Below are 72,089 nucleotides of genomic sequence, written 5' to 3' on the forward strand. Positions count from 1 at the left end.
TAGTCCGTTGAACAGAAAGACTGTACATTTTAAAAGTGTTTAATTGCTAAACTGAATTTTGCCAGTGTTTTGGAGTACACTACACTAGCATACTGATCATGCTATAGTCAAATGAAGTAATCTGTGGTACTCTTTTTAAATCTTTTCATTCTTTTCTCCCTCCTCCCATACAGACTGAGACACACTAACACTTTTCTTTCGGAGCAAACATACCGTCATGGTTACTTGTGTAACCTCCGTTCCTTGATGGAGGGAACGAGACGTTGTGTCGATGTAGTGACACTAGGGGTCACCCTTGGGAGCCCGAGACACCTCTGGTATTTGAAAAAAGGCCAATGAAAATAGGCAAGTGGTATTTGCATGTCACTCCCCCGGACATACAGGTATAAAAGGAGCTGGTATGCAACCACTCATTCGGGTTTTATGCTGAGGAGCCAATATAAGGTCCGGCCATTTCAGCGGGTAGTTCAGCGTTGTGGCAGGAGGGACACAACGTCTCGTTCCCTCCATCAGGGAACGGAGGTTACACAAGTAACCATGACGTTCCCTATCTGTCACTCACTCGACGTTGTGTCGATGTAGTGACACTAGGGGTCCCTATATGAAACGCCACAATTGGCTGAACTGTGTTACGTGAACTGGCGGTGTGTGGTGGGCAGACTACTGTGTGCCTCATAGCCAGCACACCAGGTCGACACATAACCTCCCCCAACATAGTTATGAGTGTTGAACGGCCCTTTTTGGGGACAAGTCAACTACCCAAAAGATAGAGACAGGCTTAACCCAGTCGTGGCCTCTTTTCCCCTTCTTTTTTTCCACTCCTTAAAAAAGAAGGGGGATTATCCGACTGGGCCGCCAGGTCTAGTCGGGGGGTGTCCCTCCCAAGGGGAAGACACCGCGGAGACCACACCTCGCCCAAAGAGGGGGGGGGTATTTAAATGGAAAAATACGTCACATGGTCTTTCCAACCATGTGGAGAGTCTTCAAGGTAGATCCTGCCCAATGGGGGAGGAGTTACTACAAACATGGAGACTGGGGCAGAGGGGCTCTGCCCAAGGAAGACGCAGTTTGCCAACAGGGAAACAAATTGGCGGAAGATATATATCGCATGGGGTTAGCCTTACAGGGAACCGCCACATGCGGAGCACCTACCCCAGAACAGGACTCTTAGTTCGCACGTGTACTGGGCCGGCAGCGAGTCTCTCTGAAAACTCGACTGTCACAGGGCTCAGAAGAAGTCAACCAGGGAACAAAGTTTGTGAACACTACTGGGAATTAATGGCACACGTCTTCAGCTCCAAGGGAGGTGGAAGGCGCTATGTGTAAGCAATACACCCGGCCAGCTATCCCGGGCTTAACCGCTTGTGTTGCGTGCCACTACCTGGGACGAAACCGGTTCCACCCGGAGGTTGTAGAACCTTGCACAGGTATTGGGTGTTGCCCAGCCCACTGCTCTGCAAATGTCTGTTAGAGAGGCACCCCTGGCCAGGGCCCAGGGAGCCGCTACACCCCTGGTAGAGTGGGCTTGTAGCCCTACCGGGGCGGCATGTCCTGGGCGACATATGCATAGTTATGGCGTCAATGTGCCAGTGGGCGATCCTCTGCTTGGAGACAGCGCTTCCTTTCCGCTGTGCACCAAAGCAGACAAAGTGCTGCTCAGAGATTCTAAAGCTCTGTGTGCGATCCATATAGATGCGTAAAGTGTGCACCGGACACAGCAACGACAGGGCTGGGTCTGCCTCCTCCTGAGGCAGCGCTTGCAGGTTCACCACCTGGTTCCTAAAAGGGGTGGTGGGAACCTTGGGCACATAGCCCTGTCGGGGTCTCAGGATCACGTGAGAGTATCCCGGACCGAACTCCAGGCACGTTTTGCTGACAGAGAACGCTTGCAGGTCACCTAGCCTCTTGATGGAAGTGAGCGCAGTTAGGAGGGCAGTCTTCAAGGAGAGTGCCTTAAGCTTGGCTGACTGCAAAGGCTCAAAGGGGGCTCTCTGTAGACCCTGAAGAACTACAGAGAGGTCTCATGAGGGAACGAGGCGCGGTCTGGAGGGATTCAGCCCCCTGGTGCCTCTTAGGAACCTGATGATCAGGTCGTGCTTCCCTAAGGACTTACCGTTGACTGCGTCGTGGTGTGCTGCTACATGGCGGTCTTCCGCGTCCCGTCCAGGGGCCAGACATGGAGATTCCATTGATGCCAGACGCTTTTAGAGAAATATACTCTTTTAGAGAAATATACTCTTTTATTTCTGCCGAAGCGCCCAGGGGCATTCTCTGCAGTGCACCAGTGCAGAGGGGGGAGAAGCCACTGAAATGCACCGTCAGATCCAGCAGAGGTGAATGAACAGTCGTGGGAATTCAGCTCAGTGAGCATGACCGTTCATCTCCGAAGAGAAAATCTGAATGAGTGGTTGCATTCCAGCTCCTTTTATACCCGTATGTCCGGGGGTGTGGCATGCAAATACCACTTGCCAATTTTCATTGGCCTTTTATCAAAGACCAGAGGTGTCTCGGGCTCCCAAGAGTGACCCCTAGTGTCACTACATCGACACAACGTCGAGTGAGTGACAGATAGGGAAATAGTGTTGTTTCTGTGTTGCAGAATGGCATTGTGGCTCATCTGGGATTTTTTCCCCCCTTAGTAATCTGCAGGTCTGATGAAAAGTATTACATAAAAAAGTATTTTTGGCACGTATTCATCATCTGAGCTATATAGCTCTGAGCAGAGAGCCAACAGTATAATTTTGGTGAAAAGCAGAATTTGATGAAAAGTTTTAACTAGCTTTACTGAATTCACAACCCTCTTTGCACAGTGCTAAATCTCATCTATTCATCTCTGACACATATCTTTCATTATAGTCTGAGATGGGCATGAGACAAATTTGTGTTTGCTTTGCAGCTTTTTAGGAATAATGCAATGTTTACCATAGGATTGGGGGATTTAATTTGCTTTTTCAACCTTCAAACCAGATGTAACATACACATTACTAATGTTCAGACACTTGTTAAGCTACATGAAATTGCGGTTTCTCAGACCCACATTATTAACAATGAGGAATTAGCCTCCACTGTACCTGTAAGTCTGCATTTCTTTATTTGGATGAATGTGTGTTTACATGCTTGGCTTTGTGCTCAGGTCAACATGTGTCTGTGTGTGTGTATAATCTGCCCCTTCCCTGCCCCCATGTTTGCATTAATCATAACTGGTAAAGGTTACATGCAGATAGAATAATGACTAGCATGCCATTCTGCAGGCCAGACATTATTTTACTTCAAATAAGCTTGATGGGGTCTTTATTCTTTATTATATTTATTATCAGGACAGCATGGAATAACACCAGTTATTTATGCTGATAATTAACTACGCACCTAAATAGGCCCAAGGAGTCTTTCTCTGACATTTCTCTGACAAATTATCTGTAACTTTGCTACATTTTGGCCAAGATGTTTGTCAACTACATTTACAAACTTATTTGCGCACGATCAATTTTTCCAGGTAGCTCAAGTTATAGAACGTTGCACATGCAACACGAAGCAACGGAGTGCAAATCCAGAAGATCGTGCAAGTCGATATCTGCACCAAAAATGTCATAGAAGCATCACATAAACAAAATAATGTGATTGCTTCAGCAATTGCGTTTTTTATCTCACATTCGCTTTTATCACCTTATAACTAAGGTTAAGGTTTAGAGTAGGAAGTTAGGTTTTGTTAAATCTGAACTCTGAACTACCATGATATGTCTAAGGTAACACGTAATGTCATTTTGCAAAAATGTCGCCATAGTCAAGTAATTTTCAGGAGATCAGGTTGCTGACACAGCAACACTGGCTCAACCAGTGGCACAAGTTTGGGCCAAGACTATCCATTTGTGGAACCAATGCCAGACAGAGGGAGTGTTCAGAAAACCTGTTTGAAACCAATGTTTGCTTTTGCAGTTCCGTTTTATGATGCAAGTGGTGCAGAAATGACACACTTCAACTTGAATATGACCATGAATATCTGTGCAAAGCATCCTCCACAATGCGACAGCTGGGTAGCATGGAAGTTTACTGACGTTTGACTGAGAGCTCAGTTTCACCGTCAGCATATGCGGTCTGACATTTATTATCCTTAATCTCAACCACAACTGCTGCTGTCACTCTTGAGGAATTCAAACCGTGAGAGTGAAATGAGAAGAGAGGGAAGATATGTGTTGATGCGTGCAAGATTGTGTGTGTGTGCAAGGAAATTTCTTTGTTTGATGAAACAATGAGTCATATAATGCATGTTAAGTTTGGTGTGGTGGACATTTGGTGTCATCTTGGAGTGTCAAAGATCAAATCTGTCTGTTATGCTTGTGATTTTTCTCCCCCATCATGTCATGTGAAAGTTCTGCAGTTGTTCAGCTGTGGGATATAGAGATAGACAGCAAATGCATTTACATCAGCAACAGACTGTGCATTTAAAGACATTAATCTTTCTCAAGTCTTAAGTTCCTGTTGATGCCTCAGGGTGACTCTTGTCATCGCCAGTGAGTTGTCAAAAGTGTGCCTCTCTATCGCTCTCTCTGTCAAAGTGGGTGCGGTTTGTCTCAAATGCACCATGGAGGTTGAAAAAGTGAAAACACTGTCAGTTAAAATGCAAATAGAGTTGTGACAGTTTGAAAGCAGAACTTGATGAATTAAAAAGGAGCATCAAATAACTGATGTTAAGGACAACTAAATTCAAAAAATGTTTTGGGAGTGAGATTAAATTCCTATAGTTACCCATTAGTTACACAGTCACAGTTCAAACTAATATAGCTTACATTAAAATATTCATACTGTAAATTACAAGCCCGAAAATACTTTTTCTATGCTGAAAGGCGATGTGTCATTTCTGCACCACCAAACGGGATTACAAAAATATATACTGTATGTATATACACTCACCGGGCACTTTATTAGGTACACCTGTACATCTACATATTCATGCGATTATCTAATCAGCCAATCATGTGGCAGCAGTGTAATATATAAAATCAAGCAGATATGGGTCAGGAGCTTCAGTTAATGTTCACATCAACCATCAGAATGGGGAAAAATGTGATCTCAGTGATTTAGACCGTGGCATGATTGTTGGTGCCAGACAGGCTGGTTTAAGTATTTCTGTAACTGCTGATCTCCTGGGATTTTCACAGTCTCTAGAGTGTATAGAAAATGGTGCGAATACCAAAAAAACATCCAGCTTGTTAATGACAAAGGTCAGAGGAGAATGGCCAGACTGGTCCAAGCTGACAGGAAGGTGACAGTAACCCAAATAAACATGCGTTACAACAGTGCTATGCAGAAAAGCATTTCTGAACGTACAATACGTCGAACATTGAGGCGGATGGGCTACAGCAGCAGAAGTACCACTACTGTCAGCTAAGAACAGGAAACTGAGGCTGCAGTTGGCACAGGATCACCAGAACTGGACAGTAGATGATTGGAAAAACATTGCCTGGTCTGACAAATCTTGATTTCTGCTGAGGTACACAAATGGTAGGCCCACTGCAGCCTCAGTTTTTTGTTCTTGACTGACAGAAGTGGAACCCAACATGGTCTTCAGCTGTTGTAGCCCATCTGCCTCAAGGTTCGACGTGTTGCGCATTCTGAAATGCTATTCTGCTCACAACAATTGTACAGAGAGGTTATCTGAGTTACCATAACCTTTCTGTCAGCTCGAACCAGTCTGGCCATTCTCCGTTGACCTCTGTCATCATCAAGGCATTTCCATTCACAGAACTGCCACTCATTGTTTTTTTTGTTTTTCGCACCATTCTCTATACACTCCAGAGACTGTTGTGCATGAAAATCCCAGGAGATCGACAGTTAAAGAAATCCTCAAACCAGCCCGTCTGACACCAACAATCATGCCACGGTCTAAATCACTGTGATAAAAATGTTTCCCCCATTTTGATGGTTGATGTGAACATTAACTGAAACTCCTAACTCATATCTGAATGATTTTATACATTACACTGCTGTCACACGATTGGCTGATTAGAAAATTGCATGAATAAGTAGATGTACAGGTGTACCTAATAAAGAGGAAGATGAGTGTGTATATATATCTATATCTATATCTATATCTATATATATATATATATATATATATATATATATATATATATATATATATATATATATATATACAGTACTGTGCAAAAGTCTTAGGCACATAAGATGCTTCACAAAAACATTTGTCTTAAGATGGTTATTTATATTTTCACCTTTAGTGTGTCAATAGGAAATATACATTTTAGACTCCTAAACATTTCATTTGCAAATAGAATAGAATAGAATAGAACAGAAGAACAGTGAGCTCTGCAACAGATGACATGGTCCCCACAGAGCCCCCCACTGAATATAGTGAGTCAGTCTGAGATTACAAGAAGAGACAGAAGCAATTGAGACAGCCGAAATAGATAGAAGAACTGTGGCAAATTCTTCAAGAAGCTTGGAACATCCTGTCTGCCAACAACCAAGAAAAACTCTATCCAGGTGTACCTAGGAGAGTTGGTGCTGTTTTGAAGCTAAAGGTGGTCACACCAAGTATTGATTTAGCTTTTTTTATGTCTACTGGACTTTGTATGACGTTAATTGATAAATTAAAACTATTTATGGCATTATTTTTGAAGACATCCTCACTATGCAAAATTTTCCCAAGTGCCTAAAACTTTTGCACAGTACTGTATATGTATATGTGTATATATATATATATATATATATATATATATATATATATATACACACACACACACACACACACACACACACACACACACACACACACACACACACACCGATCAGCCACAACATTAAAACCACCTGCCTAATATTGTGTAGGTCCCCCTCGTGCAGCCAATACAGCGCCAACTCGCATCTCAGAATAACATTCTGAGATGATATTCTTTTCATCACAATTGTACAGAGCGGTTATCAGAGTTACCGTAGACTTTGTCCATTCAAACCAGTCTGGCCATTCTCTGTTGACCTCTCTCATCAACAAGGCATTTCCGTCCACAGAACTGCCACTCACTGGGATGTTTTTTTTGTTTTTGGCACCATTCTGAGTAAATTCTAGAGACTGTTGTATGTGAAAGTCCCAACAGATGAGCAGTTACAGAAATACTCAAACCAGCCCATCTGGCACCAATAATCATGCCACGGTCCAAATCACTGAGATCTCGTTTTTTTTTTTCCCCATTTTGATCACATTAACTGAAGCTCCTGATCCATATCTGCATGATTTTATGCACTGCACTGCTGCCACTTGATTTGCTGATTTAGATAATCGCATGGATGATTGTTGGTGCCCAGTGTTGGGGAGTAGCTAACTACATGTAGCCACGCTACTAACTTGACTACATTTTTCAGTAGCTTGACAGTAGCTCAGCTGCTTTTAAAACAGAGTAGCTTTTCCAGTAGCGAACTACTTTTTCCAGCAAGTAGTAGTGTAACGTGACCAAACACTACATCATGTTGGTCAGATTATAACTATTAGCCTTCCTTATTGCATAGAAGCCAAACTTTTACCGGCAAAACGTCAGACGATCTGGCAGCATATTTCTGTCTGCTGATCAGAATCAGGCAGCATCGTCTTCTTCTTTTGTAATGGCAGATCACAAACAGAAATAGTGAATTACCGCCATCTACTGAGAGCTTATTACAGCTCACCTGGATAAGAAGAGATTGTCTGATGGACAATGTAAAGCGAGCAACCACAGTTTGTTTACCTTTACAAGATGTACAGGGGCAGGTAAATCTGAAAATGATAAATTAATTTTATTCTTCTATGTAACAAAGAATGTTTCAGACACTTTGTTCTTAATAGATCACACAACAGCATATTTACCTTTACTATTTTAAATAAAATAATTCAAAAATTATTATTGCCTTTTCAGGGATTTTGTTTCTGTTCTAAATATGTTTATTTAGCTTCTAATCATCTGTGCATTACTGGGAGCAGCGAGTGAATTATTATTATAATATTTATAACTATACAGTATATATTATTATAATAATTACTATCATGTAGAACTATTTGATTTCTCCATTTCTTAGCATTTAATTAACTATTATTTTCATGTAAAGTAAATAAAATGATTGGTTAAATAAATCCTTTATGGCATGTATTATTATGCAACAATCTAGGATGACCATCTGTCCACTTTTTGGACCTGAACAAAGCGAACAAATATTTGTAGAGCAACATCTGTATGTGACCTGTAAAGCTGGCACTCGCATGTCAGTGGCAAAAAATACAATGAGCATGAACCCAGGTGAGGGGAGAAACAAGCCCTGAGTCTTTATTCACGTATTATCCACACTAAATATTATGTAACAAGAACAAAATATGCCAGCCCAAGAAGAGTTTGTCATAAAAATTAATCTTTAGGGAAGTAGGCTACACCTGGCCAGAGCTGGACTGAAAAGTGTGAAGTATAGTATAAAAATGATTTTTTAATGGCATCTGATCTTTTTTGTTTTTATTTTATACTGTTGTATTTTATTTTATGGCCATTATTAACTGTATTAATGTTACTATTCATTAAATGTATTAAATACATTTAATATATTTAAACACATTAAATGTATTTAATGAATACATTAATAAATTTCATTAGTATAAATGTTGTTATTAATATTATTGGTTTGATAGTATCAGTCTCTAGAATTTACTCCGTATGGTGCCAAAGAAAAAAAAAAAAGAAAAAAAAACATCCAGTGAGCGGCATTTCTGTGGATGGAAATGCCTTGTTGATGAGAGATGTCAACAGAGAATGGCCAGACTGGTTTGAACTGACAAAGTCTACAGTAACTCAGATAACCACTGTGTACAACTGTGGTGAGAAGAATAGCATCTCAGAATGCTATTCTGTTTTGGCGGCATGAGGGGGACCTATAAAATATTAGGCAGTTGGTTTTAATGTTGTGGCTGATCTGTGTGTGTGTGTGTGTGTGTGTGTGTGTGTGTGTGTATATATACACATATATATATATATATATATATATATATATATATATATATATATATATATATATATATATATATATATATATATTTGTTTTTTTTTTTTACATTTTATTGGATGCACAAAATTACTGTCAATGTCCTTGTCCTCAACAAGGGCATCCTAGTTTATCCCTTATCCACTTTTCTGTCCAGCAAAGTGCCAGTTTTACTCAATGAACTGTGCTAATGCTAATCAGAGAGTACATTTCACAAGGTAATCTTCCATACTAAATATTCATAACTTCACCAAGAGGCTTATTCGTACTTAGAACATTGATTTCAGTTTGCACAGTTCCACACAATTTACGCGTATACCTGATTGGAATTTCAAAATATTCATTCTCCATTGCTTCAAAAGTCTTGTCTTATCCAAGCAGAACTGATTTTACTCCTGCATTGCTTGTGATAAACATGCTATGCTCCACCGTGTGCTTCAAATTTCCTGTTGGTCGATGAATACATTTTTTGGGGGTTCATTAATTCATAATTTGGAAAGGATAGTTGTGGTCAATATTACATATTACAATACTGTATGCACAATATTTCTACAATACAATACATATGTTGTTTAGATATGTATTGCACAAATACCGCAATTTTACCATATTACTTTTCATACAGAACACTGCTCCAAAATGGTTGCTTGTTTAAATGCTAATCACTTGAAGTAAATGATTATTATTATTTCTCATTTACTGTACACACACACACACACACACACACACACATTGAACTGACAGGCTGTAGTGCTATGCAGCTGTCAGTTGTTGGCTGTGGGCCCTCAGGTAAAAACAACAAGTTCAAAAATAATGACAATGGTGAGATCTTTACTGTAATTTTGAACAAGTAGTCCTGCTGCTGTTTTGCTGTGTTGTTACACATTTGACAAAAATAAAACTTTGACTTTTGATTATTGCAAGCTATTTTACTAAAAGAAAACACAATTAAAGTAATCTACACAAATTGTCACTTTCTTCACTGTTGTACTTTTTTAATGTGCCATGCTATAAAGTGTTTTACTGTCTGCCAGGATCATTTTTTTTATCAGATTGTTTATTATGTTTCCACTAGTGTTGGTTATTCATGTTTTTGAGACGTTACAGACATTACAGCTGATTTTCTGTAAAGCTGCTTTGGAAAAATGTGTATTGAAAAAGTATAAATAAAAAACTATACAAATAAAAATTATTTTACTTGATTTGAATTTTATGTTACTATGTTTTTTTTCTACTTTGGCAAGAAAATATGAATGTTCTCACTTTGCAATGTCAAACAAACTAGTGATAGCCTGTGCTGAAGCATTTAACCAATCTGAAATTAGCATAAATTATTCTGATACAAGTAATGGCCAGCATCGTCCAATCATTGCCAACCATATTAAAATAAAATTATACATTATCAATTCTGAATCTAAGTACTGATTACCAATTTCCCACATCTGCCAATCATGCTGAGTGGTCAAAACATCATCTGCAGCCTGAAACTGAACTTTTATTCAGATGTTAGGAGTGAATGCACTTGGCTGCATAGAAAGTTTAACCCCTTTACTGACAGCCCAGAGTGTGCTGAACTGAGATACAGTCAGTTTGAAATGAAATTATGCATATTGTATAGCGGAGACAAAACACAGTCCATGCAGAAGGACGTGGGGTCGCACAAGGGTATTGTTAATTACACAGTGATAGCACAAAATAAACAATTAAGATACAGTATTTAAGCCAACACCAAGATTTACTTCTTGTTCTAAAAGATCTCCCTTTGGACTCTCTTAATGAAAATGATTGCCATCAACAGGAAAAAAAAAACGATTGCAGTACAATTATCTGGGAAGCCATCCATATTATTTACATGGGCAATCCCACACTTGTCTGGTCACACTTAAAGTAACACTGGACAAACTCTTTTCTCATGGACACATTAAATTTGTAACTTTCATGGCACATAAACAGCTTCTAGGTGGAAACATACAGTATCTATCACATGAGACAAATTCAGTCTTATTTTGCTTGCTGGCACAGTCAATTTAACATTTCGGTAACACTCTACAATAACGTTCCATTTGTTAACATTAGTTAACAACATTAGTTAACATGAACTAACAATGAACATTACTTTTACAGCATTTATTCAGCAATAAGTTAATGTTAATTTGAACATATACTAACACATTTTTTAAATCAAAAGCTGTACTTATTAACATTAGTTAATGCACTATGAACTAACATGAACTAACAATGAACAATTGTATTTTTATTAACTAACATTAACAAATATTGATTAATGCTGTAAAAATAGATTGCTAATTGTTTGTTCATGATACCTAATGCATTTACTAATGCTAACAAATGGAACCATATTGTAAAGTGTTATCAACATTTTTTAAACATGCATGCATGCATGCATGCAAAAAATAAAATAAAAAAATACAGTAATATAAAATTCATATTTTTCAAATAATCAATTGAGGCCTCTGTAATATTGCAAGTTCAAATTTTAAGGTTTTCTTTCAATAGTGGTGCCTGCTGAATAGCATTAAGTACTATTATTGAGATGAGAACTAAGACTATTTGGAAGTCAATTGCAGGAATTTCAACAAAAATCAAATCATGATGCAACTTTAACTAAATAAATGCAATACAGTATGTTACTAAAAGAAGGGAGACCACATGCTACAGAAGCTAGCCACAATCTTGTACTAAATTTAAAACAGCACTCCATGAAAAGAGAGGCTAGAAGGGCAGATCTGAGTAACACATTTAGCATTAGGGCATGTGTGTCATGACAGCAGGAACAGAAGATCTGTCAGTAAACAGGTGATGTTTAGTGTCTTCATAAATGGCCTCATAAATCAGTCAAACTAGTGTTCAATTCTGCAGATCCTACCCAGAACGGCAAATGGAAGTTGACAGAGTGAAGTTTCTAAAAAAGGATAGTGCACCCAAACATGATAATTCTCTCATGATTTACTCATCATTACTGTATGTCGTCTTAAATTTATATGACTTCCTTCCGCGGAACACAAACAAACATATTTTGCTGGAGATATGATATAAGTATTTAATGCAAGTCAATGGGGTCCAAACTTTCAAGCTCCAAAAAGGACATAAAGGCATAAAGGTAATCCATAAGACTCAAGTTGTTTAATCCATGTCTTTTGAATTGATACGATCAGTTCCCTATCTGTCACTCACTCAACGTTGTGTCGATGTAGTGACACTAGGGGTCACTCTTGGGAGCCCGAGACACCTCTGGTCTTTGATAAAAGGCCAATGAAAATTGGCGAGTGGTATTTGCATGCCACTCCCCCAGACATACGGGTATAAAAGGAGCTGGTATGCAACCACTCATTCAGATTTTCTCTTCGGACATGCTCATTGAGCTGAATACTACTGTTCATTCACCTCTGCTGGATCTGACGGCGCATTTCAGCGGCTTCTACCTCCCCTGCAACGGTGCACTGCAGAGAATGCCCCTGGGCGCTTCGGCAGAAAAACAAGAGAGTATATTTTCTGAAAGAGCTTTTCCTCCTCTAAAAGAGTATATATTTCTCTAAAAGAGCGGCACACATGGAACGTCTTTTTAAAGACGCGTCTTTTTAAAGATGCCTTTCCGGTTGTGTGTTATTCCTGTTTGCGGTCGTTATCTCTCAAATTCGTATGGTCATGATCGCTGTCTTTCGTGTCTGGGCGCGACCCACACGGAGGCAGCATTTGTGGATGGTTCATGTTCTCACTGCGAGAACATGACCACGGCAACGTTGCGGTCGCGGCTTGCTTTCGGCCCCGATTCCGCAGTTCCCCTGCTCTCAATACCCTCGATGGCGGGGCGGCCAGGGGATATAAGGCGCTCGCGGTGCACCTATGCCCGCAGAGCGCCACCACCTGGCGCGGATGCTCTAAGCACCTGTCCAAGACCTGTAGGCTCACGTCGTTCCTGATGGCTAAAGCCTACAGCGCTGCTGGACAAGCCACCTCAGCCCTGCACACCATGGCTCTCCTAAAGGTCCACCAAGCCAAGGCATTGAAAGAACTGCACGAGGGAGGTTCCGCCCCAGATTTGAGGCAGGAACTGCGCTCGGCGACCGACCTCGCTCTCCGAGCGACGAAGGTCACGGCGCGGTCTCTCGGGCAGACGATGGCCACACTAGTGGTCCAGGAGCGCCAACTTTGACTCAACCTGGTCGAGATGGGCGAGGCCGACAAGACACGGTTCCTTGCTGCCCCCATTTCCCAGACGGGCCTATTCGGCGACACCGTCGAGCACTTTGCCCAGCAGTTCTCGGCAAAGAAGCAGCAGACGGAGGCAATCCGGCACATCCTGCCCGGGTGCGGCTCAAGATCCCACACCCCGTCTGCTCGTCGCCAAGGGCGTCCCCTTGCAGTGACTGCACCTGCTCCGCTGCAGCACACCTCTTCGGCCCGGCCCCGGCGTGGAGCCCACCGCAGTAAGCAGACGCCACCCGTCTCACAGCCGGTGCCTAAGAACCCACGGAGGTCCTCAAAGCACCCCTTAGACGGGCGACTCTGGGACGAGGGAACCCACTCACATGGAGCTGGTAAAAAGACCACTCCATCCTCTGGTGGAGGGCTGGGCGGAAAATCTTTTGTTGCCTTTTTGTTTGATTTCGCCACATGCCCATGTGGCTGTGGTACCCAACAGTTCAGCAAAAGAGCAGCTTCCTTCCTCCCTGGGTCACATACCCAGTGTGTACGGTCGTCACCACGACTACCGTCCACAGGTTTTCTCTTGCAGGATTAGCGCTCCAGCGGTGGCCTTTCCGCCCCTGAGTGCCCAGCTGTGGCACACAGCCACCCCCGTTGTGGCAGTCTCCATGGGTTACGAGGACAGGCCTCTTCCTCCCCCGTCCCAGGCTGTTCCAGGGGTGGTCACAAGGAGCCAGGTAAGTGCTTCGTGCTAGACTCAGCACGGCCACAACGTGGTGCGGTGTTGCACCTCGAGCTCCGCCCCGCCGTGAGGCCCCACCTGCTGGTTCGTCCGATGACGCTGTCCCCTTGGTCCCCCTTGTGCGGAACTTGGATGCGTGGCTCGCGCTTTCCAATTCGTCGCGATGGCTGATCCGGACAGTCCAACTCGGCTACACGATTCAGTACTCCAGGCGCCCACCCAGGTTCAGTGGTATTCACTTCACCTTGGTCAAGAACGAAAACGCTGCCACCTTGCGTGCGGAGATCACTACCCTCCTACGGTAGAGCGCGATAGAACCTGTCCCTCCAGCCGAGATGAAGAAAGGGTATTATAGCCCCTACTTCATCGTACCGAAAAAAGGCGGTGGGTTGCGGCCAATCTTGGACCTGCGAGTACTGAACCGGGCTTTACACAAGATGCTGACGCAAAAACGCATTCTGGCGAGTGTCCGGCATCAAGATTGGTTCGCGGCGGTAGACCTGAAGGATGCGTACTTCCACGTCTCGATCCTTCCTCGACACAGACCCTTCCTGCGGTTTGCATTCAAGGGTCAGGCATATCAGTACAAAGTCCTCCCTTTCGGCCTGTCCCTGTCTCCTCACGTCTTTATGAAGGTCGCAGAGGCTGCCCTTGCCCCGTTAAGGAAGGTGGGCATTTGCATTCTCAACTATCTTGACGACTGGCTAATCCTAGCTCACTCTCGAGACGTGTAATGCGCACACAGGGACCTGGTGCTCTCACACCTCAGCCGACTAGGGCTTCGGGTCAACTGGGAAAAGAGCAAGCTCCTCCCGGTTCAGAGCATCTCTTTTCTCGGTTTGGAGTTGGACTCAGTCTCCTTGACGGCGCGCCTTACGAACGAGCGCGCCCAGTCGGTGCTGGCTTGTATGAAGGCGTTCAAACAGAAAACATCGGTTCCACTGAAACTTTTTCAGAGGCTCCTGGGGCATATGGCATCCTCAGAGGTGGCCACCCCGCTCGGGTTGATGCATATGAGGCCCCTTCAACACTGGCTCCAGACTCGAGTCCAGAGATGGGCATGGCGCCATGGGACACGTCATGTGGCCATCACGCCGGTCTGTCACCATCTTTTCAGCCCTTGGACCAACCTCTCGTTTCTACGGGCAGGTGTTCCTCTAGAACTGGTCTCCAGGCAGATGCCTCCAAAACAGGCTGGGGCGCTGTTTACAATGGGCATGCAGCCGCCGGCCTCTGGACGGGTCCGCGACTGCATTGGCACATTAACTGTCTCGAGTTGTTGGCAATTCTGCTTGCCCTGTGGAGGTTCCGGCCATTGATCCAGGGCAAGCACGTGTTAGTTCAAACAGACAACATGGCAACAGTAGCATATGTCGACCACCAAGGCGGTCTGCCCTCTCGTTGTATGTCACCAATCGCCCGCCGTCTCTTCCTCTGGAGTAAGCAGCACTTCAAGTCGCTGCGAGCCACTCACATCCTGGGCAACCTCAACACTACAGCGGATGCGCTGTCACGGCAGGTTACCCTCAGGGGAGTGTGGAGACTCCACCCTCAGGTGGTCCAGCTGATTTGGAGTCGATTCAGACAGGCACAGGTGGACCTGGTCGCCTCCCAAGAATCCTCCCACTGCCCGCACTGGTACGCCCTCACCGAGGCTCCCCTCGGCATAGACGTTCTGGCACACATCTGGCCCCCTGGCCTACACAAATATGCGTTTCCCCCAGTGAGCTTGCTTGCACAGACCCTGTGCAAGGTCAGGGAGGACGAGGAGCAGGTCGTCCTGGTAGCACCCTACTGGCCCACCCAGACATGGTTCTCGGACCTCACGCTCCTCGCGACAGCTCCCGCCTGGTGAATTCCCCTGAGGAAGGACCTTCTTTCTCAGGGACGGGGCACCCTCTGGCACCCGCACTCAGACCTCTGGAATCTCCATGTCTGACCCCTGGATGGGACGCGGAAGACCTAAGCGGTCTACCACCTGCAGTGGTAGACACGATCACTCAGGCTAGGGCCCCCTCTACGAGGCGCCTGTATGCCTTGAAGTGGCGTCTGTTCGCTAAGTGGTGTTCTTCCCGATGCGAAGACCCCCAGAGATGCGCAGTCGGATCAGTGCTTTCCTTCTTGCAGGAGAGGTTGGAAGGGAGGCTGTCCCCTTCCACCTTGAAGGTGTACGTTGCCGCCATAGCAGTACACTGTGATGCAGTCGACGGTAAGTCCTTAGGGAAGCATGACCTGATCATCAGGTTCCTAAGAGGCGCCAGGAGGCTGAATCCCTCCAGACCGCACCTTGTTCCCTCATGGGACCTCTCTGTAGTTCTTCAGGGTCTACAGAGAGCCCACTTTGAGCCTTTGCAGTCAGCTGAGCTTAAGGCACTCTCCTTGAAGACTGCCCTCCTGACTGCGCTCACTTCCATCAAGAGGGTAGGTGACCTGCAAGCGTTCTCTGTCAGCGAAACGTGCCTGGAGTTCGGTCCAGGTTACTCTCACGTGATCCTGAGACCCCGACCGGGCTATGTGCCCAAGGTTCCCACCACCCCTTTTAGGGAGCAGGTGGTGAACCTGCAAGCGCTGCCCCAGGAGAAGGCAGACCCAACCCTGTCGTCGCTGTGTCCGGTGCGTGCTTTACGTATCTATTTGGATCGCACGCAGAGCTTTAGAATCTCTGAGCAGCTCTTTGTCTGCTTTGGTGCACAGCAGAAAGGAAGCGCTATCTCCAAGCAGAGGATCGCCCACTGGCTCATTGATGCCATAACTATGGCATATGTCGCCCAGGACATGCTGCCCCCGGTAGGGCTACGAGCCCATTCTACCAGGGGTGTAGCGGCTTCCTGGGCCCTGGCCAGGGGTGCCTCTCTAACAGACATTTGCAGAGCAGCAGACTGGACAACACCCAACACCTTTGCAAGGTTCTACAACCTACGGGTGGAACCGGTTTCATCCCAGGTAGTGGCACGCAATACAAGCGGATAAGCCTGGGATAGCCGGCCGGGTGTATCGCTTGTGCATAGCGCCTTCCACCTCCTTTTGAGCTGAAGACGTTCGCCATTAATTCCCAGTAGTGTTCACAAGTTTGTTACCTGGTTGACTTCCTCCGAGCCCTGTGGTAGTCCAGTTTTTTTAGGGAGTGGAAAAAAGAGAAGGGGAAAAGAGGCCATGACTGGGTTAAGCCTGTCTCTATCTTTTGGGTAGTCGACTTGTCCCCAAAAAGGGTCGTTCGACACTCATAACTATGTTGGGGGAGGTTACGTGTCGACCTGGTGTGCTGGCTATGAGGCACACAGTAGTCTGCCCACCACACACCGCTAGTTCACGTAACACAGTTCAGCCAATTGTGGCATTTTGTATTGGGACCCCTAGTGTCACTACATCGACACAACATTGAGTGAGTGACAGATAGGGAACGTCATGGTTACTTCTGTAACCTCCGTTCCCTGATGGAGGGAACGATACATTGTGTCCCTCCTGGCACAACGCTGAACTACCTGCTGAAATGGCTGGACCTTATATCGGCTCCTCTGCATAAAACCTGAATGAGTGGTTGCATACCAGCTCCTTTTATACCCATATTTAATACCATTCGCCAAGTGTGTCGGGCTCCCAAAAGTGACCCCTAGTGTCACTACATCGACACATCATCTCGTTCCCTCCATCAGGGAATGGAGGTTACACACATAACCATGACGTTTTGGGTGAGAACTCAAAATGACAAAAAGGAGTGAACAGACCAAAATGTCACTCCTTTTTGTCACTCCTTAAAATTTTCAAGATGGCGCCACAGATGGCTGCTTTGGTGTAGAGCTCCCTAGTGTTTTTGTTACTTTTTTGTTTGTCATGTTTTTTGTCAGTCTTTCCCAATCAGTTTCACCAGGGATGAACTGCTGAAAATTCACAGAGCGTAACTGATAATTTTTTTCCAGTGTTTGATTATTCAGACATTTTATTAGACATCTTACTTGGAGGCGCAGCAGTGCTCTGCAAGCAATCCAAATGATCCATGCGAGGGAAGCGAGCCGGCGTGCTTGTGAAGCTTCGTCAACGCGGCTTTAGGACATGCTGCCGAGTATTCATCTGGTGAATGTCCGCTCCCTCGCCAACAAATAGGACAAACTGCTTCTGCTCACTCAAACAAATAAGGACTGTTTCTAACTCCTCTGCTCTGTGTTTTACAGAAACCTGGCTGAATGAAGCCATCCCGGACAGCACGTTACATCTGCTGGGCTTCCAGCTGTTCAGAGCGGACCGCGTTGTGAAATCATTGGGGAAAATGAGAGGCGGTGGAACATGCTTTTACATCAGTGAAAGTTACATATGTAACAGCTTTGAAGATGATGTGCTGTCCTAATTTAGAAGTGCTCTTCCTCAACTATAAGCCTTTCCACTCACCACAGGAGTTTTCCTTGTTCATTCAGGTGAGTGTTTATATCCCACCACAAGCATGTGTGAATGCAGCTTTGCAACAGCTGGCTGATCACATCACAGACAAGGAGCAACAATACCCGGAGTCACTTATTATTATTCTGGGAGATTTTAATAAAGCTAACTTCACCCGTGAACTGCCAAAATACAAACAACACATCACATGCCCCACCAGAGAAAGAAATATATTTGACCACTGCTACACCACTGTAAAGGGTGCATATCGCTCTGTCCCTTGTGCAGCTTTAGGACTCTCTGATCACTGTCCATCTTCAGTTCATCTTCTCCCGACCTACAAGCAGAAACTAAAATCAGCTAAGCCTGTAGTAAGGACTGTAAAGAGACGGACCAATGAAGCAGAGCGGGAACTACAAGCCTGCTTTTACTGCACTGATTGGAGTGTTTTTGAGGCTGCAGCCACAGTCCTGGACGAGCTCACAGATACTGTGACATCATATATCAGTTTCTGTGAGGATATGTGCATCCCTACTAGGACATTTTTATAATTCAATAACGATAAACCATGGTTTACAGGAAAACTCAGACAGCTTCGTAATGCCAAAGAGGATGCTTAAAGAAGTGGTGATAAAATATTGAACAACCAGACCAGGAACACACTTACTTAGTAAATCAGAGTGGCTAAAAGAAGCTACTCTGAAAAGCTGAAAAAACAGTTTTCAGCCAACGATCCTGCATCTGTAGAGAGTCAACTAATATCTGATGAACTGAATGTGTTTTATTACAGGTTTGAAAAGCCCAGTCTCACACCCCTCCCCACTCTGATCTTCACTACACACACACACACACCAACACCTCCTTGAACCCCCCTCCTCCCCCCTCCTGCTGCTCAATCTGCACTTATGATCTGTGAGGAGGATGTGTGCCGGGACTTTCGGAAACAAAAGACTAGGAAAGCTTCAGGCCCAGATCAACTGGCTCCCATCTTTACACAGATCTTCAATAGATCACTGGAGCAGTGTGAAGTTCCCTGCTGCTTCAAACTCTCCACCATAATTCTGGTCCCCAAAAAAACAAAATCACAGGACTTAATGACTACAGACCTGTCGCTCTCATGTCTGTGGTCATGAAGTCATTTGAGAGACTGGTTTTGGCCAACCTGAAGGACATCACTGGACCCCTGCTGGACCCCCTTCAGTTTGCTTAATGAGCAAACAGGTCTGTGGATGATGCTGTCAATATGGGACTGCATTATATCCTGCAACACCTCGACAGACCTGGGACTTATACAAGGATCCAATTAGTGGACTTCAGTTCAGTCTTCAATACCATCATGCCTGATCTTCTCTCAACCAAACTGACCCAGCTCTCCGTGCCCACCCCAATCTGTCGATGGATCACCAGCTTTCTGACAGATAGGTTGCAGCTAGTGAGACTGGGGAAACTCACATCCAGGACCCTCACTATTAGCACTGGTGCTCCTCAGGGATGCGTTCTCTCTCCACTGCTCTTCTCCCTGTACACAAATGACTGCACTGCAAAAGACCCCACTGTCAAGCTCCTGAAGTTTGCAGACGACACCACCATCATCAGCCTCATCCGAGACGGTGATGAGTCTGCATACAGTTGGAAGATTAAACAGCTGGCTGTTTGGTGTGGTCACAACAACCTTGAGCTGAACACACTCAAAATAGTGGAGATGATAGTGGACTTCAGGAAAAATCCCCCTGCACTCCAAAAAAATTCCTTGTGTACGTGAAAACACTTGACAATAAAGCTCATTCTGATTCTAATTTTGATTATTTTTTCACCATAATTTTTGACATTGCAGTCAATAGTCACAGTCATGATTTCAAGCCTGATTACACTTCTCGTGTATGAAGCATGCGCAGAGAGCTAGGACGTGTACTCAAGCTTGAAATCATGATTGCAAAGGAGACTGCTGATGTCAACATTAAAAGAAGCATGACTTCTCTAAAAACATTATAAACTGCATGCTGCATATCACACCAAAACATTTGAATTTATTTGGATTGGTTACAACTTTGACTTGGTCATGCCATGAATGTAATAATTAAAATGAATAATATCAGAATGTTGTTAATTGTAAAATACGTTGGCAATGGCATGGCAGCTTTTAGTCTATAATAAGGTCAAATAAATATTTAATCTTTTGTTATGCAGATTTGTCAATATACTGATGAAAAACAACAGCGCTAACATTGCAGGATATTTTCAATGATGGAAAAGATCAGAAAGGTCAGCTAACGCCCCACCTACCATCCTATAATCTGCACTGCTGTGCAATGATACTAAAGGAATAAAAAGAAAATTCTGTCAATTACTCACCTTCATGTCATTCCAAACCCGTATGTCTTTCTTCTGTGAAACACAAAAGAATAGATTTCAGAGAATGTCTCGTTGATTTTTCCCCATGCAATGGCAATGCATGGTGACTGGAAATGTCAGATTTGTTAATCAGCAAATCAGACATCACTTATAGCAAGTAGTTACAGTTTAAAAAAAAAAAAAAAATTACTTTGGTACACAATAATGAGCATTGTGCAATTTTTTTTTTTACGTGTTGGAGATTCACTTTACATGATGATGTACTTATTTACCCATCAAGGTGTTGCTAACCAGTACTAAAAATCTAGTCTTCCAGTTTAGTTTTTCCTTTCCTTCTAAAACAAATCCAACTGATTTCATTACATAGTACTACATACGATTATTGATATAAATTGATTCTTTTCATACTAAAAATCTTTTTCTGCAATTAAAGTTGCAGTCAATCAATCAACATTAAAGGACCAAATTACAAGAACAGCGTTCAGTGCAAAACTTGATCTTGTTTAATTTAGGGTATTGATCAAGCAATTCGTTTTCTTGTTGTAGATAATGAGGAAATAATGTATATATAATTGTGGCTACTATGGCTTTTTCAAATCAATAGATGTCACTGGCATAGATTGGTCACTTGATTACCCAACTACATTTTTAATATACAGTGCATTCAGAAAGTATTCAGACCCCTTCATTTTTTTCACATTTTGTTATGTTGCAGCCTTATACTAAAATGCTTTAACTTATTATTTTTTTTTTTTCATCAATCTACACTCCATACCCCATAATGACAAAACAAAAACCAGATTTTTGATAACTTTTTAAATGTATTAAAAAGAAAAAACTGATTACATTGACATAAGTATTCAGACCCTTAACTCAGTACTTAGTTTAATCACTTTTGGCAGCGATTACAGCCTCAAGTCTCTTTGGGTACGATGTGACAAGCTTTGCACACCTGGATTAGGTTGATTTTCTGCCATTCTTCTCTGCAGATCCTCTCAAGCTCTGTCAGGTTGGATGGGGACCATCGGTGGACAGCCATTTTCAGGCCTCTAAAGAGATGTTCGATTGGGTTCAAGTCCGGGCTCTGGCTGGACCTCTCAAGGACATTCACAGTGTTGTCACTAAGCCACTCTTGCATTGTCTTGGCTGTGTGCTAAAGGTCATTATACTGTTGGAAGGTGAATCTTAAGCCAAGTCTGTAGTCCTGAGCGCTCTGGACCAGGTTTTCATTAAGGATATCGCTGTATTTTGCTGCCTTCAGCTTTCCTTAAACCATGACCAGTCCCCCAGTCCCTTCCGCTAAAAACCACCCCCAAAGTATGATGCTACCACCACCATGCTTCACCATTGGGATTGTATTGCGCAGGTGATGAGCGGCGCCTGGTTTCCTCCAGATATGACGCTTGGAATTGAGGCCGAACAGTTCAATCTTCATTTCATCAGACTAGATAATCTAGGTGCTTTTTTGCAAATTCCAAATGGGCCTTCATGTGTTTTGCACTGAGGAGAGGCTTCCATCTGCCCACTCTACTATAAAGCCCAGATCGTTGGAGTGTTGCAGTGATTGTTGTCCTACTGCAAGTTTCTCCCAACTCCACACATGATCTCTGAAGCTCAACCAGAGTGACCATAAGGTTCTTGGTCACCTCTCTTACCAAGGCCCTTCTCCCCCGATTTCTCAGTTTGGCTGGGTGGCCAGCTCTAGGAAGAGTCCTGGTTGTTCCAAACTTCTTCCATTTAAGATTTATGGAGGCCTGTGCTCTTGGAAACCTTCAATGCAGCCAATTTTTTTTTTTGTAGTCTTCCCCAGATCTGCACCATCCTGTCTCTGAGCTCTGCAGGCAGTTCCTTTGACCTCATGGCTTGGTATTTGGTCTGATAAGCATTTTCAGCCGAGACCTTATATAGAAAGGTGTGTGCCTTTCCAAATCATGTCAAATCAATTGAATTTGCCACAGGTGGACTCCAATCAAAATGTAGAAACATCTCAAAAATTATCCAGAGAAATGGGATGCTCCTGAGCTAAATTTCAAGTGTCAGAGCATATGGTCTGAATACTTATGCCAATGTGATATTTACTTTTTTTTTTTTTTTTAATAAATTTGTAAAGTTATCAAACATCTGTTTTTTTGCTTTGTCATTACAGGGTAAGGAGTGTAGATTGATGTGAATTTTTTTAAAGCATTTTAGCATAAGGCTGCAACATAACAAAATGTGAACAAAAAATTAAGGGGTCTGAAAACTTTCTGAATGCACTGTATAATACTAATGATTTGAATGTTGAAGCATGAAGATAGTTCAAACTTTGTCAGTACTATTGCCCAAGAATTTTTCAAAATTGTTAAAGCATTTTGAAAACTCAATAACAAGAAGCTCTGTTTAACAGCAAGCATTTTCACAGATCCGTAAACAGATAACACTGGGGTTAATTTTATGGAAATTTGAAAACTTGTGCATTTATTGTACTGTTATACATCACTCTCATTGGTTTATTTATATTTTTCACATGCTAACAAACAAAATGCATTTGTAAAAGAATCTCCTGTGTTTCAGATTTAGCCCTGAAATGCTTGTACAGTTGAGGTTTTAATTTGATCTTCAGCAGATGTTTCAACTAATATCTGAGCAATGTTTTGAGACTTAAAACAGATGATACAACAGGCCCTCCACTGCATGATGAAAAACAAATGCATTGTCTCACCACACTGTCCAGGCCAGCTTTAAAATTGATTTTGAATGGAGAGAAATAGATGGATTGGCAGGCATGCAGTGACCCTAGAAGAACTCCTTGCTGCACTAACACTGGTTCAGTGAGAGGAGTCATCTGTGAGTTATATTGATGTAGCTGTCCAAACAATGCTACATGTCCAATGTTGTTCCATTCAACAGATGCTCTACTTTTCAACCTGTTTGTTTAATGACAATATTAATGAAGATTATAAAACAGTATACAGCAACAGTGCAAAATATTGAAGGTGGGTGTTGGTAAATTTTTGGGGAGTACTACCTGGATGGTGTGTCCATTAATACACAATAAATCCAGTTCATGGTCTCATTGCTCTTTTATTTGATCCAGCAGCATAACAGACAATCCATGAAGTTTATAGAAGTCATGAGTCCTTAAAGGTTGTGGAAGGTATTGGAGGTTATTGGAAGGAAGGCTTGTAAGTAACTTAAGTACTGTTGTAGGAAGTGGCTTGGAAGTAAGAGGATTTTAGAATTATAGTGAGTTTCGCAAATATCAAGACAGGAGAGGAAACTTCCCTGCACATAGCTGTAGCTTGTATGATTCATTATACTTATTTATAGCTACGTTCTTTCTAACAGTGATATTTATAATTGAAGAACGATGTTTTGCGATCTACAGTGGTGCGTGAGACGTGTGCTCTTTCTATACTTTCTACGCTTTATTTTTAGAAAAGTCATAACATTGATAGGGTAAAGGAACAAATTTTTACACATACTTTTATTAAATAATTCCAAGCAACACACTGACAATAAAGCATTAGACATTTTAATCATAACCCTATGAAAAATAAAGCGCACATATAACAGCAACAAAACCCCATCATTTTAAATATTTAGAGAACAAATAAACACTATTCGGACACAAGGATGGTTACATGCAGGTTCTTACAACATAGTCAAATGTATAGAAAGAACATACATCTCACACACCACTGTAGATCGCAAAACATCGTTATTAAACCCACACTTCTTCAATTATAAATATCACTGTTAGACAGAACGTAGCTATAAATAAATATAATGAATCATACGAGCTACAGCTATGTGCAGGGAAGTTTTCTCTCCTGTCTTGATATTTGTGAGACTCACTATAATTCTAAAATCCTCTTTGAAACAACAATAACAAATGTTTAATGTTAGAATACTTACTTTTATGAATGTTAAACTTCCCCAAGAAAAACGATTCAATAAAAACTAAATAGGAGTAATTCCACATCGCTGGAAAACTGAATAAAACAAAGTTTTGAACCAGTTATATACATCAGACTAAAATGTGACACTATATACACAAGAAAAGCAAGTGATCCATTGCTGACAATTAGTAAAAAACAATTATTAAAGTCAATATTTAATCCGCAATTTTTTTCTACAGCTTGTAAATTCCAGTCCGCTGGTCGAGATGATCAGCAGTGGGGACTGTTTGTAACGCGACAGGCGAGGATGGAGGATCTAAAAAAGATAAACAAGGTAACTCAGAACATAAAGAAACAAAACATAGGGAACAAACGTACAGAGCACAGCATAATACATGTGAAGACTGACAAAGAAACCAGGGGAAAACAAGGGCTTAAATACACAAGGGAAAACAAGGGAATGGGAACACTTGGGGAAACAATCAGGGGAAACCAATCATGAAAAGAAACTACAAAGGACTACAAAACTAACAGGAACAGGGGAACTAAACAAGAATTTCAACATAAAAGTCAATGCAAACACAGGGAATTCGTGACAAAGCCCCCCCTTTAAGGAGCAGATTCCAGACGCTCCACAATGATAAATTGTCCATGGGGTGTGGGGAGAAGGGGGAAACAGGCAGTTCAAGGGGGCACAAGAGGAAAGGGGAGCAGAGGAACAAGGCAAAGTCAGGGAGTCTTGAGACCAAGGCGGAGCTGGAGACCAAAGAGGCCAGAGCAGATCAGGTGGATGGCCAAGAGACCCAGGAGACCAGAGCAGATCAGGCGGACAGCCAGGAGACCCAGAAGACCAGAGCAGATTAGGCGGATGGCCAGGGGACCTGGGAGACCAGAGCAGTTCAGGCGGATGGCCAGGAGACCAAAGAGACCAGAGCAGATCAGGCGGATGGCCAGGAGACCCAGAAGACCAGAGCAGATCAGGCGAAGCCATGGCAGACAGAGCTGTGGGAGGCTCGAGGGGCAGAGCCGTGGGAGGCTCGAAGGGCAAAGCCATGGAAGGCGAAGCCGTAGAAGGCTGAGCAGTGGGAGGCTCGAGACAAAGAGTCCTGGATGACTGGGAAACAACCTCCATGGTCGCGAACATGGGAAGAGACTCGGGAATTACCTGTGTGGTCATGGGCACGGGCAGAGACTTGGGAACGACCTTTGTGGTCGTGAACACTGGCAGAGACTCGGGAACAACCTCTGTGGTCATAAACATTGGCTGAGACTCAGAAACGACCTCTGTGGTCATGGGCATGGGCAGAGACTCGGGAACGACCTCTGTGGTCGTAAACATTGGCTGAGACTCAGGAACGGCCTCTGTGGTCGTGAACATGGGCAGAGACTCGGGAACGACCTCTGTGGTCGTGAACACTGGCAGAGACTCGGGAACGTCCTCTGTGGTCGTGAACATGGGCAGAGACTTGGAAATGACCTCCATGGTCGTGTACACAGGAAGAGACTTGGGAACGACCTCTGTGGTCGTGGGCATGGGCAGAGACTTGGGAATGACCTCTGTGGTTGTGAACACTGGCAGAGACTCGGGAACGTCCTCTGTGGTCGTGAACATGGGCAGAGACTTGGAAATGACCTCCATGGTCGTGTACACAGGAAGAGACTTGGGAACGACCTCTGTGGTCGTGGGCATGGGCAGAGACTTGGGAATGACCTCTGTGGTTGTGAACACTGGCAGAGACTCGGGAACGTCCTCTGTGGTCGTGAACATGGGCAGAGACTTGGAAATGACCTCCATGGTCGTGTACACAGGAAGAGACTTGGGAACGACCTCTGTGGTCGTGGGCATGGGCAGAGACTCGGAAACAACCTCTGTGGTCGTGAACACTGGCAGAGACTCAGAAATGACTTCTGTGGTCTTAAACACTGGATGAGACTCAGGAACGACCTCTGTGGTCATGTGCATGGGCAGAGACTCGGAAACGACCTCTGTGGTCATGAACACTGGCAGAGAATCGGGAACGACCTCTGTGGTCGTGAACACTGGCAGAGACTCGGAAATTACCTCTGTGGTCGTGAACACGGGAAGAGACTTGGGAACAGAAGCCTTTCTTCTCCTCCTCCTCCTCCGAACGGCCACAGTTGGCAACACTATCTATGGGTCAGAAAAGACAGGCAACGCTGGCACTGGGATGGACGAGGCTGGCAACGCCGGTTCTGGGACGGACGAGGTTGGCAATGCAGGCTCCGGGATGGACGAGGCTGGCAACACAGGCTCTGGGACGGACGAGGCTTCCAGCTCATTGGCCGTGGCAGGCGTGGGCATTGGCTCGTTAACTGTGGCAGGCCTGGGCGTTGGCTCATTGGCCGTGGCAGGTGTGGGCGTTGGCTCATTGGCCGTGGCAGGCGTGGGCACTGGCTCGTTGGCCGTGGCAGGCATGGGTGCTGGCTCGTTGGCCATGGCAGGCGTGGGCGCTGGCTCGTTGGCCGTGGCAGGTGTAAGTGCTGGCATATTTTTTATGTAGTACTGCCCTTCAAAAGCTACATCACACAAAAATTTACTCTAATATACACAAATCATCATGTTCAAAAGTTTGCATCCCCTTGGTTCTTCTTGTGCTGCCTTCTTGAGCATCAATTAATGTTTGCACCTTTTGTAATAGTTGTGTATGAGTCCCTCAGTTGTCCTAAGTGTCAAAAGCTGGATGTCAGTATCATATAGCCACTGTTGGGAAGAACTCATATGTGCAGAAGATGCTGGGAAACCAAATAATGTACAGTCAGGAGTTAAATTGGGCTGGTACGCCCCGGAACGGTGTTACGGCACCTTTGATTCCTAAAAGGAAAAAATGCTTGTTTGTCAAACCATTCAATTTATTGTATTCTCCGATGCTGTTTTTGTTACATTCCGTCTCTGTTTAGTGCATGTGGGTTTGTTCAAAAATATTGTAAGTTCATTATGATTCGCTCTAGTCATTTGCCGACACTGGTAGAGGCAGCATATACAAGAGCAGCACCAGACAATGCGCACCCGCATATAGACGTGTGTTCCACTTCTGTATTGCGCCGTGGTCCGATCTCTGTTTCAAAGAAATCGCGTAATATGGAATCAACTGCTCACCCGTTTCTTAGATCCGCTGATATGCAGTAGCAATTTTGCATAGTTTTGTTAAAAAGCTGTATATACAAAGGGGTTTTGAAACTGGAATCGATCTCATCCAAATCGACATCAGCATACTGCAGATCAATATATACAACTTGAGATCAAAAGACCACTCGACCAACACACTGTATGTTTCACTGTTATTTGTATATTTGTGTGTACTCCATTTTTGTTGTTTCAGCATTAATTTTTATTTTATGTGTTTTTTTCCTATGGGAATTTTTTTATTTTATTTTTTTCTAGCAATACAGAGGGATTCACTAGTGAATGTTTCATGAGTCACCACACAGTGAAGAATTTTAAACTCTTTTATGATTTAATGCAAATGTTTTCATAAAAAAATTATGTTATTAGAATAACAATTTAAGTAAAAGGTGTGTATATGGTGTTTGTTTCCCCATTAAGAACAATGTGCATTTACTTTTAAATTGTAACATAATTAGATTTAGGTTTAAGTTTAGCATGTTCAATAAGATGACCCCCAATCTATGGCAAGAAGCTGTCCCAGCTGTCATCTAATAATTTTTTTTTTGTTATTTTTATAAAATGCATTTGATATCATTCTTAATCAAGCGACATCACCCAATTTTAGGGTACCCCCACCTTCAAAATCCCAATTTAACACCAGCGTACAGTAGTTTTTGTTTTTGTTTTTTAAGAAAAGTGGGGAGCTTCACTGCACAGGACAAAGCAGGGACTCATAAACAATAATTACACAGTCATTGATCTTGGAGAAAGCAACACACCATATTAAGAACCAGTGGAATGTAAACTTTTTAACAGGATTATTTGTGCAATTTCACTTACTATTTTGTCTTGTGGAATATACAGTATGTGAGTATTTGTTATGCCAAAATAGCTTCTTCAGGGCAGTACTAAATAAAAAAACAAACTGCAATTTTTTTATGATCCCTTTTATTTCAAACAAATTATAATAATAACACACACACGTTGGTGCAGCTATCCTTATGAGGACTCTCTATAGACATAACGATTTTATACTGTACAAACTATAGATTCTATCCCCTAACCCTAAACCAAACTGAGGCAGCGGGGGCGTGGTCAAGCGTCTGTCCGGAGAGAGTGAAAGCGGTAAGGGAGCTTGCACCTGAGCTAGATTATGTGTAACACCTGTCTCTAATTCCAGTGAGCATGGGGAGAGCGGCATATAAGCAGCCACGCCACCAGCAGAGAGAGAGAGAGAGTCTGACACAAGGAAGGCCACGGTGCTCCTGAAGCTGCTACATTTAATCTGTTATGTTTGTGAAGCTGATGTGTTTAAGTTACTAGTGCCTGTGAAGCTACTGAGTTTAAGTCTACGTGCCTGTGAAGCTGACGAGTTTGTGAAGTTGTAAAGCATTGAAGTGGCCGATTAAAAGTCCTACCTGAGCCTGGAAAAACCTGCTTCCCTGTGTTCTCCTTCCCTTCTGTTTGTGAGCTGTTACACAAACAAACTATCTGCATTTTTACATTTAAAAAAAAATAGAAAGAAAAAAAAAAACATTGTTTAGTATGTTGTTTTTTTTTTAAGCGATTTGAATTATGGGGACACTAGAAATGTCCCCATAAACCACATTTATAGCATAATGCCTAGAAATTTTTCCTCGTAAACCCCCCAAACCCACCCACTCACACACACACACACACACACACGTGTCCCGGTACTAGACTTGAAAAATATGGTCACCCTACTTGCCATACATAGAAGGGGCGGAGTTACATGGCTGTGCTGCTGGACTGACAAAACATTTGTAAATAATTAAAAATGAAGCAGCTAGCAAAACTTCAGTGGATACAGCACCTATCACCCTAAGCTGTGTGACTATGTATGTTGTTTAAGATACAAGTGTTGAACTGAGTTTGGCTAACGCGCTAAGGCTAGCTGCAACATAACATGTGCTTGAAACGTCACTTCCGTCAGCTGTTAAACGGCGAATGCTTCTGTGTAGTAAAAAAAAAACGGAAAAACATTAAATGTTCCATTAGGGATGATACTACACTTTGAAAATACATACACTACATGGCTGATTGCATAGTATATTTTGTAAGTGCATAGTGTATAGTGTGTCATTTGGGAGTTGTCACATGAGACACATGTCAGCTACAGTCTTGTATTGAAAGACACTTGAAGTGCTCTATTACTCTCAACTATTACATTATAAGGATTAAATAACAAAGGCAAAAACATTGGCTGCTGGTGAATATGGTGAGTTAACATACTGGTGCGTCCTTTTTGTGAGGATAGTACTCTACACTTAAAAGTTTTGGCTGTTGTTTGAACAAAGAGATATCACTATTCAATATTTGTGCATAATTAGAATATTAGTGTTTTAAACTTGTAATAATTTGTATTTTGATAATGGATTTCCATATTTTATTATTGAAAGCATTCATATTATGTCACTTAATTACTTAATTCTGACTATATTGTTAAGCTATATTATTAAGTTTGATCGAGCCAAACCGAGTGATCAGGCTCATCATCCTCCCCCTTCCACTAAATAATGATGTTTAAAAATGAGCAGAGCTCATTGTGTTGGCTGTCTGTCACTACATGAAATAATTCTACAATACTGCATTAGATTACACCAGCATCATGTAAATACGATTTCATGACGATCACGTTTGTAACACTTAACAATAGCTCACTCCTGATAACCATTTTATAACTTTATTTTCTGTGTAGAGCGCATGAGTTTCTGCAGCAGAAATGCTACTGGTATAAAAGCACACGTTGTTTGCTGCGAAACTGTCATGACGCACTGCTTCGGTTTGGCTCAAGTACTGCTTCAGCATGCTGTCAGTAAAACAGGTTTTACCCACAGCAAACAGCACAAAGGAGTCTCGTTCTTGCATTCGAACACAGCTTGATGCAGTGCAAATCCGAACACAGGGATCTCAAGATATTTTTTTTTTTCTTAGTTTCAAACTATGTTAAACTTGACACAGCAACTTAAAAACGGTATGTTAATGACGTGATTGCTGTGGACTGTAGGCAAATGTTTGTCTTATGTTCAATAATATGGGAATAAACAATATATTGGATTCTAAACCAATTTTTGTATTGCCAAGCAATGCTTACTCGTCTGCCACAATAATGAAATTATCTGAATTATCTGAATATATATATATATATATATATATATATATATATATATATATATATATATATATATATATATATACATATACATATATACATACATACAGTGCATCCGGAAAGTATTCACAGTGCTTCACTTTTTCCACATTTTGTTATGTTACAGCCTTATTCCAAAATGGATTATTGATACCCATAATGACAACATGAAAGAAGTTTGTTTGAAATTTTTGCAAATTTATTAAAAATAAAAAACGGGAAAAAAAATCACATGTACGTAAGTATTCACAGTTTTTGCCATGACACTCAAAATTGAGCTCAGGTGCATCCTGTTTCCACTGATCATCCTTGAGATGTTTCTACAACTTGATTGGAGTCCACCTGTGGTAAATTCAGTTGATTGGACATGATTTGGAAAGGCACACACCTGTCTATATAAGGTCCCACAGTTAACAGTGCATGTCAGAGCACAAACCAAGCCATGAAGTCCAAGGAATTGTCTGTAGACCTCCGAGACAGGATAGTATCGAGGCACAGATCTGGGGAAGGGTACAGAAAAATTTCTGCAGCATTGAAGGTCCCAATGAGCACAGTGGCCTCCATCATCTGTAAATGGAAGAAGTTTGGAACCACCAGGACTCTTCCTAGAGCTGGCCGCCCGGCCAAACTGAGAGATCGGGGGAGAAGGGCCTTAGTCAGGGAGGTGACCAAGAACCCGATGGTCACTCTGACAGAGCTCCAGCATTTCTCTGTGGAGAGAGGAGAACATTCCAGAAGAACAACCATCTCTGCAGCACTCCACCAATCAGGCCTGTATGGTAGAGTCGCCAGACGGAAGCCACTCCTCAGTAAAAGGCACACGACAGCCCGCCTGGAGTTTGCCAAAAGGCACCTGAAGGACTCTCAGACCATGAGAAACAAAGATTGAACTCTTTGGCCTGAATGGCAAGCGTCATGTCTGGAGGAAACCAGGCACTGCTCATCACCTGGCCAATACCATCCCTACAGTGAAGCATGGTGGTGGCAGCATCATGCTGTGGGGATGTTTTTCAGCGGCAGGAACTGGGAGACTAGTCAGGATCGAGGGAAAGATGAATGCAGCAATGTACAGAGACATCCTTGATGAAAACCTGCTCCAGAGTGCTCTGGACCTCAGACTGGGGCGAAGGTTCATCTTCCAACAGGACAACAACCATAAGCACACAGCCAAGATAACAAAGGAGTGAATGTCCTTGAGTGGTCCAGCCAGAGCCCAGACTTTAACCCGATTGAACATCTCTGGAGAGATCTGAAAATGGCTGTGCACTGATGCTCCTCATCAAACCTGATGGAGCTTGAGAGGTCCTGCAAAGAAGAATGGGAGAAACTGTCAAAAAATAGTTGTGCCAAGCTTGTAGCATCATACACAAAAAGACTTGAGGCTGTAATTGGTGCCAAAGGTGCTTCAACAAAGTATTGAGCAAAGGCTGTGAATACTTATGTACATGTGATTTTTCTTTATTTTTTTTTTTATAAATTTGCAAAGATTTCAAACAAACTTCTTTCACGTTGTCATTATGGGGTATTGTTTGTAGAATTTTGAGGAAAATAATGAATTTAATCCATTTTGGAATAAGGCTGTAACATAACAAAATGTGGAAAAAGTGAAGCGCTGTGAATACTTGCCGGATGCACTTTATATATATATATATATATATATATTGAGGGGCTTTCCCAGCATATATTTATAGGCGATTAATTGCACTTAATTTGATCAGTTAATCGGCATATCATGTAATTAATTGGATTCAAATTTTTAATTGATTGACAACCATGGTTTTAAAAGAAAAAAGTAATTTTATGAAACTGTAAGCTTCACATTTCTTTAATTAAACCCCTCCAAATGTGGCCCCATTCACTTCCATTTTATATTACTTCCATTTCTATCATTATAAAGATCTCATTATTTTACATTACAAGCTATGTACCCAGAGAAAAAAAAGTTTTACAATTTCCCTTTTTTAAATGTCAATATATAGTGTTTGGTGCATAAAATACATATGATAAAAATGGTTTATTAAAATATATATATATATATATATATATTATTCATATTGTATTTGATGTGCTGAATTGACCCGTGAGACATTTCAATCCATATTAATAGACAAAGGAGAGGAAGCTGTCATGGCCAAACTCTCAAACATTTGTTATCTCTGAAAAGCCCAGGGAGTCCTCTGATAATACCCCAATATTTACAATTGTAGCATGTATGGGCTAAGAAAAACGTAAATAACAAATGTCCTATAAAAATGAATTGCTGGGCCTAAGGAGGATTATTACCTTTAAAGCCTAATATATCAAATATGATACATAAGTAAAAAAAATAAAAACGTGCATTTTTTTTATTTATTTTGTTTTTATGATTTATTTTTGTATTTTGTCTAATGGTACTAAAAACTGTTTAATGTCAAAAAATTCGAATTTTCTGACAATTCTTTCATATGTCAGGCTTTACAGGGTTGATAATGTTTACAACACACCTTATTTAAACCACAAAATCTAACTTTTTGGGGGGAAATTCCACAGGGAACCCATGGCTGGTTTTTGGACTACAAATTTAAAAGCTCTATTAAAGAATGAAATGCATTGTTTGTGTTTGTTTCTGTACTTCATTGGGTGAATGAAATACAGATACATTTCTATAAGAAGGAAGCTAAGAGTGTCATTTGACATTTATATGACCCACCCTTGTAATGTGGAGCTCAGGAGTACCACATAATCCCTACTTTTTCATCATATTTTTCAGCCGTGATGAATAGATCAATTTGTGCTCTCTCATAGAACTGAGATAATGACAAATGCAGAGGAGGGCTAAAAGCTGACAGTTCTGGGCCACTAATGAAGCATTATATCATTTGATTAGGCGGGTATGCGAAAAGAAAAAAATACCCATAAAACAGTTCATTTTGAGAAGGTTGTGCTCAAATCAGAAATATTGTTCAAGCAACGTCACTCTGTTGCTCTTGTTTTGTGTTGTTCTTGGTCTATTTTTTTTTCTAAGTTTTCTATCTTTCTCTACAGCTCTTCTGTTTCTTCACTGTCACCTCAGCAGTGTCTCATATTCTGGTTAGTATTATGAGAGAGCAAAATAACAAAACTAATGGCAGAATCTCCTAACATCCCTAATGAAAATAAATAAATGGTAAAATATATCGGACTGGAGATGTGACAGTCCATTGTCTCTTCCCATCACTGAGCAACGGCACGTTCCATAGCTCACCTCTCAGGAAATGAAGCCGTCACAGCTAACCTGAGGCGTAATGACAGCAGACAGAGGGGAGCTCTCTCACTTTAGTTCTGCTTTTGATTTCCACCGAATAATGAGGAGATGGAAGGAACTGAAATAAAGAGAGAGAGAGAGAGAGAGAGAGAGAGAGAGGGAGGGTTGAGAGGAACGATCATCAACGTGCTCAGATTTAACCCATGTCTAGAAATATTCTGTATGTATTAGGCACTTTGGGGTATGGTTTCAGTGTAGATTTCACCTTTATTAAAGTTTGGTTGACAGTTAAAACTTTACAACCCATTTTCCAAAATAAACACTAACCATTTTTTAAAAGGGATATTTCTCCCAAAATTAAAATTCTGTCATCATTTATTCATTCTGTCACTCATTTTGTTCAATTCTGAACACTGTCAGAAAAAAGGGTATAGTCGGGGACCATTTGTGATCATATAGGGTACATCTTATGTGGTTGTACCCTCACTGGGTCAAAGTTACACCTTAAGGTACTAATATGTACCCTTTAGGAATAGATAAGGTACAAATACATTTCTGTCCATCATAGGGTCCATGTATGTACCAATTCCCCCAAAACAGGTACAAAATACTGTGATCAAATGATTTGCCTGGTGGGGGATGTGGTGGTTCAAGGCTGCCAAAGCCAAACCCTTCAAGTGCATGAAATTCACTTCATTGTCCCATACGTGATCTCAACAATTCAATAAACACACAACTGAAAATCACCCAACACCAATATAAAATTAAATACAATTCTAAAAATAAAATGTTATACAGTAAAATAGTTCATGTTCGCTGGTCACATACAACAGGTGAAAAAAAAAATCCATATCTGAACTCTGGATTTTAGCGTTTATGTTTAAAGCATCAAGATTATTATATAATAACAAGATTATTAACCATATTTGCTCTCCACTTAAAACACAGCGTTGATTAAACAGTTCATATAAGCAGCTTTTCAGCATGATTCAGAGTGTGCGTGTGTGGCATCAACTCTCACTGGCGTTCTCGGCGGCCTTTTCAAGCCCATCTCCGTTATTACTATAACGAGACACAGGTGTTACGAATCATTAATCACCAGGTGATGGCCCCTACCGCTTCCTTTCTCCCCAGTGACAGCCACATGACCACATCCCGCTCCACATACTTATTTAATTATGCAGGCACTTGAAAAAGCCAACATATTGTTTTCCTACTTCAGTTCAGTACGGAATAATTGACGAGGGACCGTCGAATTATTGACAGTTATTGCATACCCCGTATTGGTAATCGCGTTGCGGCCGTTACGCCTCAAGTTTGCATTAATTTTCAATAGTTCGACATTCGAGACAATCATTCCGCTTATACCAAAGCTACTACACCTTAAGACTTTTTTGTCATGTTTTCTTAATTTAACCCTTACCAGCCGGAAAGTTCAAATTTGGGAACAATTATTCCCATGGTTCCTGTCTCAATATCTTCGCCGTCCAATCACCGATTTTATTTCTGAAAACTGCCAGATACTCATGACAATATAAGCTAAAAGCATATATGATTGGTTAAGGGGTTACTGGGCGTGAATAATAAATGTATCGTCATCAGCGTCATCCTCCATTTGCCTGAGTGGAGCCAGAGAGGATACACTGGGAGATTACCTCCAGTGTGGGATTTACTGCTTCAAATTGAAAACTGAGGCGATCTTTCAAGGTAAGACAAGTTATTTAACATGTGTTGTAAATATTGTATATTGAAAGTCAAAACGTTTTAGTTACGAAGCATTTATTTGTAGGAGTAACGCTAGTTATTTCTGGAAAAAAATGACATGACCGTCGGCGTTCGTCGGACAGGCAGCTAGCCTCTTTTTAAGCAGATTTCTGTGAAACTTGATAAATAAACATTTGCTAGCAATACTGTGTGCATTTTTAGCTAAATATCAATAACTTTTTTTGGCCAGTTTTGTCACTTGTGGAAGGTAGTCAAACCTTTTTAGTTACGAAGCATTTTTGTCGGTGTAGCGCTAGCTAGTTTTTTTTTCTGTGAAACTTGCTAAATAAACATTAGCTAGCAATACTATGTACATTTAACTAAATATCAATAACTTTTTTTTTTTTTTCCGCCAATATTGTCGCTTGTGAAAAATCCACCTGAAGTAATGAGGCAGAGAGCAGACGCTGTTCAGACTTTTTTCTTTCTTTTTTTTTTTTTCTTTTTGGTTTGTTTTTTTACGCTGTTCAGACCTGCCTGGAAACTGGCCTGCTAGTTAGATAAGTTATCTAGCTTGTTGATTTTCCCTTGTAATAAAAATAAAATAAAAAAAAAAAAAACTTTCTATAATTTAGCAGATAGCCTTACCCATCCATCACACATACATGATTTTAGATTGTGTGTAGCTTCCTGTTCACAAGGAAAGTGTGAGAGGGCTGTCTGCAGTTGGACATTCTGCTTAGTCTGCAAGCCTTTGGTGACTATTCAGTGTATGGATTTGTGAAGAACACACTGCTGGCTACCAATTGTTGTACTACTTTTTTTCTGTTGTAGAGCTGGTTAGAGACTATGGCTCCCTGCTCAGCACCCTCAAGAGTAGGAGGCAGCTGACTGCTGATGAGCTTCGGTTCATAGCAGAGGAGGACATAGCTCATGAGGGCATGAGCACACACGAGGAAGATCTGCTGGACCAGGAGCTACTGCAGGAAGACCTAGACCACGAGGAGATGGAGGATGAGATGGAACCTGATCCCCAGTCAAGACCATCAAATGGGTATGTATGAATGTGTATGTATTGTTTGTTTCTATTTCTCATGATGGCGTGTCACTGACTTGGCCACTAAAGTAGTTGAATCGTTACTGCAGCCATTCAAAGACCAGGGCCACAATGTTTGGTTTGACAACTTTTACACGTCCCCAGCTCTTATGGTTAAGTTGTTAGAAATGGGAACTAATGCCTGTGGGACATGCAGGGTGAATCGTAAACTGTTTCCTGCAGAATTTAAAGACATCAAAAGATGGGAATGCAAGACAGCTCATGGGGATATGAGGTGGTGTAGGATTGATGGGAATATACTTGTAATTCAGTGGAAGGACACGCATGCATTTACATGCCTCTCCAATTTCTACAATGCGAATGGCTCAACCGAAATTACTAGGTTTGTGAAAAATGATGGCGACTGGACAAAAGTAGCAGCCCTCCAGCCCACTGTCATCAGCGATTTATAACAAAAAACATGGGCGGTGTTGATAGGTCAGACCAAATGATAAAATCTTACGACGTCCTACAAAAAAAGTGGTGGAAGACTTTTTTTTTTTTTTTTTTCCTCTCACTTCTTAGACATTGCCGTCATCAATAGTTTCATATTGTTTAAAGAATGGTAACACATTCATGCGGCACCAGGGGATGAGTGTAGACCGGTGAACTTAACCCAGATAGATTTTAGAGAGAACCTGGCTTGTCAGCTGGGAGGTATCAATATTCACGCAAGTTTCCCTTTGCATACACTAAAGCCTGTAGTCCCTCCTTCGTCATTCTGTTTTCAGTCTTGGCATTCAGCTGAGTGTGACCAGTTTCGCAAAGAGGCCTAGGTTGGGCTGTGTTTACTGGTGTTGTCGTCCTCCCCCTCCCCTCTTTTCTCCCTCTCTTCTCTCCACAGGTATTGCAGTTGTTTTTTTGTTTTTTTTTGTTTTGTTTTCTTTTTGTGGACTCTTTCCCCTTTTTCACCCAATTTGGAATGCCCAATTCCCAGTGCGCTTTTAAGTCCTCATGGTCATGTAGTGATTCACCTCAATCCGGGTGGCGGAGGATGAATCCCAGTTGCGTCTGAGACCATCAACCCGCGCATCTTATCACGTGGCTTGTTGAGCGCCACGGAGACGTAGTGCGCGTGGAGGCTTCACGCCATCCACTGCGGCATCTGCGCTCAACTCACCACGCACCCCACTGAGAACAGACCACATTATAGTGACCACAAGGAGGTTACCCCATGTGACTCTACCCTCCCTAGCAACTGGGCCAATTTGGTTGCTTAGGAGACCTGGCTGGAGTCACTCAGCACGCCCTGGGATTCGAACTAGCGATGGGTGGTAGCCAGCGTCTTTTACCATTGAGCTACCCAGGCCCCCAGGTATTGCAGGTGTTGAGTATTTATGATTTTATGTATATTCTGTTCCTGCACTCTTTATTAAACATTTATTTACTGTAGATAGTACGAAAGTTTGATTTTGTATGTTTTGCTGTGTAATTCTAATGTTCAAATTAAATAAAGTGTGTGTTTTATTGAACACATAAAATGTATATTTCAGAGTTTGTGTCCTTCAATTTCAGATGCAATCTCAATTTATTATTACAGGTGCTCAAAAGGATTATTTGAGGAGTGGTCATGTGAAATGTATCTTAACATTCTAAATGTTTGTTTTATTCTGTTTTCCCACTAACCACTAGAATGGTCATAACTTTTAAACAATAGATTATATTTCTAATCTGTCTGCTATTCTACATTGCCCACAAAATTATGTATATGTCATACACAAGTTTCCCTCTAGCTTGTAACTAAAATGGTTGAAAATGCAGATGTCTGAAGTATGGTGGCCAGAGAAGATTTTTGTAAAAATTGCTGTGCGAAATCTTATTGATAAAGAATGATTAGCCTTAAATAATCATACATATATAATTTGAAAGCCCTAGTTCTTCTCTTCAATATGGTTTATACAGTTCAGGTGTGTGATGTTATATAAATATGAATGTAATATGGATATGAATATCATATTCTGGCACAGAATGGAATTTTTAGAATTTTGGGCTCAGGCTTTAAACACAGTCTGTCGAACTGCTTTCCTGCACCACATATTGAGCATGTAATGGTACGTGTCCACTGGCGTGGAAGAAATCCGCTCAACACCGCTCGCCACGCCAGAGAACTGGAGCTTTGGGCCGGTGTACAGCAAGTGTGTATCCGCTATGATTGTTCTGCTTCCACGAGCAATAATATCATTTTTAATAAGCGTGATTACAGTTGGAAAGATGCCAGCATTCATTTCGAATGCCCAAAGTATTAAAAAACATTGATTTATTATACTTTTGCTTCCCCAGCCACAGTATTGTCACAACAGATCCAAGTATACGTTATGACATTTATTGCCTGTAATCCTTGATCATTCTTATGTTTCTCTGTTCTTGTTGGCATACTTGGCACCAATCTCTTGGGGCGTGTACCTCTGATTCTCGAGGAGGAGAGGAGTAAGGAGAAATTTGGGCACAGTCATACAGTCTGAAGAAACTGCAAAGAGCCTGTCACAGATCTGTGTCAGAGGTGAGTGGATTGCGGTAGTATAACACATTAGCTAGCCAAGTGCACAATAATATTTTACAGGACATACAGGTATACTGTATTTTAAGTCTTCATTTCTATTTGTATAGTGCTTTTCACAATACATATAGCTTCTAATCATTGATTGCATTAAGCCTCTTTATAACTGAAGAGTAACAGAGTATCTTTGAGTGGTAGCAAAATTTAAGTTCAGATGGAAAAAAATTTTTTTGTACGTTTGAGATTGAACAAATATTTTCCTCCTTTACTTTTTATTTGGCTCCAACAGGAGTTTGCTGTCACTGAGGATGCACCTTTGAGGAACATGTTAATATTTTGCATGTACTGTATGGCAAGATGCTAACAGATACTTGATTGTTAAAGGCTGGATGCAGCAAACTTTTTCATGGAGAAGTGTAGGTAATATCACAAATAATTTTGTCAATTATCAGCTTAAAATACATGTTTGATTTCAGTGTTTCACGTGGAACAGCAGGTTAGAACTACATTGTAGAGACCAGGGGGACATGAAAATGAGAGGGGCACAGAATCTTTCTGTCACTTGAGCATTATAATATTTTTATATTGCTGAAAAGTTGTTGGATAGTTTACCCAAAAAGGAAAATTTTGTCTCTTACTCACCCTGATTTAATTTCAAACCAACATGACTCTTTTCTTCTTTGTAACACAAAAGGTGAATTTCTGGTGGCAGGACATAAACCAGAGTAAAAGTATTTGAAATAATAGGTGCAGTGTATTCCAAGTTTTCTGTAGTGATATGATCACTTTGATGAACAGAACATAATTGAAGTTATTTACTATCAAATTAAAGCAATAAAGCACTGAAAACCTTACTGGTTCTCATTGCATCCTGTGAACAAACATGGAATATAGTTTAAGTAGCATTGATTACTTTTACTGTGGTTTTATGGTATTTTTCCCTCTTTTTGAGCTTTTATTTAAGTCACCATCCACTTATATTATGGCCAATAATCGCTATGAAGATTTCAAACATTCACCTTTTGTATTCCACAGAAGAAAAAGATAAACGGGCTTGGAGTGACATAAGGGTGAGTTAGGACATAATTAACATTTTTGGGTGAACTATTTCTATAAGACTGGTGGGACCACTTTAATATTAAATTAATGTGAATGATTAACTTTCCATTACTCTAAATTTTTTGTCAGTTATGTGATGAAATTGACCGAATCCATTCATCAGCTGTCCAGTGCTTCAGGGAGGGCTTCACTAGTATTGTGAATGAGCTTGCACCAAGAAAAATCCTTTTTGCCAAAATATACATTGAAGCAGGAGAGGAGATGCTTGCAGAAGAACTTCCAGGTATTTACTGTGGCATTACTGCAGATTATATGATTAGTAAATGTCAAACAAATGTTTCTGTTTCGTCAGAATGATGTAATACTGTAAGTTTTGTCATAGCATATTAAGTAAAGCTTGGAAAGTTGTTTTTGCAGATGATGCATGGTTTTAATACTGTTCTAACATTGTTTTCCTCTTACAGTGCGATGATGATACACCATATGAAAATGGCTTTCACCAGGATGGTTCAAGTCTTGATCAAATGGATGATGTGAAGAGGAATAAGAATCAAAGAGGGGGTAATTAGGGCCTTCAAAGCATACTTTCTTTAACATGACTTTTTTCGCCCTATATGAAAAATATGATCACTTCCTGCAATGTGCTATTGCAAAGATATGAGTCCGGAATCATTCAAAGAAGTCCTGTGTTGCAGAAGAGACTCTTAACACCAAAAAATAAAAATTGTCATATTTTACTTACCCTCATGATGTTTCAAACCTGTATGACTTTCTTTTCTCATGTGGGGATATTTTTTTAATGATTATCACAGCCCACCCTTTCAGTGCAATGGCAGTGGATAGTGGCTCAATTTAAAGCTTAGAGGACCCAAAAAATGTCATAAAAGTAGTCCATGTGACTTGTGTATCTAATTTCAAGTTGTCTGAAGGCATATGATAATTTTATTTATGTATTTATTTTTGTGAGAAACAACCTGAAATGAGAAGTTCCTTTTGAAGTGGTTTGTGTGTTCACATGTTCGTTTTGTTTGTTTGTTTTTTGTTTTTTTTGTTTTTCTTTAAGCTTTTAAAGTGAGGTACTGTTAACTGAATTGTGTTGAAAAAATAACCTGTGATGTTCATCAAAACATCTCCTTTTATCTGCTCCTAAAATGTATTTTTGGGTGAAGTTAAAATGAAATGTGTAGTAATATTTTTAAAGCGAAATGGCAAAAAACAAAATATTATCCTACTGTATTTGATGACAAATTGTGATTCTGAGATGTTTAAAGTGTTAATTCTGTGACATTGTGAACAAAAATGTAAAATTATTGAATGTTTCATGTTATTAAATAAATGTGATTAAACATCAAGTTGCCAGTTTTTAATATGCATTATTGAGTACAAGTTTGCCATTTATAAGGTACAAAGTGATTGTCACTGGGGCAGTACCCTTAAAAGGCCAAATTTGCACCTTTTCCAAAGGTACATTATATTACGATATAACTAAGGTCCAAGTTAGTCATCAATGGTGCATATTTGCCTCTTTAAAAGTACAAGATGTAAGGGTACGAAAATGAACCCATGTTTAAGGGTTCGCAAATGTACCTTTGAGTACTGGCCCAGTGGCAAGCCACTGTGCCCCTAAAGGTACAAATTTTGCACTTTTTTTCTGACAGTGAAATATGATAGAGAACACAGACACTTGTGCAAGCTACATAAATAGTGTAGCAGTTACTAGGCCGCAGTGTCTGACAATCAGTTAAATTCACAGCAGTCTGTGAAATGGTGGAAATAAAACACAAAGTGGTCAGCTTTGGTTTTGCTGGGTTATTTTTCCAAAAGCTCAGAAAACGAAATAAACCATTATTATAGTTACTGTATATTATACTGTATTATTCTCTTTCTTTCACTCACAGGTTATTTGCATTAAACATGAAACGGTAATCGCGTTACAGCTCATTTACATTTTAGTAAGTCTACTCTGTCACAAGGCAAGGTATGTTTTACCCATTAGACAATTTATGTGTTTTTAAAGTGTCTAAAACATTATTTGAACAGATATGAACATATCATAAACTCTAATGCAAACACCTGCATTCCAATTGCTAGTTACCATTGGCAAAATATAAATATTTTTATAAATTTGTCAGAACCCTTGAACACTAAATATTTCATCATATTTAAAGCTGCTGTCAGGTCGGATTTGGCACGAAATCACTGGCTTATGTCATTCATCCTTACGTCATTATGCCATGTCCGTAAACCCAGAAAAGAGGAACCGGCTGTCGCGTGTTCCGGCAGGAGAAACTATGCTCTTCACTTCAGTTCATTCAAACTCACATAGTTCAGGACAGCATCGTTGCAGTCTGGATGGATGTATATACGGGTGCATGTCAATAAATTAGAATGTCGTGGAAAAGTTCATTTATTTCAGTAATTCAACTCAAATTGTGAAACTCGTGTATTAAATAAATTCAGTGCATACAGACTGAAGTAGTTTAAGTCTTTGGTTCTTTTAATTGTGATGATTTTGGCTCACGTTTAACAAAAACCCACCAATTCACTATCTCAAAAAATTAGAATACATCATAAGACCAATAAAAAAAAACATTTTTAGTGAATTGTTGGCCTTCTGGAAAGTATGTTCATTTACTGTATATGTACTCAATACTTGGTAGGGGCTCCTTCTGCTTTAATTACTGCCTAAATTCGGTGTGGCATGGAGGTGATCAGTTTGTGGCACTGCTGAGGTGGTATGGAAGCCCAGGTTTCTTTGACAGTGGCCTTCAGCTCATCTGCATTTTTTGGTCTTTTGTTTCTCATTTTCCTCTTGACAATACCCCATAGATTCTCTATGGGGTTCAGGTCTGGTGAGTTTGCTGGCCAGTCAAGCACACCAACACCATGGTCATTTAACCAATTTTTGGTACTTTTGGCAGTGTGGGCAGGTGCCAAATCCTGCTGGAAAATGAAATCAGCATCTTTAAAAAGCTGGTCAGCAGAAGGAAGCATGAAGTGCTCCAAAATGTCTTGGTAAACGGGTGCAGTGACTTTGGTTTTCAAAAAACACAATGGACCAACACCAGCAGATGACATTGCACCCCAAATCATCACAGACTGTGGAAACTTAACACTGGACTTCAAGCAACTTGGGCTATGAGCTTCTCCACCCTTCCTCCAGACTCTAGGACCTTGGTTTCCAAATGAAATACAAAACTTGCTCTCATCTGAAAAGAGGACTTTGGAACACTGGGCAACAGTCCAGTTCTTCTTCTCCTTAGCCCAGGTAAGATGCCTCTGACGTTGTCTGTGGTTCAGGAGTGGCTTAACAAGAGGAATACGACAACTGTAGCCAAATTCCTTGACACGTCTGTGTGTGGTGGCTCTTGATGCCTTGACCCCAGCCTCAGTCCACTCCTTGTGAAGTTCACCCAAATTCTTGAATCGATTTTGCTTGACAATTCTCATAAGGCTGTGGTTCTCTCGGTTGGTTGTGCATCTTTTTCTTCCACACTTTTTCCTTCCACTCAACTTTCTGTTAACATGCTTGGATACAGCACTCTGTGAACAGGCAGCTTCTTTGGCAATGAATGTTTGTGGCTTACCCTCCTTGTGAAGGGTGTCAATGATTGTCTTTTGGACAACTGTCAGATCAGCAGTCTTCCCCATGATTGTGTAGCCTAGTGAACCAAACTGAGAGACCATTTTGAAGGCTCAGGAAACCTTTGCAGGTGTTTTGAGTTGATTAGCTGATTGGCATGTCACCATATTCTAATTTTTTAAGATAGTGAATTGGTGGGTTTTTGTTAAATGTGAGCCAAAATCATCACAATTAAAAGAACCAAAGACTTAAACTACTTCAGTCTGTATGCACTGAATTTATTTAATACATGAGTTTCACAATTTGAGTTGAATTACTGAAATAAATGAACTTTTCCACGACATTCTAATTTATTGAGATGCACCTGTATGTTATCTGTTTGGTGAAGTTGTTTACCTGCTATAACACTTAGATATGTTTTCTGGTAAGGTTGTTAAGGCCTATATTGGTTCTCATGCTTTTATGAATTGAACATTACTTGCGTGTTAACCGAACGCGATGCACCTACATTGTCCAATACAAACATTAATAGAAGATAAAACACTTGAATAATCATATTAAAATATGCTGGTAACTGATGGTGGTTTGTTAACAATGTAAAATCACTTTGAGTGTAGTGTCAGAAAAATGCTATAAGTGTAAAATTAATTATCCATTCAAAATATGTAAATAAGAGTTTTTTATCTTCATCAAACAAAATAATATTACAGTTTTAAATGTTTAATTGTATAACATAATATCAACATGAAAATAGCACGTTATGACTCTGGCTCTGAGTATCTTCCAGTCATGATCACACACAGGCGATGTCTAGGTAAGCTGAAATCATGAGATTCATCCGCCAGAAGAGCAGTGCTGAAACGTGACTGACGTAAAGTGTTCTTCTGCAAATTGCAGATGTCGCTAGAGAGCACAAAGTAACGGAGTGCAGCTTTAACATGAATACTTTTGACATCCATGTATATTTGGATGTAAAATTATAACAACCTGTGGAAATGCTGGCAGCTAGTGTTACTGGATTAAGAAAAAGCAACTTGGCAGAGCAGTTGAAACACACCATGCTCAAACAATGCCTTCTACATTTCTGGCACCACACAGCATAGAAAATGAAATACTCTTTTCCTAATATTATTAATAACATTAATACATTGCTGTTTTAATAAAATTATATTATTTAGTACAATAACATGATATTATTTATAATAAATAAATGAACCCATCTTTTGTGATCATGCACCTACTTGGGGTGTCACAATAGCAGTAAATGTACACAATATAGTCAAAAATTCTGTTTTGCTATAATAAATGTGTTCCATTCAATGCGTTCTTTTATTTTTGAACATGATATTACTAAAACAATTGCACAAGAAACTTACACTCAAAAGCCAAATAAATTCTTTAGAAGAATGGGTTATGAATTCGATACCCAAAACAATGCAGCATCCAGCCTGCTCAAACCCCACTTCCACTACAGTAATGTCAGTCAGAAAAACAATCTGATTATTTTTCATGCCTGGAGCCAATAGACCGAGTTAAAAGAATCTCTTTCCCCTCTCCAAAGCAAGGCCTTTCAAACCACTAGAATCCGTACAACTATCCAAACAGGTCATAGGTCACTGCATGTAAAAATAGTAGCTTGACATCCCTCCTCCCTGATTTATAATGCATGTCAATATCCAGAGCAGTTAATGCGCACAGACTTCACAACAGCCCTCCACAGTAAGTACTGGCAGCATTGGCATAGTGTATGCAGCTGGCCACCTTCCATCATCCGTGAGAAATAAAAGTCTCCAACAAGTCAAGCAGTAGAGAGGCAGGGGGACGTGATATGATTATTAATGATTTGGTTCTTATTTTAAGGCTGTTAAAGAAATAGTTCACTTACAATAAAAACAACAATTCTGTCATTGTTACTCACCCACATGTAATCCCAAAGTATTGGAAAAACGTAGGCGTGTGATGTAATTTAAAACAAAATCTGGCCAAATTGAATGTGTATTTGAGTTTTGTCATTCGAAACAGCTTACCCGGGCGAACTTTCAGAAAACTTCTTACAGGATGCTAAACACCTTCTTACTGCCATTGGTCCACATCATCAGTAAGTGTGACCTGGAGCTCCACCTACTTTGAGGCTGACAGCTAAATCCCATTCGGTCAATTAAGATCAGTCAACATGAGAGCAAGAATAGCAAAAGGGAGAGAGAAAGCAGAGAGGGGAGAGAGAGGAGAGAGAGATGGGCTCGCCGGCCCCAGACACGCCGTCGACTGGCCCTCAGCTCGCTGTTGTGCTTCCATCTGCGATGCCGGGCGATGGCACTGGACCCCTCAGCTGTCCCTTCCGGTTGCTGGTTGATGCAATGCTCCAGCGCCACCGGATCGTGCACTCCCTCGGCGTCGCGATCCTCAGTCAGTGGCAAGGACTCCTTGACAGCGCGTCATTTTCCTACCCGGGTTTCGGCACCAGTGTAACACTTAAGAAGGCAAGAAGGAAGCTGAGACCGGCTTGACAAACACATAGACATTTAATGACACTTTTCAGTGTATAATGAAACAAAAACACGCACTGTTTTTCAGCCAGCTGCATCAAATCATAAAAACATTCAGACATGCAGATAAACTTTGTACATCTCTCTCCCTTCTGCCACTGTCTCTTTTCCTTAAATATTCCCGCCTCCCCTCACTCTGCCCAGACGCCGCTCGGCTCCGCCCTGCTCACCACACATGCTATGCAATTTTTTTTTATTAATGATTCTACAAAAAAACCATCTCAAATACTCTTAAGTGCCCATTCTCTCTGTTGTTTGATATGCTACTTCACTCATGTGCCATCTGCAGCCGAAAACCAATGACGCATCTGCCCAAAGTAAGATATGCCTATCATCATTCTTTTGTCTGTTTTCTATCCACTAACACTCCTTTACAAACCCATCTTTGCAGTAGTATCAGTCTCATAATAAATTACAATAACAGAATGTAATCTGTACATATTATGATCGTGTATAGTTTGTTAGCGCATTAGTGCAGTGAATCACAAGGTAAACATTAGAAATTACACATCTACTTCTGGTTAAAATAATTACAGATCTACTTCTGGTTAAAATAGCTTCTTTTATGGATCTTGTGTGAATTCTACTCACAGAATGAGGCACGAAGTCACTGAACATATTTTAATGTCATATTGATTGATGTTTTACATGTAGCCTTGAGGGTCCTCATATTTACATGCTACTCTAAATGCCTCCCCCTGGAGCGTGGCCAGTGTCTGAATGTTCGCAAACAGTACGTCATTGCCCAGCTGTTTCGAACTACTTTTAGGCTCTGAGCGAAGTAGTACTTTGCCATGAGTGTGCTGGGGCCTTTATGTGGAACACAAAAGGAGAAATTTTGAAGAAAGTACTGGGTGCTCTTTTCCATGCAACGAATGAATGAATGGTTACAAAGAATGAATTGGGTCTGGAGCTTTCAAGCTTCAAAAAGTAAAGCACTGTAAAATGATTCATTCATTCATTTGAAAACTTGATCAATTAAATTTATGAATAATCATTCAGACAGGTTTGTGAACCGGATCAAATGTTTCACTGAAAAGATTCAACTCAAAAGAACAATTAGGTTAAGAATCGACAATCGAAACTTGCCAAGTATAGTGTAAATCTATTATTTCAGTCTAACTAATCTGATGCTGTTTCATGCACTTTCTTAAAATGTTCTCACTCCCTTGAATGGATCTTTTTTGGTAAAAAAAAAAAAAAAAAAAAAAAAATTTATGCTATTATGAGTATTATGCTATAACAGCTGAAGTTTTTCATTTTGTATTGTGCATTTAATTTACAAAAAGCTCTGTCAAGTTGTTTTTATTCACATTGCGCCCATCTGCTGCTAAAGGATGGACACCTGTTCCCCCAGCTCACTTTTGGTTGTTATGGTAACTCAAAGAGTGTTTTCTTATGTGAGCACTGGTCATCATGACAGCTTCAAACCGCTGAGCTTGATGATTGTCATTTATGGGAAATGGACCGGTGTGAAGACAGGCCTGAAATAGCAGGAGGGGGCCAGGCTCCTGTGACCTGGATAAAACTGAGCCTCATCAATCATTGTCAAAGCCACTCATCAGGGATTCCACCAAGCCATAAGTCCCGCCCACCAGGGGGTGTTAAAGAAGTGGTGGACTGGCCACTGTCCGTCTGTGTGTGGCCACGCCTCTTTTCTCATTGCTGTTTTGCAAACAGTCAAAATCAAATTAAAGTGAACGCACATGCATACAGACTTACATACCGATAAATATGCATGCACTACCTTGACTCAACCTCTAAGAGTTTGACATATATTCATATTATATGTCGTATGGCATTCAAGATCTCATGTTTCAGCTATCTTTGACAGCAACAGATATCATCCTGTCAGAGAGTGTGGAACATAAAGAGGTTAATGTTGTTTGCCTACAAAATCTCTAAGAATCCTGTTACATGTATCTCAACTTTTTTAATTTTATTTTACATTGAACAAAGGCCAGATTTATTGTGGTTTTATTTTAGAAGGACTCACTTTTATGTATTTTCAGAGATCAACTCAAAGTATTTAATCATCTTTTTGAGGAACCATGTTGGAACTAGGTGGGTGACAGCAGAATGCCAAAGAGTAGGCAGATATCATTATCTACGGTGCTCCCTGAAAATAAATAAATAAATAAAAATACAACTCCAAAACCAACTAATATTTTGTTTCCATCCACTTTGTCCAAAATGGAAAGTGAAACAGAATGGGTCCCTCTGGTTCACAGAGAAGGATATGTGTGTTATTAATTCATGATATCTACCATTTCTAACAGTTCAATAATAAATATCAAAAGAATGCACCAGGTCTCTTCACCAATTCTGTCCAATAAAATAACCCCCACCCCTCTCCTCCGCCTATCCCTTTCTATGTGAAAAGCATAACAAAGAGTGGAAGAGCGGAGACAGGAGAAATGTCTTGACTTGGGCCCCAGTTGTACCCCATGGAGGGCTGGAGAATAGAGGGATGGCATCATCTCATGCATAATTTATAAGTGTATATTAACCCTGAGTGGAGCTGCTTCATCAATCAAGACAACCTGCCATAACAGGATGTGTGTGCCTGTGTGTGCTAACTGCTGCCATGTAAGGATAAAATGTATTTTAGTTTTTGTTTTGTTGTTTTCTATGCATGTGTGTTTAATTGTTCATTATCCTTGTGGAAATGGGTATGCAAGAGTTTTGTTTTCACATTGTGAAAGCACAATTGGAGACCATGGCATGTATATGCGTGACTGTGTGTTTATTCATTCTGTTGTCCAAAGGCAAAACGCAGTACCTACAAATTTTGTAAAAACTGACTCAACTACACTCAGATTCAGAGAAAACAGAGAGTGAAAATTGCATTAACTAGAAATTCCACACTAATACCAAGTAATGTTTCTCAGTTTCAGAGAACATGGCATACAGTAGTTACTGTGTTTTACCTTTGTAGTAGGGTTGCACGGTATACCGGTGCTATGGTAGTATCGTGATACTAAAGCTTCTGGTGCCACAGTATTTTGTAAACGGTAGTACCGTTAATACAGTAGAACCATAAGTTTTGTTGTATGTGCGGTAGTAAATATTATTTTCACTAAAACCTTCATTTGAATCAGACTTATAATGTAGTCTTTTTGAGTGGCATCTCCTTCACACAGTGCCCTTTTAGAGCGCAAAATACTGTTTCGAATTTGGTATTGTTTATTTTTCAATGTGTGGTTTTCCCATGCATCAAACACACATCTGAATCCCAGCGTGTTAATTTGGCGGTCATGTCTCCTAATGGATAATATCGATTTAAATAAAACTTTAGAGAGTAAGAAGCTTTTTAAAAAATATGATTCTCGTACGAGATTTGGAATTATTTTGGGTTTTGCCCGGAAACACCGGGAAAACCCTTCTGCCACGAATGTTTACATAGATTTCAAGCCAAAGGGGGAAACATCAGCAACCTTATTAAACACTTTCGGACACATCCCACTGCTTCTGCAGAATACACACGGGTTAGTGCCAATTCATTTAACCTAAATGCTTTATCTTCACATTTACAGATTTACTGTTTCTCTGAAAAATCAAAAGTAGCACTCATTTCTTTTTTTCCAATTACAAATGCATGGTGGCGGTAACTTCACACTTATGATCAGATCTGTTTGATCATGTCACTGAGCCATGCAATCAAACCAGTGTGTGTGTGTGTGTGTGTGTGTGTGTGTGTAATCTGCATTCGTGCTGCTGTTTACCAGGAGAGAGGGGCTGAAGCGGTTGTAATAATGAAAGAGCTGCTCAAAACAGTCTTTTCAGTGTTACAATATCTTTATTTTTATGTTACCAACATTCAAATAATCACAGAAATAATGGAATAAAAGTTTAAAGCCGTTGCCGTTTGAACTGGCTATTTTGATGCAGCGAAGTTAGTCCATTTTAGTCTTCTCCCGGTTCATCCATCAGTAACAAGTGGAATGGCTAGTTTCTAAGAACCACTATGACAAACTGTTAAGAATTAACACACTATCATGTGGTATCGTGATACTACTTGGTATCGTGATATTTTAGCTGTTAAAGTATCGTAAGATATGATTATGGTTGTTTCTTCAATTTCTGGCACTTTCATGTCCCAGGGATTGATTTTTATTACAGTAAAGTTCAGTACATTTTTCTTTTTGTTATATGAAGGTGACATTAAAACTGACTTGGAAACGTATTACCAGGCCTTTATCATTTATTTTAGGTACTTTCAAATGCCTTTTATGTACTGTTTTAGCCTTGTCCCAGACCCAAGCTGTGTCCCAAATGACACCCTATACACTATGCACTTTTCAAAATATACTATGCACTCAGCGATGCAGTGTATGAATTTTCAAAGTGTAGTATCGTCCCAAATGGAGCACTTAACGTTTTTTTACTACACTGAAGCATTCGCCTTTTAACAGCTGATGGATGTGACATTTCAAACACATGGGATTTTGTTACCACTAGCTTTAGTGCATTAGCCAACCTCAGTTCAACGCTTGTATTCCAAACATCGTACATATTCACACAGTGTGGAATGATGGTAAAGCATTCAATGGACATTTGTAAGGTGCTGTCTTCACTGAAGTTTTACTAGTTGCTACATTCTCCATTGTTTACAACTGTTTCGTCAGACCAGCGACGCAGCCAGATAACTCTACCCCTTACGCTACGTATGGCAAGCCTGGGCGCTGAGTGCACGAAGTGTCCAACATTCCACACTCCGTTTTGACATTTTAAAATGTGCATCATCCAGGTACTTGAAGTACACTTCTTTGTGTTGCATTTTCAGTGTTAAAATAGTACTCACATTACTTACACTTCAAAATTACATAGAATAGTGCACACCACCAGACTTTCAATATTAAACTTTGAAAATCCATAGTAACCATAGTTACCATGAAAATCATAACATAAATTATTGCAATATTTATTGTGTGAAAATGATTTTGATAAAATAAATAACCACAGTTGTGGTGGCATCATTTCCACCACACCAAACAATTTTTGCCATAATAAAGTTTTTTCAAAAGTTGGTGCACTTGTTAACCAAATCGACAAAAGTGTTAGTTAAGAGCAAGCTTGAGATGAAACAAGTGATGTTTGAAGAAAAATAAAGAAACCGAGCGAAATTAGGTTGTAATGAGACAAGGTTTTAAGGTGAATTTTAGAGGGAGGTTTTAATGAGTAAAACAACCTAACCTAAAAGTTTACCCTAAAACTAACCAACAGTGTCCGAAAAGATAAACAAGAGTTTTACAAAACAGACATCCTTACCTTAAAGGAATAGTTCACCCAAAAATGAAAATTTGCTGATAATTTACTCACCCTCAGGCCATCCAAGATGTATCTGAGTTTCTTTCTACATCAAAACAGAATTTAAGACATTTCAGGCCTCCTCCTTTAAACAATGCAAGTGAATGTACTAAATTTTTTTGACAGTCCAAAATGCATATTTAGGGTGCATCAAAATAATCCACACGACTCCAGTCGACAAACAAAGTTCTTCTGAACCCAAACGATTGATTATTTTTAGAAACAAAACAATACTTATATACTTTTTAACTACAAATGTTCGCTTCCGTACATCTCTGTGATGCACGCTCTTGAGAGGGATGACGTCAGCTCGTTGGTAAGGTCACGCGTGGAGGAGGAGGCAGGAAGCGCATCATTGTTTACAAGAGGAGCGCTGTACAAACGTTTAATTGTCTTTGCTGTAGATTTGTATTTGTATAAGTGTATTGTTCAAAATGGTCATTTGGTGTATGTATCTTGGATGGTTCAACCTTCAGAAATCCCAAAGAAAATGCACGCCGGGAAAAATATGAACTTTTCATCGATTGCCTATACATGATCATGAGCGATTGAAGCTCTGGCTTATCAGTACACCCTTACATTCTCTCAAATATTGGAGGGTGTGCAGTGAACATTTTATCCTTGAGGATTTCAGACCATTGAAAGAAACAAAGGGTCAATACCTGAATTCATCGGCTTGTGCTGTTTTTCCAGCAAACTCAGGTATGTGTGAAAACTTCATACGTCATATAGCCTATATATTTCTGCTAAAGAAAAAGCACAAGTAGATAATGCAATGGCATTGCTCCAAAATAAAGGATGGTTATTTACTGCAGCAATGTTTTTTTTTTTTATTATTATTATTTTGAAATTATTTTTTATTTTATTTTATATTGTTTTGAAATTGTTTTGGACTGTTTTGGTTTGTGAACGGCGCTTGGTCTTTGGTCTGTGCAAGTTTCTCTTGTAAACAATGACGCGCTTCCTGCCTCCTCCTCCACGCATGACCTTACCAACAAGCTTACGTCATCCCTCTCATGAGTGCGCGTCACAGAGATGTACGGAAGCGAACATTTGTAGTTAAAAAGTATATAAGTATTGTTTTGTTTGGGTTCAGAAGAACTTTATTTGTCGACTGGAGTCGTGTGGATTATTTTGATGCACCCTAAATATGCATTTTAGACCATCAAAAAATGGAGTACATTCACTTGCATTGTTTAAAGGAGGAGGCCAGAAATGAAATCCTAAAAATCTTAAATTCTGTTTTGATGAAGAAAGAAACTCAGATACATCTTGGATGGCCTGAGGGTGAGTAACTTATCAGCAAATTTTCATTTTTAGGTGAACTATTCCTTTAACCAACAACTAACCCTAACCAATAGTGTTTTAAAATGCAAATTCGAAATAATAAAAAGAAAACACACATTAACTGAAGCAACCAGGTCATTTTGAGTCACTTCTATGCTATTTCCACTTTTGATTGTCTTTGGTTGGACTCAAACTGGGGTCATTGAGCCCAAAGTCCAACACTCTTATCAGGTGAGCTACCAAGCAAGCTAATGGCACATGAATAAGTGTGTATATGTAGGTGGGTCTGTAATATAAGTGTTAAAATGTTTTGTTTTCCAAATCATGCGTTAAAGTTAAAGTGTTCTGATATCATAACATAGCAGGGGGTGAGTGATAGAGTGAAAAATAATTTGTTATAAGATTAAAATAAGCAATTGTACTTGTGATTTTTGTGACAATGATTAAACCACAGTTGTGTTAGCGCCTCTAGTGTTCATTTCACCAGGAAACTGCAACGAAACATAGAGAGCTGTCAATCATTTAGTACTCTTATTTCTCCACAGAAATGCATATACACCTGTGCTGCGGTTGCACTTGCACAAGGACAACTGAGATTGAACAGGGTCCAACTTGGCCAAAGGGGACACAGATCACCCTAATGGTTACATCACATTTATTTTGATGGTACCCCTACAGATATTCAACTGCCTATAAGTGACTTATCAACTGACTTGCTATAGATAGTAAACAGTGTTTCAACAAACATTCAGTAGACTTTCAGTAGCCTGTATATAGATCTTTATTTGTGACCTACTTACATTTCTTTGCTTACCTGCTCATTTTCTTATTTCACCTTTAGTTACCCAAAACTTTTTTGGAAATGCTCTACTGACTGTTTGTTGCATATGAATTCCCTATAGGTACAGAGTCACTTTACTTTCATGTAGTATCAAATGTTGATCTATAGTTACCTAGGGACCATCAAAATAAAGTGAACATCTAAGGAATACAGTTAACTGACTGCTACATGTCTCCTTTTTTGAAACAGACTATTAAAAGTTGGTAAATATCAATACTGATAATAACACACAGGAATAGCAGCACCACATTGCAACCAGCACATAGACTGTATGTAAGAGAAATATAAGTGTACAGAAGTCATTGTTTTGTCCAACAATTTTAATGAACTGATGTTCTCAACAATAATGTAAGTAGATCATTAATAAAGATCTATATAAAGGCTAATGAAAGTCTACTGAATGTTTGTTGAAACACTGTTTACTAGCTATAGCAAGTCAGTTGATAAGTCACGTATAGTCAGTTGAGTATCTGTAGGGAGACCATCAAAATAAAGTGTTACCCATCTAGTTATATGCCCCCATATGTTCCCTTTTACTAAGGAAAAATAATTAAGTAATTCAAATGCAAGGCATTTTGGGTTTCTGCCAAAGCCTCAATTTTGTACTCAGTAGTTTGAGTTATTTACACTTAAAATCTATTGATTAAAAAAATAATAATAAGTTCAAAGATTTTTCCAGTAATGACAACATTATGGTGTACAGTGTATCTGTTGCCTATTTGGTATTTGTAATTATTGCAAAAGCAGATCTGGGCTTGGTGAATTATTTTGGTTAAGTAATTTCAAAAATTGTATTATTGAGACATTTATGTTTATTCATTAGTTTACACTATGAATCATGGGTGCTGTCTGTTGTTCTCCATGTCCCTGCATCACAGTCTTGTTTATGTGGGCTGGTGTTATGGGTGAGTTGATTGAGTCAGAGTTAAGCAGGCTTGAGCCCAATATATCACATTATTTCTCTAATGGGTGTATCTGTGCACAAGCACCTTGGCCAAGCATAAAAATGTATTCTTCGGTTTTATTTATTTCTTTGTGCTGGAGCCTGAAATGCAGGAAAATGTTTTATTGATTGGTTTATAGATATATGGGGCAGGCTTTTAGCACTCGAATACCATTCTTTTCAGTCATGTGTCTGTGTGAGGATGCACTTGATGAAATGGAGTGTGATATTTAGAGAAGCAGTAAGAGACAAATGGAGAGAGAGAGAGATCAGACGTGCAAGGGGAGCAGAGACTTGTCTTCTCTATAACTGTACTGGTTACCTATGTTTTTATAGACATTTTTTGACGAATGTGTGTTTTTTTAGGTAGATTTATGTCATTTTGTCATAGGCTGTCATTTTGCCTAACATCTCCTTTTGTGGGGAAACTTTCCTTTAAGGATAATCACATCTTGTGTGAAGTTTTGGTGTGCATGTGTGAGCAGACAGATCGGTTTGTCAAGATCCCTCAGAACTTGACCTTGAGAAAACACATTAGCTCTCTCCTTTGCCATAACGTAGCACCGGAAATGAAGTCTTTTCAAAAGCACATTAAACTACAGGCCCTGCATACAAGTCACATTAGTGATTCAAAGCATTATTCAATGGAGTGAAAGGCTATTAACTCAGCTTTCTGGGACCAGTTCCAAGCCCGATCAGAATTCTGCTGCAGTTAAATCCCCACAAGAGTTTCTGAAACGGGGCCTGCCCCTTTTTTTCGCCCCACGCCGCTGCAGACGTAGGACATAATAATGTTATCCATGGTGGTCTTATATTTAGAGGGCTGTTTGTTTAACTGTATATTGCCTTGTCCCTGATAACACCCGGGGCAGGCTTTCCATGCGGCTTTCCCTAAATTAGGCAGGGAGGGGGAATGATGTGTGGGGGAGACATTTGTTCCAATCTCCCAGGCTGGACAGTGTGTACACATGCAAGATGAGTGTCTAAGCCAAATTGACTTTGAAATACGTGACACAGCTGGTTTAAGAGAGTGTCCTGTAGACAGTCATAACACCAGACGTCAATCCAGCATAATTTAAATGAGGGAAGAGTAAAGGAATGGCTGTGCATTGAAAAAGAAAAAAGTGTCATTGCCCAAAAACCCCTACTAAGTAGACCAGTATATGAGATCACCATGCAGCACCAAACCAGCACTAACCAGCAGTGTTAAAACCTAAAATGTTCTTTGAAAAGAGTATTATAAAGTAACTTAAAAGTAATTAGTAATGTGTTTAACTTTTTCGATTTAGTAATCAGTAAAGCAATCTTATTACAATTTTATGAAAGTAATAAGTAATTTGTAATAGATTACTTTTTTGAGTAACTTACCCAACATTGCTAACCATTATAAACCAGCAAGGAAATTCACACTGGTCTAAGCTAGTCTTTTCAGCAGGGACAACATGCAACATCTTATAAGAAGCATCTCTAATTTTAGGCCACATTTGGTAAACTACCACATGTAAAGCAAATGTTCGGGAACCTTTGGTTGAAACCATGGTTTCGCCCTGTCAAAAGCTTCTTTTTAAACAAAAATTCTGGGATTTAATAACAGCACATTAACATTACTCTAACTACACACAAACATATTGCTCAAGTTTCCCTTGTGATTAAGTGTCTGCATGGCCTATGACCTGAATCCGTCACAGGGCTTCTTTTTTAATTTACTACCTTTTTGATTCCAGAGCACTGGAAAATAAAAGGTGTGAATGGTGGAATTGCTACCTCAACCTTTCGAATGAAATGTTTGGCTTTGTCATGTGGCTTATCCGGGTCCTTACGATGTTGGTGATATGTCAGATATACATTTCTGCAGGGAGGTTTCAGAGAGTTGCCTTTGCACACAATTTTCAGCACATATTTCTCCCTGCAACTCATACATGGAAAATGTAATTTGGTCTCATTGCACTATTTAGGTCATAGAGCTAGTTACAATGAGTGCATAAGGAAATGCTTAGAATAGGCATTTACTGTAATGTACTGGAATGTAAAACATTAATATATTTGAGATATACTGCATTACTAATGTCATAATTCTTATCCAGTCATAAAATTACTATATAAAGTACAGGTCTGTTTTAAAATCTAGTGAGCTGCCTTGTCTGTAAAGTCAAGGAAGCCTAAAATACCTGGAGAACACAATCTATTGGCATCCCCATTCACCTCGAAGTCCCAAATGCAACGTAACTGGTCATTCTATGTTAGAACTCTTTGCAGCAAACAGGAACAACGTCTATTTCACACTGTTAAAAGATCTGAGACTCTACAAACTGACAGGAACTGGTGAACATATACTGCTTGCAAAAACCTTGTATTTTGTCATAATATACAGCTACTTTTGAATGACCATCAATGGAGAAACTAATTACTGAAACTAACTAGCGCAAACTTCTAAGGCAGCAGCTAAATGAAAAAGGGACTTGAAATGCTCTTCAGTCTTCAGTTCAACTAACACTTACAGTTGATTGATTCCTATCGGGACAGATGTTAACATTTTGCTAAGCTAACGATTACGAGTCATTTTAGTAGTGGATCTCAACCTTTTTGACTCAAAGGCCTCCTATTTTCCAAGACAGTTTTCAAATTTCTATTTATCATTTCTCATAAATTTTATAATTGTATTTCTTTCAAAAAATTCATTAAATTAAATTAGAGAGAGAGAGAGAGAGAGAGAGAGAGAGAGAGAGAGCGAGAGAGAGAAAGAGAAAGAAAACTGGAGAGATACTACAGCATTAAAGACTCTTTAGAATGCCAGTCCTGCCTTGCTATGCTACTAAGAAATTCCTTAAATCATTACTTACTTTCTCTTTTATTAACAGATTTGCGACTCTTTGGCTGTTGTGCTATATTCTGTGCCCAGATGGTCTAGGTTGTGTCAACACCTTGAGTCTCATCCATCCTGTAGGTCCATTTATTGCATGAATGAGGCATGGATGCTAGCAGAAAGGCCGACATCTGTTAGAGGCCTTAAGCTGATGCAGGCATACACTTGTTGCATGGCAACTTACCACTTTTATTGGTCTTTGAGAATCAATCACAGCACACAAGACTTGTCAGAAATACATCGAACAAAATATCAAACCAAGTGGCATTTATTTTAAAAAAAGATAGCACAAGCACACTCCTCTCACAAAACATTTCATAAAAAGAAGTTTGTTAGCTTTCAAATTATTAATCAGCAGTTTAAGTATTTGGACACTTTCCAGTTTTCAAACATAGAGGAATATTCCTGCTGAAAAAAATAAATACATAAATAAATAAAAGCCCAATAGAAATTGTAATGGTTTCCACTACAAATACCACTCTTAGTGTAGTGTGTTTTGGGCTATATTCCATTTATTGCTTTTGGACCCACTTTATATTAGGTGTCTTTAACTACCGTGTACTTGAGGATTTGATACAATGTACTTATTATGTACAGTACATATGTTTTGTTGCATTGTACTTATATTTAAATTACCTGCATTTAATTACATCTGTTATTACACTGTTAACCTTATGCCTAACTCTTAACCTTACCCTACCCAAAACCTTACCCTAAACTCTAACCCCATCCCCCAATCCTAACCCTACTACTTGACCTACCTGTACCTCAGCCTCAGTAGCAGCAGAAGTGAATCTTGTTAGAATTTTGCAGAAAAACACGTAGTTACACAATAAATACACTGTATTGTATGTATTTCAGTGTTAGTACATAATAGTTAAAGACACTTAATATAAAGTGGGACCATGTTTTTATTATTTTTTTTTTTTTTAAATTGGTTTCCATTACAGATATGTGTTGGTCCCTAATGGTATCCACTAGACATAACATGGCACCAATAGAAACCAACACATTGCCAGTAGAGACCAGGGACCATTATAGTTCACATTAAAACCAATACAATTCCCATTAAAACCATTAGAATTTCTGTGAGGGTTTCTATTGTTTTTTTTTTTTTTTTTTTTTTTTTCAGCAGGGATGTGCATAGATTCAGCAAACATGTGTGCACTTGTTTTTTTTTTACAACAGTTCAAACTAAAACAAAAGTGTTTAGCAAAGACATCCAGACTTATCTCAAAGTGAAACTGAAGTGTGCTTACTGATATTTGATACACTGCCCCCAGTGGTCAAAGCAGTAAATGCTGTTGGTAGGAGTGGCATTTGTGAGCTCTATTTTCTGGCTGAAATGTCCATTGTCAAGAGAGATATTTTTAGCTCTACAGGATGTAATACAGTGAAGAGGAATGCATATTTTATAATCTGTACCCTCCAACCCAAACAACAAAATTAAACCTAACCATCAGTGGAGTAAATATTTAATGTAAGAGGGGAAAATGCAACCTCAGAATCACGCTCGTCACTGTTCATGCAAATGCAATTATTTCCTGGTTTCAACACGGGATGCAATGCACTTCCATCATGCCACAAGGGAAGATAAACACACTTAAGCTGAATGCAAAAATTATTCCAGGGTACCAGAACTCCAGGAATCAACATGCTGGCTTCCCGTGTGATCATGTTGAGATATCTGTCCAAGCTGACATCGTTCCTTCACTGCAACTAACAAAAGCTGCAGTGAGAAAAGTCCATTCTCATGGAACCACCTCTGAGCAGCCAACCACATACAGGTCTTTTCCCCAGAGCTCATCTGCTGCTGTCTAAACCATTAACAAAGTGTAAGAATACTACTGTCTGTCTGATCCATTGACCCAACTGCCTTATCAATCAACTGCAAGTGTCAGGAAGCCAACGGGGACACATCCCCGGAAATCACGCCCCTCGTCACTCTCTGTATTTCCTGTGATGACCTCAGAGAAGAGTATGTGTTAGGGTGTGTGTGTGTGTGTGTGTGTGTTTGTCACACAAGCAGCCGATCGTCCATCACATCAATCAGGCAGGTGCTGTCCAGCAATCACTCAGCCAGCCACCGGTGGCTCAGGCATCAATGAGCAGGGCTGACAGCAGGCTTGGATGGACTCTAACAGATCTCTCTTCTATCTCCTCCCCTCCATGAAGTCCGGCCCTGAGAAAGGTGCCAGCCCTCTGTCACTCATGTGAATGAAATCACAGCCCTCAGTGAGGCCCAGGCAGAGGACAAAAGACACACAGGCCATCACCGTGAAAAGATATTAGCATTTCACAGATCGAAACTTTGTGCAGAGCCTCTGCTATTGTCTTGAAACACTTGGACTGGAAATTTGTTTGTTTACTTAGCTTTTTCAATGGCAATTAGAACAATAAAGGACAGCCTCTTTTCCTCAAAGGAAATGTTTGTGGAAAATCTGTTTTTGTTTTGTGTGTGTGTTTTCTTGTATTCTCTTTGTTTTCAGATGTAGTGTAAATCAAGAAATGTAAAATCTGATGCTTGTTAACTTTGTTGATAAACATGTACTTTGTGTTCAGTTGGCATCAAAGTCCTTGATTAATTAGATGTTTTGTTAAGGGGATGGAAAAAATAAGGGTGTTTGATTTTCTGTCCCTCTTCAGAGTTTTGGAGCAGACCAGCATCTTTATGATATCATGGCCATGAGGAAAATAAAAACATGCACATTTTTACCATTAAACCATTTAACTTCCCTTGTATATTTTACATGTAAGGAATGATTTCCAAAACAATCAATAATCCTTTTAATAATGAGGATGCATTCCTATATCAGACAGCACCATAAACTACTAAATCACTCGGACTCGACTAATGAATCAGAGTCTGACACACTTTCAAATTTAACAATAACAAATCTGCCCATAATTTCCCCTGTGACTCTTCCTTTCACCTTAGATAACCTCCTCTGGGAGGAAGTTCAGGAGATGAGCTGGGGGTAAGGGCCTGTCTCAGCTCTGCAACAGTTACAACCATTGTGAAAGGCTTGAGTGAAAAACTCTGTGTCCATTCACAGGCCAGCAGGACTGAGAAGTATTGCATTAAATGCTCCCACCAACGCACCTGTGCTTAGCTGAGTGTGTACCGCACCTTACAGTAGAGACTGAGGGCACAGCAGTCAAGCTATGACTTCTTGTATTGTGTTTTCTGGCCTCTGAGAATGAATGAGAAGACTGATCATTTAATTAAATTATAGACCAGACCACTTAAATGGTTTTCAAAACAATGTCCTAAAAAGCAGTGGGTTGTGGGTGGTCAGTTGGGGGCATTCAAATGTGTCATAATTGAAGTCCCAGACATGGCTAGCGCATTGTCTATAGGGTGACCAGATTTTGAAAGTCTCAAACTGGGACACCTGGGGGGTTAGCGGGTTATATACAGTTATATACACACATTGAATTTACATATGTAGCTAAATTCAGTATAAGGTGAAATGTTATTTTATTTTATTATTTATTGTTTTATATGATTTTAACCACATTTTATAAATTTGTAAAATGTACAAAATCCATATAGCCTATTCTATATATATGATATCATATTGCATGTGCAATAATGATATGACTTGTCAATGCTTGAAATTTCTTGTCAGCTACATATTTTTACACAAAATTTGCAACACTGGAACTTTAAAGTTAAAACACATTTTCACATATTTTTTTTTTTTTTTTTTTTTTTAAATACAGCTGTATGAATATCTTATCTCTTATTTAACACTGTGGCCATGGGAAAGTGAACATTTACAGTAACAGCAAAACATTTCAATTCCAATTTCACATGTTGTGCAAAGAAATAGATCGTATTCTTTCAGCTTGTTGAACATGCATTTTCATTTGGGCATTTCTAATTTGCATTGGATGATGACAGAGAGCAGCAGAGAGCGCCAAACGCTTGAGTCGTTGTCATGGTAACCAGATAGATTCTGAGCGGATTGCTGCAGATTGATAGAATGAAAGTATCGTCAAATCTTTGTGAAATGCAATAAAATATCTTCCCTTCCCTGCAATCGATACCAGACACGATAACAAGAAGGACGCTGAGAATATTTAATTTCAAAGAAAAAAAGAAAAAAATCAGTGAGCCTAATAGCTGAAACCGGGACATTATTAAATTAGAGAAATGACGGGACACTAGCACACACCTTTTAAAACCGGGACCGACTTTTGTCACCTTAGTTTTCAACCTGCTTTGCTTCTCTCCATGATGTACTGTAGTGATTCCCTCCCACTCTGTCTTTGCTAATGTAATGAGAGCAATAGGCCATCTGATTGTGCCATCACTGCCTAGTGGCATCTTCATGTTAAGGTGATAGCGGGTTTAAAGGTTTATAAACCTATCACAACAAAAAACAAAACTAAATATTTTTTAAAGGTGCACTCAGTAACTTTCGTCTTTGTGGCATCTTGTACTTACACTGACACCTAGCGGCTTGGATGCTGCATAATTTAAAATCAATAGTTTTCAGTTTCAGATGCCATTGTAGAAATTTATTGTTCACAGTCAGCCATGATTACTTTAATCAATGAGTGAAAGTGTCCAATAACAGGACGGTTACTGAGCTTAAGCAAGTAGTATTAGGCTGGTCATGTGATTCTAAAATGGCAGCCCCCATGTGCGGACCCACTCCATGTAGAATAAACCAGCTTTTATAAGGTTACTGATTTGACTGGAGTCTTCATTTTAATGTGAGTGGTCATGATTTCCTACATATATTGCAAAATTACAATTCATGTCTTTAGGAGACTGTGCACCTTTAAGATTATTTTAGTTTAGTTTATTTTTTTCAGAGCCATGAAAATGTATTTTAGCTACTTTCAGTTTTTCCAATTATGTTGATTTTTATTTCAGTTTATTTTTAGTTCAGTTTTATTTTTTATCTCGAAAAAGAAACTTTTTCATTTTCATTTTAGGTTACGATAATAACCTTGCTGAACACAAAGATTTTTAGAAGAATATCTCAGCTCAGATTGTGGGCAGAACTTTGAAGGTTCAAAAAGCACATAAAGGCAGATTTGGATGACTTGATTTTTAGGGGAATATCTCAGCTCTGTAGCTCCATACAATGCAAGTGAATGGTGACCAGAACTTGAAAATGTCCAAAAAGCACATAAAGGCTGCACAAAAGTAATCCATACAACTTTAGTGGTTAAATTAATGTCTTGAGAAGCAATATGAAAGGTGTGGGTGAGAAACAGATCAACATTTGACTACACATAAATCTCCACTTTCACATTCTTTCACATTTTGATAGTGAAAGTGGAGATTTATAGTAAAAAATGACTTAAATATTGATCTGTTTCTCACCCATACCTTTCATATTACTTCTGAAGACATGGATTTAACCACTGGAGTTTTATGGATTACTTTTATGCTGCCTTTATGTGCTTTTTGGACAGGTTCTGGTCACCATTCACTTGCATTGTATTGAGCTAAAGAGCTGAGATATTCCTCTAAAAATCAAGTCATCCAAATCTGGGATGGCATGAGGGTAAGTAAATGATTAGAGAATTTTTATTTTTGAGTTAACCTTAATCTTTAATGTTCTTAAGACATTTCATTTTTTTTCTTCTGTTCATCAAAAGTGCATTCGTTGTAACCCTAATACTTATGTGCATCATCATATAGAAACTCTGATGGCTTAAATATGCTTTTGCTTTTAGAGTTCTTATTAGAAGCTGAAAATTAAATTAAAATTAATAATAATTTACAAGGAGGACACGTACATATGTATGAGCTCCATTATGTAAAATATGAATGAACTATTTTTATGTAGCCTTACATGACAGGATTCAAAAATTCAGAATTTTGAATTTTTGAAAATAGTCTTCCCGTCTATATAATTAATTGGATGTAGAGATCTGTCTCCTTAAGACCCATTTCTCTGTAGCCTCATACCTCTTCTCTCACTTTGCATTTTTTTGATTTCGCTAGGCTAATTTGCAAACATGACATCACTCTCCTGGTACAATGAGAGAGAGAGAGAGCAGCCAGGCCAAACCGTTTGTGTTTACTGGCCAAAGCTTTTGATGGCTGCCTTCACACACAGTGACCCGTGTCCAGAATCTGTGACTTTGTTAATACACAAAACACATTAAAATGCTATTGTAATGAGGTTTGTAATTTCTGTTTGTAAAGGGTGAGGACAGCCCACTTGATCGCAAGACACTCCTTTTCAATGGTACTGTACTTTGTCTCCCTCAAGGAGAGCTTGCGACTTATGAACAACACAGGCCATTCCTCCCCCCACCTCCTGTGAGAACACCGCCCCAGCCCCCTATAGGATGCATTCGTCTGCAAAATAAAGGGGAAAGAGAAATTAGGAGCATATAAAAGCGGCCCCACACAAAGCGCAGACTTTATTTTAAGAAAGCCTGTTGGCACGACTCCATCCACTGGACCGGATTGGGGGCCCCCTTTCTAGTAAGATCGTCAGAGTAACTTGGCACAAACCTTCGATAGTAGCCAACCAGCCCCAGAAACTGTCTTACCTCCTTTTTTGGTCTTGGGCCTTGGGCAGGCTGCAATCGCTGCGGTTTTGTTAACCTGGAGTCGCACTTGCCCGCACTTCCACCCGCCAAATTGCGCACTTCTTTGGATTGGCCGTGAGCCCCGCCCATCACAGCGACCTCAGGAAAGCTCTCAGATGTGCCGCTGCCAGTCATTACTATAAATAATAATATCATCTATATACACGGTGGCATATGCTGTATGTGGTCTAAGAATTTTATCCATGAGATGCTGAAACATGGCAGGGGCCCCAAACAAACCGAATGGAAGGGTCACAAATTGGTATAAACCGAATGGTGTGGAAAAAGCATTTTTTTACCGGGAGATTAAAGGGATCTGCAAATAACCCTTGTTAAGTCCAGTGTCGAATAAAATTGAGCCGCACCCAACCAATCGAACAATTCATCAATACGGGGCATTGGGTATGCATCAAATTTGGACACCGCGTTCACTTTACGATAGTCTACACAGAACTGGACCTTCCCGTCCAGAACCACCGGGCTGGCCCAATCATTTTGCGACCCTTCTATATTGCCCATTTCAAGCATTGCCTTCAATTCTTCCTGAACAACCCTTTTCTTGTGTTCAGGAAGGTGATGGGGTGGCTACGAACCACCACCCCTGGGGTGGTCTTGATATGGTGTTCTATGAGGTTTGTGCGACCGGGGAGAGGTGAGACTACATCCGCGAATTCCACTTGCATCTTGGCCAAGTCTATGAGCTGCGATGGTGAGATGTGGTCTCCACACGGGACTGGGGTGAATGAATTAGGTTTGAAAGTCACCTCTGGCCTGAGCTCTGCCCTCTCCGGGACTACCATTGCCAAGGCCACAGGGACCGCCTCGCTCCACGATTTTAGGAGGTTGAGGTGGTAAATTTGATGTGCCCCGCACCTCTCCGTTCGCCTTACCTCAAAATTGAGATCTCCAACTCGCCGTGTGACCTCAAATGGCCCTTGCCACTTGGCGAGTGATGTAGAGCTTGAGGTGGGCAGTAATACAAGCACTTTTTGCGAATTCCCGTAGTCGAGTGCCCCTGTCATACAGCCAGCTTTGATGTTCCTGAGCTTGGAGCAAATTCTTGTGTTAATTGACCAAAGGATGGAGTTTTGCTCTAAGATCAAGAACATACTAAATTTAATTTTTACTGTTTGAAGGTCCCTCCTCCCAAGATTCCCACATGGTATCGAGCACACTACGCCGTCACTGCCCATTCAGCAGCATGAATGGGGGAAACCCTGTGGAGGCTTGTGGGACCTCTTGCACTGCAAATAACAGGGGATCGAGCCACTTATACCAATTTTTAGCATCGGCTCTTCGGTACTAATAATTGGGTTGTATTTTCTTTTGTTTGAGTGTCCTGCATCACTCGATTCAACTGATCTTTTATAATTGAAAAATATGGGTACGTGAGTGCGACGTTAGGCTGGAGCTGTTGACCATCGTTGACACTCACTTGGTCAAACACTTGTTTGAGGGACTCATCACGTGACTGCTTTAGAAGAAAATCCCCTTCAGGGAACCCCCTGAGGACAGGAATTCCCTGTCTTGCGTCATCTTGATGCAGAGCAGACGTAGATGGCCCTGGCACTGCCTTTCCAGCCATAGCATCGCACGTCACACACCGAGACAACATTTTACAGGACCCATCCACACATATTTCCCTTAATAAATTCTTTATCTAGCCAAAAGCTTCCCTGCATTGTCCCCTGACTCAAAATATGACTATCTTGCCCTGAATAACCAAAACTACACCTTCCACGACAAAATAGTATTATATCTGTATTTCAATTGGGTCAATTCTCTGAGGCCATCAGACGACATTCGGCACTTCAGCTCTGCCTTGCCACTTTTAATATTCCCTTCCAACTCCACGAGTTCTCGTGCTTTGGATTTTTGGTGAATGAGGCATACTGTATGATCCGGCCAAATTGTTCAGCTTCCTGTGGGGAAAGATGTGTTTCTTGAAGAAACACTATATCATATTTCTTATGTTTAAGAAAAGAAATAACCTTCCTTCTTTTTATGGGGTGCCCCAACCCATTCACATTCCACGTGGAGAGAGACAGTCTGCTCATATTAACATTTGACATTTTGACATATTAGAAAAAATAGATTGTGTGTCAAAAATAAAATTATAATGACCACATTCCAACATTAGTGTAACAATCAAAGCCCAAACGTGCACATTAACCCTGCGCACGACAGCGCCAACCGGCATCCATCCCTTTAAACTCAAACAGTCCATGTATGCCAACGAGATCCCCTGCGACAACTTTGCCATCCGATTGCTCAAGACCGATGCTTCTATACAAATTTTGTTGACATGCAGGAGAGAGAGAGAGAGAGAGAGAAGAGAGGGAAGGAAGAGTCTCTGGATCGCTGCCTCCCGGAAATGCTGTCATATAGTCCTCAGCCAGCTGGAAGCTGGGAGATGAACTGCTCCAGTGTCACCAGGTTGACAATATCCACGGCGCCGCGGGTTCCCTCAGCCAGCAACCATTTTCCAACTTCAGGGACCTGAAATGCTGGCAGTTCTGTTCAGGACTACGACCAACCTGATGCACGATAACCTTCTTCAGATCTCTGTATTCGAGGAGTCTGGTGGCAGGAAGCTGTTGGGCCACTAGTTGTGCTTCCCCAGAGAGGAACGTTAATAGGCGGGCCGCCCACTGGTCAGATGGCCATTTCCACACCTCGGCAGTCTTTTCAAATAGATCGAGGTAGGCCTTGGGATCGCCGTTCGGACCCATTTTAATGAGGGTAATGGGTGAAGTGGGCTTCGGGGTCGCAGCTGCAGCCCCCTCTATATCGATCAGACTCCAGAACGCCTGCCGGTCCTCCGCTTGGGCCTGGAGCAGGAGTTGGAAATGCTGTTCTTGCTCCAGGCGTTACTCCATGAGGGCTTAATGTTGGTTTTGTTGGATGCTGGCGAGGGACTTGATTACTTCGCCCAGCGGTGAAGACTCCATGATGAAGTTATCCTCTGAATTCCCGGGTTTCGGCACCAGTGTGACAAGGTTTGTAATTTCTGGGCAATGGAGGAGTCAGGAGGCAGTGAACTGTCAATGTGAGTGTTTTATTTCTCCTTCAGCATAACACAAAACTTAGTATTGACATGCGAGTTGGAGATCTCAACTTTGTCAAAAAGTAATTTAATACATTCAGCATGAAATAAAACATTGCAGGAGTGAAGGAAGCAGTAAACTCCCAGCTGGTACATCTTCCCCGTGGTGGATTGTGGGCAATCAACCGTTGTCGAGTGTACATCAAATGTACACTCAAAATTAGAGTGCATTGTGGGTAAGAATGAGTGAACAAAACTAGGGAACGAGTGGCTCACTCAGAATTCAGACACTCCTACAAATTGGAGGATACTTGAAATAGTGCATTATATAGTGGTAGGGGGCGGTTTCAGACACAGCAAGTGTTCCACGACCGGGATTGGTGCCCTACGCACTAGACTGCGTACTCTGCATTTAGAGAGTGGCGGTACTGCTGTACAGAACTAATTATCTAAATTCTTTTGACACTGAAAACTATAACTACACTGAAATAATAATCCACGCAGGACTTGAAAAGCTATGAAATAGCGAAAGTTGGCATTAATAAAGCATGATCTTGCTTTGGTTTATATTTCAGCATTATATATAATGTCCTTGTGGGACATTTTCACGTTTTCACTGTAATACTAGAAGTGTTTCCAAACCTTTATGTGCTTTTTGGAGCATCAACATTTTGGCTTACAGTGCTAAAATATTCTTCTTCTGCAGAAGAAAGGAAGTCATACATATCTGGGATGGCATGAGGGTGAGTAATTGATGAGAGAATCTTCATTTTTTGGTGAACTATCCCTTTAAAGTGATAGCTCAGCCATAATGTAATATTCTGTCATCATTTCCCAACCCTCGTGTTGTTCCAAACCCGTGTGACCCTTTGTACTAGGGACTGACAGTCTCGTTCACCATTCACTTTCAATATATGGAGAAAAATAAACATTCACTGAAAGTAAATAGTGACTCAGGCAAACATTCTGTCTAATATCTCCTTATTGTGTTGCATGAAAGAAAGAAAGTCATACGGGTTTGGAACAACATGATGGTAAATCATGGGAATCATGGGAGTTTTGTTTTCCTTGCCAAAGTCGCCTTTGGCTTGCTCACAGGGGTTATAAATACAATTATTATTTAATTATTTATTTTTAAACAATACACAATCGTATTTTATCAAAATACACAATGATGACTCTAAGACATTTTAGATATTACAGTTTTATCTTCTGTTAATGCCTGATCTTCTGTAAAGCTGCTTTGAAATGATGTGTGTTGTGAAAGGCGCTATACAAATAAAAATGACTTGACTTGAATGATTTCCATTAATAATAATAATAATAATAATAATTCTGTAATACATGTTAAATGTGTATTATGCAATGGAATATAGGGGAGTTAATGTCCATTATGTCATCTGTGACGTAATTTGTGATGAGTTACTCACTACTTGATTACCCTTTTAATTGGATACTTTCTTACTCTTACACAAGTAATTATTTATGTTAGTATTTTTACTTCTACTTGAGTAATTTTTTTTTTTTTTTTAGTAATTGTACTTTTACTTGAGTACAGTTTTTGGCTACTCTACCCACCTCTGACGACCACGCCCCCACCCCCACTGCTATTTATATAACACTGCTGATTTATTCATCTTTACCACTGTTTTGTTGTCTTTGACCTCCTATGTTGCTTTTCTTTGCTAATAATTGGAGACCATCATTTAATGGCCATACCTGCTGAAAAGACCATCTTAAACCAGCATGAATATTGACTTAGTCTTGTTTTTTAGACTTAAGACAAGCTTGTACAGTAGCATTTAACCTAGAAGGAGTGCCAAATATATGTCAGTGGTGGTTCTACTCTTTTACAGTAGACATCCAGTCAACCATTAATTTGAATACTTACACATTGTATCTGCTATTCTGTTTAAAACAAATACAGAATCATGGTTTAAATTATAAAGATTTTTATTTTAAAATGTAAATATCCACCAGGTAGATTAAAATAGGGGCGAAAAATCCCATAGACTTCCATTGAAAAGGTCCACACAGATCTAGAGTTCAGGATATTTTCGAGACTTAAAGATGGTCTTTTTTTTTTTTACTTGGGCCAGTAAGCAGCCATCAAGCAATCATTTAGTAATGCCCTAGCAACCACTAATGTATCATAAAAATTGTGACACAATTTACTAATTTTACTTGTTCCTTTATTCATTGTTGTGGGAATCTAAATGCATTTTTTTTTTTTTTTTTTTTACTAAATTCAAAATTATTTATTTATTTATTATTGTTGTTGTTGAAGATGATGTTGTTGGTGTTATTTTACTGTTTTTATCCCTTAAACTGGTCAAAAATAAAAAAATAAAAGTCTTTCTCATCAGTAGACCAGCAACTGCTGGGGACAAAATACACATTATTCCACATATTGTTTTGGGTTAGGTTTTATTTATTTTATTGTTTGGTTTGGTTGGTTGTTTCCTTTCTTATTATATCTCAACAATATGCCCTTTGTTCTAATTACTAAAGTCTGATGCTCCTGAAGTTCACATTAAAGCAGATTATTATTATTATTATTATTATTATTATTATTATTTATTTATTTATTACTGTATCACAGCGCTGGCCTGCGGGTGGGATGTGGACTTTGTACAAGCATATGGGGTTAATTAGAGGGATTTTGCTTCTGGACAGGGTTCAGTTGATTCGCAATGGAGACCTTCAGAATTGGTGGTCTCTGCCATTTGGCAGAGCCAGATTAGCCAGGTTGTGGGGTGGCAAGATGAAAGTATCAGGTGTTGGCCAGTAAATGATCCAGGAGAGGGGAAACAGTGAGACCAGACTGGTTGGTCAAGCTTTGAGTTGCCACAAGATGCAGATGGTGAATGGAGTGAAAGAAAGAGGGATAAATATGACACAGAAAGAGACAGAAAGAGGGAAAGAAAGTACAATGCAAAAAGTATCTTTGTCTTGTTTTCCAATAATAAAAAAAAATAACAATAATAATAAAAAAATCTTAACATCCTTAAAAGAAGAAAGATTTACTTGAGAAGCAAAATTACATAAGGTTTCTCTGATAACAATAAGGTTCTATATGATAACATTAGTAAATGCATTATGTATCATGGACTAACAATAAACAATACTTTTATTGCATTTATTATTACTTTATCTTGGTAATTGTTAACTTAAAATACAGTTCCTTAATGATATTTCTTGTTAGTTCATCATGCATTAACTAAAGTTATATGCAACTTTTAATTTAAAAAATGTCACATTCTCTCTCCCTGAGTATTAACCTCTACCCAGACACTTCCCAGAATCCCCGCCATTGACTCTCACACCTGAATCTCATTCACTAATCATCTCCCAGTGTATTTAGTCTCTGCTCTCACTGCACTTCACTGCAAAGTCTTGAAAATTCACCTGTTGTCTTGTATTACTGAGTGTTATATTTATCTACTGCCTGCATGTGTTGATTATTGCCTGTCACTTGGATTACCCCTTTGTTTACCATCTTTGATTTATTACTTTGTTTGGATTGCCTACCTGGTTTTGACTGCTTGTTTAACTACAATTTGCATTAAACTCTGAACATGGATCTTCACTAGGTGTCTGTGTCTGATTCGTTACAGTATTACTATATAGGGATGTTAAAATTTACTTTAACCAAGATTAAAAAAAGCTAAAAGTATTGTTCACTTGTTAGCTAATGTAGTTTACTAATGTTAGCGGATTCAACCTTGTTTTCAGCGAAATCTAACAAAAGCGTAGTTTATCCTTAAAAAAAAAATATATATATATATACATATATATATATATATATATATATGACCATATATGAAAATATATGTAAAATTATAGTTAATATATTTGAGCATAAATGTACATATACAAATTCCACTAATATTTGAGAAAATCAGTATTTGTTACATGTAGTGTGTAAAAATTACATAAAGTACACAACATAAATGTGTACACTCCCTCTGAAACCTAACAAATTCAGCTCATTCTCTTTACAAATAAGACATATCTGGTGTTCATTTTATAATGTAATGTTTAAGCAACTCTATTACTAATGAAACATGTCAATACTAAACAAGAAAAAAATTACTTATCAAAATGATTAAAGGCCATGTTGCAAAAATGAGTACACCTTCCACATAATATAAAAATCACTAAATTATTTTCTGGTGCTATATGAGGGACATTGATCAGCAGATTATTCTATTGAACCATCACACTCAAACAGACATAGTTGGTTAAAGTGTAAAAGTTTTACTTATCTCATTGAATCACTCTCAATGCTGACAACAAATGGACCACATGGGAGAAAATCATCAAGTAAATAAAAAAAGAAAATGATTTAATTGCACAAAAGGGAACAATGGTACAATAATATTAGCAAATCACTGTTATAGGCTAAAAACACAGTAGCAAAAGTAACACAGAAATTCAAAAACAATGGACTTGTGACAAGATTGCTGAAATGTTCAGACAGTTGCTGTAAGCATTCACCTCATGATGTGCCAAGCACGTGCCTCAGAGCTGGCACAAGCTGTGGGAAGCCAAACTGGAGGGACTGTTTCATCTCACACAGTAAGACGCACTCTGCAAAGAAGTGGAATGCATGGTTGTCATCCATGCAGGAAGGCACTGCTGAACCCAAAGAATAAAAAGCTTATTTAGCTTTTTCCAAGGCCCATACTGATAAAGGT

At 40.1% G+C, this 72,089-nt stretch overlaps 1 long non-coding RNA gene across 1 annotated transcript; it reads left to right on the plus strand.

The window, feature by feature from the left end:
- Nucleotides 1–39,675: 39,675 nt before the first annotated feature.
- LOC127415934 (uncharacterized) lies at nt 39,676–41,614 on the plus strand. The gene is made up of 3 exons (XR_007893021.1): nt 39,676–39,764; nt 40,533–40,686; nt 40,868–41,614. It is a non-coding gene; the product is annotated as an uncharacterized LOC127415934 (long non-coding RNA).
- The last annotated feature ends 30,475 nt before the right edge of the window (nt 41,615–72,089 follow it).

This window comes from Myxocyprinus asiaticus, chromosome 25 (genome assembly GCF_019703515.2).
Source record: "Myxocyprinus asiaticus isolate MX2 ecotype Aquarium Trade chromosome 25, UBuf_Myxa_2, whole genome shotgun sequence".
NCBI classification, from domain to species: Eukaryota; Metazoa; Chordata; class Actinopteri; order Cypriniformes; family Catostomidae; genus Myxocyprinus; species Myxocyprinus asiaticus.